Raw genomic sequence first — 72,089 nt, 5'->3', positions numbered from 1 at the left:
ACAAATGAACTTTATTCGGAAGACTAGCTAGGAAACGAAGCAAAGCAAGAGTAATTTCATAACAAACATAAAACACAAAATTATATTTATCAAGGAAACCATGTAAAACAAGAGTAGTTTCATGACTTACGTCTCCAATTCCTGTAGCTGTTGTGGAGTATGTCTGTGATAAAGCTTCCTCGTTTCACGTTGACTGCTATTTTGATCATCCCCTGGTGGGCTCGTCATCACATCGTCGCTGTCCGACTTATTATCATATTCGCCATCTACTTTGGTCTTCCCAAGATCTCTATTCATCTTACCTTTTGAATCACCTCCACTTTTCTGTCAAAGATGCCCATCTTAACTATTATAAAAATACCCCTATACCATCTCTGTCCTATTGATAACACACTAATTCAAGACTTCTACTCTCATTACAATTCAAAATTTCAGGACATACCAGCTTCAGAGAAAGCTCTGGAGTGGAGTTTCCCTTGTCCATATATGTATGTTCAGTATCTGTTAAGGACAATCAACCACTGCATCATTAGACATGTCATTGGATGAAATACCAGAAAATGGTATTTTATCTCAACTTATTATATTAATATCACAGCAAAGCCAAGCTACCAAAACTACCAAAACCAAGCTACCAAAAACTAAATGTCATTGCTTGACAACCAAAATCGATCCTGTGTGTGTCGCACAATCTGTTAGCTCCATTTTCATGTCATCTACCAATTGCGAGAAGAAAGGCCACCAAAGCTTATGCCTCTCCCTTTTCACTCTATGTCGTTCTCGGTCCTTAGGCCAAACGAAGTTCAGAACTGAATTCAGACTGTATTAAGTTCGGAGAACATTTAAATTCATTAAACAAATATTTAAATTAAGTAAATATCCTCGCTTTTTTATTATTTTCTTTTCATAATATTATAAAGATTTTTTATTAAAAATACAATATTCGTAAGAACATGAATAACTTACTAGATCTGTGATTCAAAGCTCCAAAAAAACCAGTTTTTTCACTACATCACTACCTATCTTCATTAAGGAAGCTCAGTTTATCCAAGAATTCACTTTAAACAAAAACATTTAAGCTAACTCTATTATTCATCTCCTGTTCCTTTCTCTTTCATAATATTCATAAAATTTTCTTATTCAAAAAACAGTATTCTTATTTAAAAAATAAATAAAAATATAAAACTCATTAGATCTAAGAGCCAGGACCCCAATTTTTTTTTACATCACTGAAGTTCAGACCATCCAAAGATTCACTTTCATCAAAAGCTACATAAAAGTCATTTGATCTCTCATTCAAACAACCAACATTTTTCACCTATCCTCACTAAAAATATTCAGACTAACCAAAAAAATTATTTTAAAGAAAAACAACCTAAAAGTCATTTGACCATTGATACAGAGAGCCAAACATCCAGCTTTTTTCACTCCATTACCATCTATCTTAACTAAGCGAGTTCACTTTAAACAAAAACAATATAAAACTCATTTGATCTCTGATTAAAACAACAAACAACCAGCTTTTCTTCTCTACATCACTGCCTCTCTTTACTAACAAAACTCAGACTACCTAATGATTCCCTTCCAACCTTACCAAAGGAAAAATCTCTCGACCCAACCATTCGCAACAATGGAGCAGAAGATTTTTCACGCAGTTTCTGTTGGATTGGTAAGGGTCACAAGTAGTTTGCAAGTGTGAGCTGCATTCCATTTAGCACACTGGTATAGGAATGAGTATCACTTTTTGCGTAAAAAGTAGTAAGGATGTAGATTAATTGTTTGGATGTTTGAAAGTGGCTGGAATTCAGGTAAAAGAAATTCAAAAAAAATTTGTAAATGCAGTGTTTGAATCATGTTTTTATGATGGAAATTATGAATTTAGCACCATAAAAAAATGTCTAAAACACTTAAATTATGAATTTTAACCTTTTTATTTAAATTTATAAAAATCCCTCACTAATTTTTTCAAAATATAACGAAAATTTCCCTAACTGACCTCAAAAAAAATCATAATTTTTGGACTAAAACATATAAAAATAACTATATGAATATTTTAACAATAACTCAAAATCAATGTCTTCAAGTACTTACAAAGGAATTGGGTTTATTGGTTTTGAGACTTTAACTATACAGATGTTTTAATTCTATTAAAAAAAATATAAATTTAAAATGAAAATCATTTAAATTAAATCAATACAAATAGTCTTTTTTTTTTTATCATTTTCTTTTTCATAATATTCATAAAGTTTCTTTATTTAAAAGAAAAAATATCTTTATATTTTATAAAAACAATATAAAACTCAGTTAATCCTTAATATAAAAAGCCAAACAACCAGCATTTTTACCCGTCACTACCAATATTCACTAAGAAAGCTCAGGCTACCCGACCATTCACCATCAACCCTGGCTATCCATAATCTCGCGGCCCATTCACAATAACACTGGAACAGAAGATTCTTGAGGAGGTTTTTGCACTTTCTGTCCGATTGGACAGCCTCACAGGTTTTGTAAGTATGAGCTGGGTTACATAGAGCAAATGGACTTTATATAAATATATATATTTATTGGGTATTGTTGTTTATCTATAAGTAGTTACAAGAATATTTTAACCTATTTAGACAGTTAATTGAGCTTATTCGTTTTGATATTTTTATAAAGCAATGGTTTATTTTAACCATATATTTTGCTTGTTTTCACTTTGATCGTTAAGTAAGGTAATTTTATTTTATTTTATTTTTAAAGAGAATATATTCATGATGTAATAAAATCTATTACAAAAATGTTAACTAATCACGTCACACAACTTAAATCGATTACTTATATTTTATTAAATATTTTTATGTGACTTTAATTGCAATTTCTTTTACAATTTTATAATATAATGCATTATTTACAAAATATTATTAAACTATTAAAAATCAGATTATATGTATGTGTCGTTTTAAAGTATACTATATTATTTTCCGTATTAATAATAAGAATTTTTATGTGTAAATCTATAATGTAATTATTATTATTAAAAAATTGGTATATATCTAAATAATAATATTAAAGAAACCATAAAACTTTCTAATTTACTCAAAATATAAATAACATTGAATAAACAAAATTACATAATAATAAAATTGAAAAATTAGTTCAAAATAAAAATGAGAAGATTGTGACTCCAAAATCATGTTATGCCTTTCTCATTAAGTAAAAAAAAACATGAAAATCCCTTATAGTCGTGGAAGAAATTGTGAAACCAAAATGTGTTGCAATAGCTTGTCTCTTCCAATGATGTATTTTGGGAAACCTCGTTCCAACTAGAGACAATCTAAACCAACAAGGGATTATAACGTTGATTTGGTTTCCCTTATGTAGAAGTCCAATGAATAGTTAGGCACTTCTTCTTTCTCTCTCATTTTGCACTAGTTGTGTGGTCATTTGTTATAACCTATTTAGGTATAACAATTCAATGGCAAGGTGGTTCCTATTTGCATGCATGGGAGAATTGTTATAACCTATCTAGGTATAACAATTCAATGGCAAGGTGGTTCCTACTTGCATGCATGGGAGAATTGGGGCAACTTTGCAAACCCAAAGAAAAATAATTGTTTCCCCTTGCTAATCTCTTGAGGAATATGGCTTGGGGGACATAGATATTTTCCAAGACAAGGCATCTATTTCAAACAAGGTGTTGCACAATCCTTAGTCACCTTCTCTATGATTTTTTATTTGAACTCTCTTCTTTCTAACATCTCTAAGAAATCCATTCATTATTCTTTTGCATAGGCTTATTTCCATGACTCCTCTCTTGTTGGGGAGCATGTGGAGGCAGGGTTGTTCTCTTTATTTAGCCTCTCTTCTTCCTACACTTAACATCTCTAAGAAATCCATTCATTATTCTTTTCCCTAGGTTTATTTTTGTGACTCCTCCCTTGTTGGGGAGCATGTGGAGGCATGGTTGTTCTGCACTTGTCACAAAATCATTCTTTCAAGCTGATAAGTGGATTGGGACAGGGAACAAATAAATTTTCTGAGCTTATGAGTCTAAAAATTCTTAGGTTGTTTGCTACTAAAAAGAAAGTTAGATAAATTCAAATTTTTTGGGACATAGAAAATGTTATAAATTGGTTCAACAATCCCTACATGCCACATGCACACACTTTACCCATGTTAGAAATAAATTTATTAAAGCAAATTTTTATATTATTAATTATTGAATGATGAAGAGCATGCATACTTCCACCTACCCTACATAGAGTGCATACTTCCACATACCCTTCATAGAGGGCATGCATAGTGGACAATAATCTATGATACTTCTAGGATATGTATGGATGTATATATACGTTTGGATACTGTCCTAACTCCTGTAGATTTGTTTATCAGCCATGAGCGGTTGCTCTTTTAGTGTAACACATGAGAATTCATAATGTAATTTTCATTTTTAAGGTAGGGTAATATTTTTTTTGTTTAGGAGAGAAAGAAAGATTGTTAAACATTTAAATCAATTCATTACAATGAGTTTGTTAACTTAAACAACATTGAAATTGATTCAAAATAAATAAAAAATATTTAATTTAAATCAATATAAGGAGTCCTGTAAACTTCAATTTAATCTAATTATTATTATTTAAAAAACATAAAACACAAAAGAAAAAATAGAAAGTTTATAAAATATTTTAATTGGCTCAAAAGATAAATAAAATCTAAGGTCCTAAAGTTTACAATAATAGCAAAGGACCTTCCTTTTGAGGAAAAGAATATGGTGACAGTTTCAAATACCCAGGGTTCCATCCTTTTGAGGAAAATAATATGGCTACAGTTTCAAAATACCTGGGGTTCCATTTAAAGCCAACTCATATAGAAATCAAGACTAGTTCTGATAGGTGGCTAAAATTGGGAACATGATTAAATGCTGGAATTAAAAATGGTTATCATGAGAAAGAAGGCTATTTTTGATCAAATCTATCATTATGGAAATCCTTGTCTATTGGTTGACAGTAATATGGGTGCCCAAAAGAATTCTTGCAAGAGTACGAAAAGCATGTAGTAGATTTTTGTGGGCACTATAGCTCAAAAGAAGATCCTGTCCTCTATTGGGTGGCATGGGAGAAAGTGGGAAGACCGAAGGATTGGGGAGGGTAGGGTATAAAATACCTCACATCTTTTGGCTAATCTCTAGCAACAAAATTTGGATGGAGGCTCCTAACGAAGGATAATATGAAGATGTTGGTGGTAAGAATAACATACATTGATCTAACTCCAACGAATGAGTGGATTAGAAAGTCAGACAAGAAAAATTTGCAAGCGTTTGTGGTATGGAAGGAAAGTATGAACTCAATTAAGGAAATTGTGCAAGGGCTCTCCTGGAAGGTGGGTAACGAAGAGAAAGTAAGAGTTGGGCAAGACCCATGGGTGGGCTGTAACGAAGGGTTTTCCCTCTCTCCAAGCATCATCGACCACTTGAAATCAAGAGGGGAGTTTAATTTGAGTCAGATAAAAGGTTGGACACTCAACAATCTAGCAACAAGCATGGTTATCCGAAGGAGATTTACACCTTGACCCATAATCAGAGGAGGAACGACATAATTTTACCAAGGAACTTCATAGATCGAAGGGGTTCATTCTCTCACTAGTAGTTACTCTCCAATGTATGGTTATAACTATCTTATGTCCAAGAAGGGATGGGAAAATATGGAGTGGTGGGCAAAACCTATCTTGAAACTAAATTGTCCAACCGAAGAAAGAATGTTTTTCTGGTGTATACTAAGGAATAAGGTTCCAACATGGGACAATCTCTAGAAGAGATCCAAGATGGGACCAGGTTGGTTCTCTTTGTGCAGGAAAGATTTAGAATAAAATCAACATTCATTTCTAAAGTGTCCTTTCAACAGAGTTGTATGACTCGAGACTTTGATGTTGTTAAACAAATCCCAGATATGGAACAAAGAAAATATTAGGGAGTTGTGGTAAAAATGGTGGATGGAACCTTGAGAAATTTACCTCTAATAATAGCATGGGGCACTTGGTTGGCCCAGAACAGGAGAATTTTCAAGGATCAGAACCCATCTCATGAACACATTGTGATTGAATGTGTTGCCATCTATGAAAGTATACCTGTACCAATCCTAAAATCAAATGTTAGGGGGAATAGGGCGGAACATATTAGGGGCAATATCCCTTAGGCTTATTTCAATGGGGCCTCTGATCAACGGAATATTTGTGGGGTAGGAATTCTAATTCATATTAATTCTCATAGGTGCTTGAAAGCCTTAGTGGGGCTAGAAGCAAGAACACACAACTATCCTGAACTATAAACCTTAAAACTTCTTCTTTGCTGGTTTACATAGCAGGGACTAAGATCAATTTAGATTTTCGGTGACTCTTAGAATGTCATCAAATGGTTTAATTGAGAGTACAAATTTCAAAACTATATGTTATCTCCTTTGTCAAAAGAAGCCTTAAATCTTAAACAACATTTTAATTCTATTACTGTGTGCCATATTTACGAGGAACAAAACTCAGTAGCAGGCCTCTTATCTAAGCAGGGTTTGCAACATGTTATGGACAACTTGTGCATAAAAGAAATAGAAAATGAAGTGATCCGTGTGTCGAATCATCCTCCCTTTGTGCCTTAAAGTACATAACATTGCTAGCCCATGCTTTCAGGCTTTTGTATTTTGTTTGATTACAATTACAGTTTTATGTTTTATACAGTTTGTCTACAGGTTTATGCAAATTATCATACCTGTTTATGATTTTATGCAGACTATCATACCTATTTATGATTTTTTGTTCTAAAATAGTGGAAACAACATCAATTGTCGCCTTTTCCTCTTTGGGTTGTTTTCCTCATAAGAGGAGGCCCATGAATTCGAATGAGTGCTCAATTTTTGCATACCTTGAGATGGAAAAGTATTTGTTCTTCCTTACCCACTCAACTTAACAGTCTATGTTTAGATGATAAACATACAATCTACAGAATGCTTAAATGCATATATTATGTAACATTTTATAGCTTTAATAGAAAGTTTAATTTTTTCTTTGGAAAAAAAAAGAAATTATAAATTATAAAATATTCAAGTCAAATCAAAAATAAAAATAAAAATATAAAGTTTTGTAAAGAAAAAATGTGATTCATTATTAAAGAAAAATTCTTCTAGATAAATCACATAAGGTTTTAGGAGCATGCATTTCAAACCCCTACTGAGGTTCATCACCAAGAAAAATATGAACCTGAGTAAGAGTTCGAAACGAGGTTCACCAGGAAAAAGATGAACCTAAGTAAGAATTCGGAACGAATCGATCCTAAAAATTGATGTAATTTCTTGAGAAGAGATCACAACAAGTTTTAGGAGCATGTGTTTTGAACCCCTATTGAGGTTCATCACCAGGAAAAAGATAAACCTGAGTAATTTTCAAAACGAAGTTCATCACTAGGAAAAAGATGAACTTGAGTAAGAATTCAGAATGAATCCATTCCAAAACTTGATGTGATTTATTGAGAAGAGTTACGCTTTAGTGAAAAAAGTTAAAAATATGGACTCAAAATAAATGTAAAATCAGAAAATGTAATTCATTTAAGAAAAAAAATTACATTAAATCAATACAATGGAATTCAAAAGTCTAAATATAATATAATTATTATTAATAATTAAAAAATGTCAATAATGAAATGTTCATAAAATCAATAAATTGGTTCACATCATAGGTAAAAGTAAAATTATTACATTTTATAATAATAAACATAGAAAGAGCTAACAACAACATATATGGAAATTAAAGAGCCCAAACAAGAACTAATGGCCTAGCATGTACAACTATTACATTCAGAGATTCCTACTTGGGTAGAGGTTTGAATTCCTTGGTTAGATCTTGAAGAAACCAATACCTCTTAGGAGTGTCCATAGCTTGAAGAAACCAATCTCTCCACATAGTGGACCTTTCTTACACCTTAAACACTTGAAGGGTTCTATTATGATGTAACCAAAGTATGGATGAGATTCTCCTTCTCTTGAAGGGATTTCACCTAATTATAGATGGTCATGTAAATCCCTTAGAAACAACTCTGTGAAAAACCACAACAAGCATCACTAAGGAGGCCTAGATGAGCGAAATGAAACCATATAATTCTTATGACTCAACCATAGAATAATTGGTAACTTTATGGTGAAGAGGCCCAGGATCAAATTCAACTTGCTGCCACTATTTTTATGACTCAACCATTATTAATATGCACAGTTTTTTTTTTAATCTAGGATAATCGGTAACTCGTGAGAGTTATCCTGAACAAGCCTAGGATCAAATCCAACTTGCTGCCACTATAAACCTAGGCTAGGTGCCACTATTCTTATGACTGAACCATTATTAATATGCACATTTTTTTTTTAGAGTTATCCTAGGCCTAGGATCAAACCAACTGGCTGCCACTATAAACCTAAGCTAGGTGCCACTATTCTTATGACTGAACCATTATTAATATGCACAGTTTTTTTTAATCTAGGATAATCGATAACTGGTGAGAGTTATCGTGAACAGGCCCTAGTGAGAGTTATGGTGAGAGGAGAGTTATCGTGCACAGACCCAAGATCAAATCCAACTGGCTGCCACTATAAACCTAGGCTAGGTCCCACTATTTTTATGACTCAACCATTATTAATATGCACAGTGTTTTTTTTTAACAGGCCCAGGATCAAATCCAACTGGTTGCCACTATAACCTAGGGTAGGTGCAATAGCATGCAAGCCGCACACAATAGCAATTAACTTATGCCTCAACAAGACCCATCCACTCGGGGTCCCCTGCTCTTCTAGCCAAGACATAACAGCGCATATACTCAATGAGATTTGTGCCTGCTCTTCTAGCCAAGACACAACAACGGATATACTCAATGAGATTTGTGCAAGCTGCACACAATAGCAATTAACTTATGCCTCAACAAGAGCCATCCACTCCGGGGTCGTCTGCTCTTCTAGCCAAGACACAACAGCCCATATACTCAATGAGATTTGAACCTCCATCTCGTGAATTTCACCAAAAAAAAACTTACCCTTAAACCCATAACGCTGTATAATATGCACAGTTTTTACTCCCATGCATATCATGACTCTAAGAACCACTTTTGATTTCTAAAATAAGCATGGTTAGCTATATTCTTGAACCATCTGAAAACCGTTTCTACTCTCCCGCATATCATGACCCTGAGAACCACTTTTGACTTCTAAAATAAGCATGGTTAGCTATATTCTTGAACCATCTGAAAGCCACTTTTGTTTTCTGTAATAGGCATGGTTAGCTATATCCTTGAACCGCTTAGATATGATTCCTGACTGGCTTTTCATACGTGATTTCCTTTTAGAAAAAACTTGAATGGAACTATATATATACTTTAAATTATAAATAAAGAAAAAAAGAAATTGAAAAAATTAACCCAAATGGAAAATTTGTAAGACATTTAAATTTGTTTCGGATAAATTCAGTAAAACAAATTTACAGTCTCTTTCGCAATATTCATAAAATTTTCTTAAAACAGTGTTAAACTATTTTTTCTTAAAACAGTGTAGAACTTACCTGATCTGGGGTTCAAACAGCGGAAGGGCGAACTTCTTTCACCACCTCGCAGTCAATCTTCGCTAAAGATGCTCGGACGACCAAACCTTCGCTAAGGAAGATCACCGAACCCAACAGTTCGCAAAATATGGCAGGTGATTCTTAAGTAAGCGTCTGCACTTTTTGTTCGGATGGGTAAGCCTCACAGGTATTTATAAGTGTGAGCCGCGTTCCATAGCCACCTAGGTTATTAAAAAATATATATTTTTAAAATTTGATATTGTTATTTACGAAGAGGTAGTTTTAAAGAGTTTATTTACAATTAAAGATTAATAATGTTTTCCATGTGGTTAGGCGGTTATGGAATTTTTTTTGAATAAATTGATTTTGAATTATTTTGTTAATATGACGTGTAATATTCTCTGTTCATTATCAAAGTTGAAATTTTGCTCATAGCGGCCAGTTTTTTTTTAATCTAAAAATAAAAAAATTAAATAACTATATAAAATATTTAAATAATATCGTTTTATAAAAAACCCTGTGAATAAATTAGATCCCTCTGAGCTCATGTTAGATCACCGTTTAAGATGGATCTATGCTAGTTTAATTATTTTAGGTTTTGAAGTTTTTGTTCCTAAATTTTTTTACGTCAAGCAACAATTTTTTTGTTACTTAAAATGTATTTTTGACTTGCAAGTATGGATTGACTACGTGAACACCTTGAGCACTAGGATTGCAGAGAGTTCACAACTCAAACTTTGAATTTCAAAGAATCCTTCCCAGATTTTGGGAAAATTTAACTGAAAATTTTATGAGAATACTTATCACAAGTAGTCCCCGATTTTGGGAAAATTTAACTGAAAAGTATATGATAATACTTATCACAAGTAGACTCCTGACCTTTTCAATTAATCATTTATTATTAATATCCAATTTTAAATTTTGGGAAAATTTAACTGAAAAGTATATGAGAATACTTATCACAAGTAGACTCCTGACGTTTTCAATTAATTATTTATTATTAATATCCAATTTTAAAGTAACGCGAAGCAAGACACCAAATTGGTTTATGTATTTTAAAGTAACGCTAAGCAAGACACCAAATTGGTTTATGTGAATACTTATCACAAGTAGACTCCCGATGTTTTCAATTAATTACCTCAACTCCAATACTTATCACAAGTAGACTCCCGAGGTTTTGAATTAATTACCTCAACTCCAATACTTATCACAAGTAGATTCGCAACGTTTTCAATTAATTATTATTATTATTATTATTATTACCTCAACTCCAATACTTATCACAAGTAGATTCGCGACGTTTTTAATTTATTATTATTATTATTATTATCCAATTTTAAAGTAACGCTAAGCAAGACACCAAATTGGTGTACGAGAATACTTATCACAAGTAGACTCCCCACGTTTTGAATTAATTACCTCAACTCCAATACTTATCACAAGTAGACCAAATTGGTGTATGAGAATACATATCACAAGTAGATTCCCCAGGTTTTGAATTAATTACCTCAACTCCAATACTTATCACAAGTAGACCCCCATCTTTGTGGTAAGGGACCCACCTCAACTCCAATAGTTATCACAAGCAAACTCCCCAAGTTTTCAATTAATTAGGCCAATACTTATCGGGAGTAGACTCCCGAGCTTTTGAATTAATTACTTCAATACTTATCACAAGTATACCCCATGTTTGTGGGACAAGGGACCCACCTCAACTCCAATACTTATCACAAGTAGACTCAGACCAACCATCATACATACTCTGCCCCCTCTGGTTTTGAACATGTGACCTCTCAAGAGAAAACACATGCTCTTAATCATTAGGCCCACTCACGCTGTATAATCTCTTGATTCTTAATAGAGTTAATTTTATTTTAAATTGCGTATTTTAAAAATAATATTACAATATTATTGATCCCACGTGCTTCAGAGTATGGCAGAGATGTTGTAATCTAATACTTAACATTTTGACCATGTCAAATTAAAGGGGGAAATTATACCAAACTAGATCCATCTCTTTTCACTCTAAAATGTTTATTAGATATTTGTTCCCGCTTAGTGCTTATTAGATATGGAGTTAAGATCGATGTATGCAAGTTTATTTTTCAATAAAATTTATTTCAAAAATTGTAATCCCCTATTTTTTTAATAAAATTTAAATTAGTCACTTATACCTTATTTAATTTGCGTCCTTATTCAATCTCTTTTCCAAATTACTTTCCCAACAAAGTTAATTGAAAATTTTATTAATTTATTAAAACTCAGATTAATTATTAATATTTTAATAAATAATTATATTTATATTAGAATTTAGTAATATTTTGAAAGTTAGTTAGATTATTTATAAATAAGTAAACCACATCTCCTCAATAGAATGACTTTTTTGTTTTTTACTAAATTTGGTGGAAATTTTTGGAAATATTGGTTATAGCTATTAAGTTTCAAAAGTTTTGGTGTTGGGTTTTTGAGTGAGCTAGATCCATTTGGACCATTGAAAAAAAATTCAAAAACTAATAATTTTAGATTAAAGAAAAAATAAAAAAAATCATTTTTATACTTGTTTAGACAAGTTTGATAGTTGATATAAATATTTAAAAAAAAAAATTATTCTAGGCATAGTCTAATTTATAAGAGAGATGACTTTTTTCATGATATTTTTTATGGTTAATTTTAATCAAAATCCGACAAAGATTTTTAAAAACTTGAATTTGAATTGTTTAATCTACATAATTTGGGAGTTAAATATATTTTTTAATTTTATTAAATCATTTTTACTTAAAATAACTCTTACTATAGTAGGTATATTTGGTTGAGTTGTTGAGATACTTTCTCAACATCCAATCTTCTTGTTTTGAAATTAGTTGGGTCTCACTAGCACCATAAATATGTTATGTATCTGTGAGATTTGTAGAGTCTAATAGAAATTTTCCTTTGTGTGTGCATCTTTAGGTTTTTCTACTTGGTATTAGAGTTGCTAGCTCTGGGATTACTCCTCACAGAGGGCCCATGTAGATATGAAAGAAGTTTGAAACTATGAGGTGATCAAACTCTTTAATTTCTAGCTAAGAGACAAAGCTTTAATTATAACGGTGTTAATTAGTAGGAAACATGGAATATTTATAATGGAGAGTGGAGTGAAGCGATGATAATCGTTCCATAGTAAAGTTGTAGGAAGCAACAGGTTTTTGTGGATCACTCAACATGTTTTCAATTCCTTCAACAACATACTTGGCCAGTCAACTTGACCTATGGTTCATAATGCATTGTTTAGACTCCGTTGAATTGCACAAAGCATCTCCACTAGCCTCTGCTTTTTGGGTATCGTCCTTATCATATTGCAACATACCATTGTTTGGTGACCATGGGTTTGTGTCTTATGGGACCATGTACTAATAGTTACACCAATTCATAGGGAGACATTCTCTATGAGATTGCAACATGATACTATTGAGGCAAGAGCACTAGCTTTCAAAGAAAGGACAAATGACATGACTTTTTTTAACGAGAAATTTTGGTCTATCTATTATAAAACCATTGGGAATTGTTGACACCTAATCATTAGGATCGGGTGAACAATTGTAAATAATATAAATAGTAAATAATGGAAAATGAAGAGCCATTGGGAGGTGAAGCCTAGGAGTCACTCCCTCCTCTATATAACCATAAGTAATCTTAATGAATAAACATAATTCATTTGAGTTACCTCCTGACATGTCATGGTATCAAAGCGAGTCTCTATTTTTAGTTTTTTCCCCTATGAACTCCCTCTTTTCTCTTCTCACTATCAACTTTATTTGGATAGACAGTCCTCCACATTCAATGCACAATTAAATGATCTCTGTAATTATTGCAAAGATTTAAGAGTTAACCTTTGGTTGAATCACTCTCATAGAAGCTTTGCATTTGTGTGGTGTGGAAGTGTTGGAACGTTGGTTAAAATATTGTGGAGAGGATTTGTAAACAGTTGGTGAGACCGTTGAAGATGGTGAGCTTCATCAAAACCTAGAGGTGTTACATTGGATAGTAAGATTGCAATATTTATTCTGCATTGAAGGTGTTTCGTAAGACCTTTTTTCACGACCGGAATCCATTAACATTGAATAAGTTTGATGGTCAATGGAATATATCGTGAATGCATAAACCTTTTTGATAGTGTACATAGTGGTATATAACATCGCCTCTCCTTTGGCTGTTGCATAATTCATACCTCTCCCAACTTCCAGTTTTTATAATGCATGTTATGTAACTCTCCCTACAAATTGGAAGCGTGGTCCTTGGTAACTTCTCGGTTGTGAAAATTTCCATTACATGGTATATCCTCATCGCCACCTCCCCATACTAGTTTCATATATACTATGTCTTGTGTGTCATACGGTATCAACCGCCATACCACACTCCACAAACATCCATAATCTAATTACCATACCACTAGTTGCCTTCTCCAATCGTGCCTCTTTCTTGGTCATATGCTCCAGAATACCTCCAAATTGCCTCCTCCAATATCACACAACTAATACCTCCTCCCACACAGCTAATACCACCTCCCCTCAAAACACATCAGTCATATAAACGACCCCTCCACAATGCCACCCCTCCTCCTTGAATCCACCTGTTGTAAATACTTTACTGTGTGGTGTCATTGAATAATGCAGGTATCCAATCCCACTCTTGGTTTTAATACATTGTGTTGTTAATATTTTATGACATTGAATAATATAGGTATCCAAATCATGGGGCCTGAACCCTCCCCTCACATAAGCCCTCCCCCATACTCCCTTCCCCATATACACTCTCCCTATATACACCCTCCCATATACACCTCCCATAAATAATACCTCTATTTTAATATATCATAGTGCATTTTTTCCACATATTATGAGAAGAGGTGCAATTTCTTACAGTTTATTGGTAGTAGACGTACTTTTTTTGACAGTACACATATTTTAAAATGCATTCATTGATATCTGTTATGGGAGTGGTTCTCACCGGGAAGGATAACTATCTTGAGTGGTCTCGAAAGCTCAAACACACTCACATTTTCAATGAGTTGTGGAAAGGAGTTTGTGTAGGGGAAGGAGATAGTGAACGTGCAAAGCCTACCTTAGAGAAGAAATTACCCATTTGGGAAAACAAGAACAAAAAGTCTTATGCATTGATTGCAGCGTCTGTAAATGAAGAGGTGAGTCACCATATTTCACAATTTGCAAATGCTTTTGAACCCTTACATAAGTGGAATGAAGTCTATGACTCACACTTTGAACTTGAAGTTGTCCAATTAATGATTAAATTTTTCAGTCTTTAATTAAAAAATGATGATCCTCTTGCTTTGGCATTAGAATTAAGATCTATTATGCATGATATCAAAGTCACTAACGTTGAACTATACATTCCTCTTGATGTATATATGATGAGTATAGACTGAAGGGTGCACTCCCTTCATCTCCTTATAACTCCAGGTGAAGGCATCTAAGTGATTTCTCAGCAGGCTGCACAGTTCCTTCTCCTGGGAAGTGGATAGGGATGGATTGATTTTCAAGGTTCTTTCTGGACCGAACTCTATATTCTTAACACGGAGAGAAGTGGAGTCGGCTGCACATAGATCAGTTCAGGAGTTGTTTTGGGTTTCTCTTACTATGTCCTTTAAGGGTGACACACTCGGAGGTGGATCCTGAATCAGACTATCAATCATATCATCCTCATCTTGTTGTCCCCCCCGGGACCATGGCCATTCCTAATGTAAAAAGCGGTGCAAAATGAACTTCATCCTCATCTTCCTCCTCCAACCAGAGAGGTAGATCATGTTATAACAAGGGTTGGGCAGGAGGATATAGGATTAACTTCTTGGACATATGCCCATTCTTTATGGTCATGTTCCCAGTTCGATAGCTAATGTAGCCATCGATGGTATCCAACCAGGGTCTTCCCAGAATGAGAGGATACCCAGTGAGCTTTGCCTTTGGCTGGAGAACTAGGAAATCAACAGGGTACTCCCAAGAATCAATGGCGACCATCACATCTTCCACAATCCCCTCAGGGTTCATGGTGGAGTGGTCTGCTAACTGTAGCACGATTGTGGTCTTCCTCAAGGAACCCTGAAGGTTGAGTTTGATCATTGTGTCCTTTTTCATCACATTAATGGCATCTCCTAGATAAATCAAAGTGTGTGGGATCATGGTGCCATTGATGTGGACATCAAATATTTGGCTTCCAGGGTCTAAATATTTTGGACATATTACCTACCCCAACATCATGTCAGACAGTCGCCCTATGACATTGATGGTTGGGGCATCTCCATTGCACCTTCCTGGATGGCTGAAGCACTTATCTTTGATCAACCTATTTTAGATAGGTACATCTTTTATGGCTTGGAGAAGTGGTGTCTTCACACATAAATGTTTTAATTCCCTAGGAGTTTAGTTTCTCTTGGGGTAGGCTAAACTGTCACGGATAATCTTTCAGGAAAGGGTGGAATTGCTTTAGGTTCACTTTCCTCTTTATCTTCCTCAAGTTCCCTGGGTGGAGGCTGACTATCTTGGAGAACTTTCCCAGATCGTAAGTTAATTTCCTGAATCTAGACAACATAAGTTGGGCATGATGGCTCCCCAGTATACACTTGTTTATCTTGTCGGTTGTTTGGGTTCGGATTCGGCTGGGCAGGAATTTGGGGTTGCTTTGGTGGAGTAAGAGGTAACGGTTGAGGTGGGTAGGTGGTGGAGGCAAGAGAGTGGGAAGAGAGTTGTATTGTAGCCTCCACCCCTGATGAGGTGAATTCCACTGATGTGGTGGCTAAGCATAGGATTGAAATGAATGGTTGGCTGGTTGGGCATGATATTGAGATGTGAAGGACCAAGGAGGAGGTGTGGACCAGGAAGGATGAGCAAGGGGACCCCAAGAAGGTACGGAAGTGACTGGGTTGGGGTTGTAGTATGCCTGGGATGTCCCTTGCATCCACTGATGGTATGGTCTAAGTCCATGCGGCCTTCTTTGGTTTATGTAATAGAGTTGTTCAGTGACTCCCTCAGCCCCTTGATATACAGCTTTAAGTCTGAGCAAGGAAGGGCACTTATCTGTAGAATGATTTTCTTCACAAACTGAACAAACCTCTATAGAGTTCAATGGGCACTCATTCCTAGGATGCCTCCTGGTTCATCTAGGGAAAAAGATGGCCAAAGCCCTTTCTGCTTCCTCTTGCTTCCTTTTGATATCCAAGGTATCCATTTGCATGGCAAGAGTCTGCAACATCTCACTCTTGAAGTCGTCCAACATGTTTCCAATTTCTTCCTTAAAGGATGAGTTAGAGGAAGAGATATTGGCTATGGGTTGACTCCCACTACCTTTTTTTATGGCTGCTCTAGAAGGTTTTCTAAAAAAAATCTTTATGTCTTCATAGATAGTTGGTAGATGTCCCCCCCAGCTAGAAGATGGAGGGTGTCTAAAAGATCTTCCAAAATTCCCTTGAGTAGGACCATCTTTAGAGACTTAGGGTCAAGTGTACACCCGACCCTTTTATAACTGAGCTGGAACCTCTCCTCATAGTCTTCAAGGGACTCATCACTTCCTATAGTCATTCAGAAAATTTCTTCTTTAGTATCTTTTGACCTATAATAATCTGGATACTTGTTGTTAAAGGCTTGCTGCATCTAAGCCCAAGTTGTGACACTCTTTCCAGGTAATCCCATGAACCAGTGCAATGTTGCATCCTTGAGAGTAGAAGGGAACAGTTTCAACTTTTTTTCATCTTCTTCATAGTCATAGGTTCCACAGATAACAACAAATTCAAACAAGAAGCTGTCAATATCGTCTTTAGTAAGACCATGGAAATGAGGTAGGGCGGAAGGGCTTATATTCTTCATTTTGGTATCCCCATTGGCCTCCAGAATGGCAAAGGTGATAGGATCTTCTTTAGTAAGACCGTGGAAATGAGGTAGGGTATAAAGGCTTATATTCTTCATTTTGGTGTCCCCATTGGTCTCCAGAATGGGCAAGGTACCCTCTATTCTCTCTCCATTCCCCCTAGCATTTCTATGTTCAGCCATTGGCTTCAAATGAATGTTTTCCTCTTCTTCTTTCCCTATAGGTTCTTCCAATATGTCTAGTTGTTCTCCAAAGGGTTCTTCTTGATCATAGCCATGAAGAAGAGAGAAGGTTGGCTATGTGAAGTAGTGGGGGTGTTGGTATTTTTTTTTGAATTGTCTCTACTCCTACGAGGCATGAAAGGAAATATTTTTGGTTGGTTTTTGTTTCTTTTTCCCCACACTAATAGTACCTGCAAAATTGAAATTGATTGAACAAAACAAATAGCAACTAACTGAAATGAACTTGTTGAAATGAAAATTTATAGAATTGAAGAGGAAATCAAGAAAATGCAGAACTGAAAGAAGGGAAATGACTAATCTATTTTTGCTGAAATGGAAATTGCAAAATTGAAAAGGAAAGCAAGGAAATGTAGAACTTGAAAGAAGAGAAATGACTAGTCTACTTTTGCTGAAATAAACTATTAGCAGAATGTTGCAATAGAAAATAGAGAAAGCAATAATCCCAGAATACTCTTACGCTTCCCCGACAAAGGCACCAAAAAGTGTTGAGCACCAGTATTGTAGCAATAATGCTGCAACTCCTGGGCTACCTACTTTACTCTTATCAACCCGATAGTTCGTATCAAACTTGGAAGAAACGGTGCTATATGCACAAGTACTAGTTCTTATTGCAGGTTGTCACTTGGTGAGCCGGTGCAAGATCACTAGGAGCTCAAGCCAAATTCTATGGATTCCAGAAGAAGCTCCTTATGTGATCAAAGGAAAAAGAGAGATTACTCTACAAATGTTATTCTATAATTGAATTGAGGCTTATGTGATCCATAATAGTTGTAAGCAGAACTTCGGCGAAAATCAACAATGTAACACCCTCCTCCCAAGTATTATTCTTTATTCTTAAAACATGTTAAAATGGTTCTCAGTGGTGGCCTTCTTTATATTGTGTCTTGAAGCAGAGAATTACAATGAAGGAGCTCAATATGAGTCTCCTGAAACAGATTGGCTTGGCAGGGTGGTTCTTGGATTCCCTTCATCAAATAAAAGCAATAGTATCAAGAAAAGGGGATTAACGAGTAAAGGAACACCCAGATATTTCGATGGGAGATTCCCTATGGAAATGCCTAAGGTACAAGCCAGAAAAAGTTAGATCGGGTGGGGAGTATTAAAGAAATAGATGTGGGATTTGTCCTTGTTGAGGAGCACCCACACCCACTTGGGAGCACCACATGTGACTTGCTTGGAAAACAAGAGGCCAACCCTTTATCCACTGTTTGGAGGGGAGGGGAGGGGAGAAAGATGAATCAAAATAGTACACTATGTATTAACGAAGCATAAACCTTACCAACAAGGATTGTCACTCTTCCCAATCCTGGTAGACTTACCATTTGAGGGCACTAGTAGATTCTGTACCGAGAAAGTTAGAAGCACATTCATCACAATCCTCATGCTATAAAATAGAGTTACCTTGAGCTAACTCTATTTTAAAGCATTCTTCTATTTTTCTTCCTCTACCCAAATATTTAATTGATACTCCCACCTGTACTTACATGACCTACAAGCCAGAAAAACAATCTGGCTTATACCCTGCTGAACTAGATTAGTCAGAGGTAGATAAACAAGCATGGAGGAGGTGGAGGTGGAGCAAGAGGACATGGTGGAGGAGGAGGTGTAGGTGGAAGAGGTGGTAGTGATGGTGGAGGTGGAGGAGGAGGTGGTGGAGGTTGAGGTGGTGGAGGTTAAGGTGGTGGAGGAGCTGGAGGTGGAGGAGGAGGAGAAGGTGGTGGAGGTAGAGGAGGAGGGGGTGGAGGCGGTCGAGGAGGTGGCGGAGGAGGGGGTAGAGGTGGTGGAGGAGGTTGTGGAGGAGGAGGAGGTAGGGTTTTCGACGCGTTTCAAACCAACCAGTGTGGTTCATCGCCAGGACAAGTTGAAGAAACGGATCCAGCTTAGCATGTTAAATAGTCTGAGCAGAGACTCCAACAGCTAAATCGACCAACGGCTAATTTTGACCTATGGTCTATAGGTCAAATACTATTCATTAATTTAATATTATTATTATTTTTTAATATTAATACATAAAATATTTTTACTGGTTAGTTATAAAAATTAATTAATTCATTTATTAATATATATATATATATATATATATTAAAGTTATAATATCAGGTTAATAATACAAGTTAGGATCCAAAATAAATCAAATATTATTAGTGGTTAGTTTAAGAAGATAATTCGCTTATTTATTTAAATTATCCATTGATTATTGTTGATATAAAATATATATATCATATAGTTAAGGTTCAAATTAGTTAGAAAAGGTAAATTATTTAATTTAATAATATAAGTAATTTTTGTGTAATTAAGTTATTTATTAAATATAATCAATATTATATTAGTAAAATAGCTTTGATAATACTATATTATTAATATCAGTAGGGAAAATATTATTATTATTATTATTATTATTATTATTATTATTATTATTATTATTATTATCATTATCATAGGAAAAAAAGTTAAATTGGGTAAGATATATAGATAAATTATTTAGTTTATTTAACTAAATTATTTATTAATAATTATATATATATATATATATATATATATATATATATATTAAATTAATAAATTATTCATTGATTATTATAAAATATATATATCATATAGTTGAGGTAAAATTTTTTATTAAATGGTTAGTTAGAAAAGGTAAATTATTTGATTTGATAATATAAGTAATTATTTATAATTAATATTATATTGGTAAAATAGCTTTGATAATAATATATTATTAATATTAGTAGTGAAAATATTATTATTATTATTATTATTATTATTATTTATGGAAAAAAGTTAAATTAGGTAAGATATATAGATAAATTATTTAGTTTATTTATCTAAATTATTTATTAATAATTATATAAATCTATATATATGTATATAAAAATATTAATAATCTTAGGTTATTTAGATAAAGTTAGGTAAAAGACCGTTGAATATATATATATATATATATATCTATATCTATATCTATATCTATATCTATATCTATATCTATATCTATATCTATATCTATATCTATATCTATATATATATATATATATATATATCTATCTATATATATATATATATATATATATATATATATATATAAAATAAAAATAAAATAAATAAATAAATAGATAAATAAATAAATAATAATAAATGCACGTAAATATAGGGTATATAAATAAATAAAAACAATAGAGAACGACAAAAAAGGGGGAAGGGACAGGAAAGAAACCAAAAGCGACCATAGAGCAAAACGGATCAACCCCAGGAGGAAGGAAGGCTCTAGGGGGAACACAGAAAACTAAGACGACAGGGCAGGGATCCAACAGCTACTGATTTTCCAGCCGTCATCTCTATTGAGATTGTTAGGCCTTCTTTCAATCTCAATAGCTTCCCTGAATTTACGATGATGGAAATGGGCAATCTTAGCAACAACCTTGGCCTCCTCAATACAAACCTGATGCTTGGTCTTTTCCACATGCTCTGCTAATGCTGAAGACTTGGTTCTCTGATGTCTTAAGTCACCTGCATGTTCGCTTATCCTCTGATGGATGGAGCGTCCTGTTTCCCCGATATAGGGGGTTCCACAAGAGCAAGGGATCAAGTAGACACCCTTCATGTCCATAGGGTCAACAGGATCTTTTACTGATCGGAGGGACTTACAAATGGTGTTGAGGGACCTAAAGGTAGAGGGGATATCATACCTCTTAAGGATCCGAGCAATTATGTTTGTGGTTCCTTGAACATAGGGAAGATGGACCCCTAGTTTGTGCTCCTTCGGTTCTTTATTAATCATCACATTTTTAGAGGCTTTAAGGAAATCCTTCTGACCAAGGCGCCTATTGTAGCCATTCTCCACAAAGACATTAAGGAGATGGGATCTCTCCTTATCAAAGCTCTTATTATCAGAAATCCTCAGGGCACGAGTAGCAAGGGTGTTAAGAACACCCATCTTTTGAGCAGGGAAATGATGGGAATCAGCATGAAGATACTGCTCAGTATGCGTTTTCTTCTGGAATACTGAGTGGGAGAGAGAGCGATCCATATTCTTAGAGATAAGAATATCTAGGAAAGGGAGGCAACCATTGACCTCTTTTTCCATGGTGAACTTAATGGCAGAGGAATGACCGTTGAGGTGATTGAAGAAGCGATCCAGCTCCTCGAGGCCATGGGACCAGATGACATTAGTGTCATCAACAAACCTCCTCTAAAGCTTAGGAAGGAGACAAGCCAAGGCTAAAGCTTTGGCTTCGAAATCTTCCATAAAGAGATTGGCGACAATAAGGGAAAGGGGGGAGCCCATGGCAACACCAAAAATCTGTTCAAAGAACTCACCCTCGAAACAAAAGAAAGTGGAAGTGAGATAGATCTCCACCAGATGCGCGGTATCGGGATCCGTTAGGCGATAGATCACTTCCATGGCCTTCTTTATAGGGATGCAGGTATAAAGGGAGACCACATCAAAGCTGACCAGGATGGCCTCAAGGTCAAGCTTAATATCCTTAAGCTCCTTAATGAAGGATTCAGAGTCTTTCACAAAGGACTCAATGCGGCCAACCAGGGGCTTAAGTTTCAGGGCGGAGAACTTAGCTAGAAGGTAGGTTAGACCACCAATGGAATTGACGATAGGCCACAGAGGGACCCCTTCTTTGTGAATCTTAGGTAACCCATAGATACTAGGAGTAAGGGGACTGCTCTCAATGAGTTTGGGGCTTAGAGAGCTCACCGCACTACTGGACTTGATGGCGAGAGCAAAATGAAGACCAAAATGTTTAGAAAACCAAGGAAATCCTAATTAACCAACTAATCCTACTTTTGCGGAAAGCACTATGAAAACCATGAAAATAATGCCATTACCTGCTCAAGGAAGTAAACAACATCTAACTAAGCTATTTCTGCAAGTAAATGAGAAAAAAACATCTTTTTTGGATTTTTATGTGAATTTGACATGCATGTAATTTTATTGTATGTGAATGTGGCAGTGAATAGGTGGCGATGGAGGGCGGTTTTGGGACTTGAGAGAGTCTAGGATGGTGTGGATGGGTCCTAGGAGGTCTCGGGTGGCCTTCTGGGGGCTTTCCCCAAACTCGGCCTTCAAAAGAAAGCCTACAGGAAAATCTACAAGAGGACAAAGGAAATCTACAAGAGGAAAAACAACGTTCTACAGGAGGCCTACAAGAGGAGGCCGAGAGTAGTTTTCATTGTTTTAGAGGTGTGAGAGTGGGTGGAAAAGGTAGATGAAGGTTGGGATGAAGTGTTAGGGCACTGAGGATCTACCGAGAATCATTAGGAGAGAGAAAGATGATTGGATTTTCTCAAGGAGAGAGGAAGAAATTCTATGAAAAATGCAGGAAACTAAGGAAAAATTGAGGGGAGATTTGGGCGACCTGTAGGGCATGGATCAGATGGAGGATGGAGTGGCTGATAGGCTGGCCTGCTACTAGAAGAGATCTGTTGCTTCAACAACTGACAGTAAACCAATGAGATTAAGCAAGCAATGAAATAAGTGCATTTAGAAAAAAAAAGTTTTTGCATCAAAGTAAACTATGATCTATGAAAGGAAATGTCGATAACCATTGCAAGAAAGTAAAGCATGAAAGACGAATATTTTGAATAAGGAAATGAGCATGATGAAGAATTTCTTAAGCAAAGCAATGCTAGACTATGAACCAACTTGAAAGCTGCAAACACTAGAAGTCTTATGAATGAGGAAAATCTATGTTTTGGGGGCAGCAAGAGGGTCTTTGCCTCAAATCATGGTCCCAAATGGAGGAAGAGAGACCAAGGCACTGTTGCTAGTCTTTTGGATCTTTTCTTTATCAATGCTTAACCTGCTATAGAAAGCACAAATGGAAGCAAACTATTGAATCATCAAAAACAACCTATTCTTAACCATGAAAGTAATGCAACTACAGCAACCTATTATACAAACTGAAATGAAACATAAAAATACAAGTAAAGAGGATCTTGGCTACTTGGATTGGGCCCTAACCTAAGAGCTTCAGCCCTCTGAGGTAATCAGTGCTAACTCAAAAACAATTCCATCTTAATTCTCAAAACAATAACAAGGTTACATGAAACTAACAAAAATAATAAGCTTGAAGTTGAGCAGAGTTTACATCAGCAAAACTACAGCAAAAATCCAACAAAAATCTGGCCCTAGTGAGGCCCTAGGCCTCTCTACTTATACAAATGAAGCTGTTGATAGCTTCCTTAAAATTAGGGAGGCTTGGCTCCCAAAACTCGAGATAATCATCAGCTATCCTCCACTTTCTTGGTTGCCTGCTAATGAATGACTTGGCTTCTTGTACTCTAAGCTGAATGAAGGGGAATTCAAAGTGAGGAGTAATAAATGAGGGGGATTCCCTCCTATAAGTCCTCTCCTTTGGCCGCTTCGAGTTATTGCTGCCATTTGTCCACTGGATCCTTGACTTTGACCACAAAATTAATTAATAGTCTGCATTAAACACATATTATACCACATGGCATCATAACTAACTTAACTCACTCTATAAGAATAAATATAATCAGAAAATCATACAATAAGCTAAGAGAATGGTTTATTTTACTAGGTTAGGAGGTAAAATGAGCCCATATAATTACCCATTTATGAGGCTCATGAATACCTTGATCTATCATACTATCCATTAATTTTGTTTTGGGTCAATGTTACCAATCCATTCAGTGTCACCGAGATGTTCAAGAGAAGTCACTCAGTTTGAGATTAATTCCTTTGCAATACTCACAAACCTTCATTTTCATAACCGCCATTCCTGGACATTGTGTCATCAGTCAAATTCCGTCTCCAAAATCATTACACTCGTTTCTTGTCGTTGATGTGGGATACATCAAGGCCTTCCTCCGATGAGTCGCTTATTGTCGACATCAACACATTATCCAAGAATTTGACTTAGAAACAACCTTCCAGTAACTTGAGGCTTGCATACATCAATGGAAAGTTTCTCGCTTCCGGTGATAGCTTGACATCCCTAGCCTTCAACGGAAAGACTTTGTATGGTGTTCAACATCAAAACATGCTTCCGATGATAGGTTGACATCACTAGCCTTCAACGGTAAGACTTTGTATGGTGTTCGACATCAAAAAATGCATTCACACCATGCAGAATGTACTACAGTACCTTGAGGATCATTATCATTATTGATGATTTCTCTTGCATCTATTAACGACCTACATCATTAGCTGGTAATCAGATGGTGGCTTCCCATGTTCGACTTCATATCACATATTCACATCGTTGTACTCATACTTGAGCGAATGATTGAAAAATATAGAAAACCCTGAATCTAGTTTCATCCATTGAGACTGCGATTTCAGGAAAGTACCAAATCATCCGTACACTCGCTTTACATTGATGCTCATCCAATCATGCGTCTATATATGTAGATGACTATCTATGTACTTGTAATGAAAGTTTATATGATGAGCATGGGTATGCCTTCCCTCACCAATTCATGAAAAAAAATCAAAATATCATGATATTATGTATTTTAATTGATGTAGATCACCATCCACTTCAGAACCTCCTCATCACAGCGTAAAGCATATCGCTAGACATCATTATTTTCGACTTCATGCTTTAGGGGCACCTGTTACAGATCAATTTGGGAACATCACTCCCATCATTCATATCAGTACCTTTAGGGCTCGTCAAACCCTAATTGAGTTGCAACATGCCCTAGATAAGTCACCACTTTGAATGCCTCCTTCCCTGAGAGTTTCTTGGCTTGAATCCCTCCATAAATGCATCCTTGAGGGACCAGCACAACCTTGGATATGGGTAAGTGCACTTCAGTGTAAGTAGGCCCATGTTAGGGTGCTTTCCAAAGCACATAGACCCACTTTGACCTGCTCTGGGCGAGTTTTAGCGAAATCATCATAGGGTTCTAGGAATATTGTTATCTTCTAGAGCCATCTACAAGTTTCCCACACTTATCATCTCCTATGAGCTCGAAATTGGATAGAGAATGAGTTAAGTAACCTCCTATCCTCTCATCCCTTCCTCCATGGAAACTAACCCAAGTTTGGAAGGCCATTCAATACCCTCATTTATGACAAAATCTCCTCTATCTTCCTATAAATTGAGCACTCATCTAAGTGATCAGGGGCTGGACTTTGAGAATTTGTAAAGAGATACTGTTGGTGTGAGGATTGAGGTTATAAGCAAGTATTGTTATGTTGCTAGAGCATTGTGCTATTGATGTGATGCTAGTTGGAACCCAAGCTGGAAGAGTGACAATGGCTCAGACTTCATGGTTGTAATTCTTCCTTCTACTTAATAAAATCATTTACACCATTTTCCATATGCTTATCTTGATATATGATATTTATATGTGTTAATGTATATGATTCAATTTACTTATGATCGATAGATCTCTCGCTTTGATTGGTTCTCTGTCTTCTGTTGATGCTTGCAAGTAATTTTTGAGCGAGTTAAGTTCGAGAAGGAGCAACGGAAGCCATACAAAGGAGACAAAAGGAAAGAAAAAGAAAAAGTAGGTCCTTTGATTCCCTTTTCTTATTTATCATCTATAGAAAAAGGAGAAGCATGTTGAATTTGTTGTTTTAGGTATAACTACCTAACTAGGGAATTAGTATTTATTTGTAGATGCAAAATTCCTCATAACACTAACCTAGGGTTGAATGTTTATTAAATGGGTTAGTTTATTATGTTTGGATATAATTATTTATTGTTTTTTCCTATAGTTTTAGGAGACAATGAGAATTATTGTAAATAGGAGAAGGTTCAAGGGTAATTTGGAAGAATTGAGGGAATTGTGGGTTAATTGGATATTATCTAGAGATAAGGGATTAAATGAGATATTTTATGGATCATAAGATATATTGTGGGAGTTTTCTTAGGATGTAGAACCTACTTTGGGTTCAGATCTACTTGTGTAAATCTAGGTGAGCCCATGAGGCATGTAAGTGTGTAAGTGAGTTAAAGAGAGGAATGAGATGCCAATAGTTATCCTGTAAATATTTTATTTATTAATTAGTTATTTCTGATATTTATTGTTAGAAAATTATATATTACGGAGCAATTGAAAACATAAAATATTGCAGAAATATAAACACGGAAAATGCACAAAACAAGAGAGACACAGATATACGTGGTTCACCCAGTTTGGGCTACGTCCACCCCGAACAGCTAGTCCTTCCTTTCTATTATCCAGCAAAATAAAGACACAACCTACAGCAAATCTGCTGTAATATCCTATGTTTTCTCTCACAGTCTCACCTCTCTGTTTCTCGCTCACAAAATACACATCTATTTCACAGCCTCAAATACAATACCCGCATACAAGAAAGGGGTTTCCTTCTAGGGCAAAAAACCCTAAACTAAACATAAGTTCTATCGTCAGATCATCCGCCTAATGAATGGCCCAGATTGACTAGAAATTACTATACTTTTACAAGGCAATTTTACATTTGTTTTTAGCTTCAGGGGTGCTTCCCCTGAGCCCCCGCCGGGGGACTACTAGCCCCTGGACCCCCCAGCCAGGGGGGGATCGGCCCCCCCAGACCCCCGCGGGGGGGACAAGTCCCCCCCGCACCCCCCCGCGTGGAGGGGTGTACAAGACTTCTGGGGTATACATCCGGCTGAAAAAAAGACCTTTGAACAATCATGCTCCACACACAACATTTATATGCATTCTTATTGTGTGGGTTTTCAGTTGTATTATGTGTGTTTTTACTAGTTAAGTTGCAGGCCCTATGGCATGTGCATCATTTTTGGTATCACAACAAGGAAAATCCATGTATATAATCGAACCACTTGCCTCATGTGTCATAGAAGTGAAAATGGCCTCGTTCCATATTCTTTGAACTTGAAGCAAAAACATTGGCAACAAAAGGAAGGACAACTCCATGTCGTCTTACATGTCCAACAAAACAATGGTGGAAATAAAGTTGGTGTAGGAAAGGTGGATCAACTTGGTTACTTTGTTTGAAGTATATGGTGAAACCATTGAATGAAGGCTGTAGTGTATATGTTTCCTTTCTTTGACACATTTTTATAATATATATATAATCACATATAATTACGAGTGGACAAGTGCTAATAGAGCCTGCTTGAAGCTAAGTCGTGAGAGTATAGCATGAATGTGGATGATAGAGTGAAGCTTTTATGGTCAAAACATTATTAGGGTTGATGCAATATCAAAATATTGAATGAATTAAAGCTATTGGAGACAACGTATGCTTTAACCAGTAATGGATTCATATCCAAAATATATTCTATGTGCTTTTGAATGAGAAATTTGATTGGCATTCCAGTTCTAAAAGGCATTCATTCCTGTAAATGCCATTATGGCATCCAATGTTCCTCTTCAATGATAAGAAGTGAAAATTGAGCCAATTCTTTGAACTTGTTCTTCCCATGAAACTTTTTAGCCGAGGAGAAGTCATTTCATAAGATTATGGTTTGGTTGTTGCTTCATGAGCACTATGTTATTGTCTCAAGTAGAAGCTGACTGATACATTGCACACTCGTTGTCTAAATTATTGTTGCCTAGAGGAAGAAAGTCATGATCCATGTAGTGTAGGATGATGTGTGCTAAATAAATCATTGAGAGAATGCCGGGAACGAGTGTTAAAACTTACAATGTTATTTCAACTCAAACATGATGATACATATCAGCAAGATGGACGAAATATTGATGAATGTTTGACCAAGATTGAACAACATGAAATTTGATTATAGCTTAATAAAATCCATGAAATCGAGGACCAAGAGTGAGACATCAAGAACTCATGGTAAGCTTAGATTTTGGTTCTGAATGGATGGATATTTTTTTATCTGAATGCAATCATACTTGTTATGGCCAGCGATCATTGGAGAATGCACCCAACTTCAAGGAGACTACGTGTGAAGGAAATTATGTTTGATTTTTCAAAGATGTAACTTTATAAAGAAAATTATTTCTCTCCACTCTTAAATATCACTCACTTTAAACTAGTATTTAAGAAGGACTAACTAGTGAAAGTAAATAGCAAGGGTAAAGGTGTTGTATTGAAGGTGAAAGTAAGTGGTAAAGGTAAGTTGATGTTTTAAAGCATGCTGGTTTTTATGAAGATAGAGGATAAGTGGTTAAGGAATGAGAAAATCATATGGTTAGAATAAATGTTGAATGATAAATGGTAAGTTGTTGCACATGGTTTTGAGTGGGTGATATATGGTTTCAAAAAACCATGTGTGGGTTTGAGAATGCATAGTTTTATTTATTCATCAATTGTAATGATGGTAATGTATGAAATGGTATATGAACATAAGAAATCATGAATGGTATATATGAACCAACAACAAGTTTTCAAGATAACTTAATTTTAATATGGGTTGAAATCTCTCTGTAATTAAATGAATAGTATGTGATGGTGAACATGATGGAGGAAATGAATATGACAATAGATAGTCATTTGCAAGATTCAAGAAAAAGGCACATAGATACTATAGCAATTAGCGTAAATGATGAAGAATTTGAGAAAGAGAATGTTCAGTTGAGGGCATGACTTAATATGTTGATGGAGCTAGTACATAATCATAAACATGGATGTATAATAAAGAGGATGGCTAAAGGGCCAATCAAGGAGTTGATTGCAAGAAGACAAAAGCGCAAGTTGAAAGTTTTGTTAAGGGAAGCATAAAATCTCTAGATAATTGAGATGAATGTATGCATTTGTGAACGAGAACAAGGACCGATGTTTGGTGAAGATAGTGATGATGCTGAAGTGAAGTTTTTCGATATGAACGTGGGTTTGATTCCCACAGAGGGAGGTACAAACCGTTTAGAAGATCCACATATGATGACTAAATGGTCGATGGAAGATATACATTATGCCGGTTTTAAACCTGGAAATTGGTGTGTGGATGTAGGATGTGTTGCAAATGATGGAAAAAATATTAATTTTGTTTCATGTAAGAATGAACACCAGTCATTTGAAATGATTCTGAAAGTGATCATAAAATGCTGATGAAACGTGAAGAACTACAATTGCTAAGAAAGATGCTAGTGGAACTAGAATCTAAGAAAGTTTTAGATATGAAAGAGAAATGTTCAAGCAATAAAAATGTGGAACCTGATATAAAATCTAATTTGAAATTTAATGTTAAATATAATGAATTCATATTCCAAGCGAGTGACAGTAAATTTTAGCCAAAAATTAGATTGGATATTGAAATTGAAGAACTAAGGAAACTAATGGAAAAAACACATAAACCAAGATATTACAATATGGGACAGAACAACATGAGACATTTGACTACTCAAGTATACATCAACAAAGAAGGAGGAGAGTTGCAACATAAAATTTGGAAACCTAGCGAATTAAAAGTCACAACCATTGAAGCACAACAACAAAGAATGGATGGTCAAAAACAAACTAAAGCTTGGGATCCAAAAGGAATTTTATCCACTTATGAAGACATATGGTTGGGATAGCATGATTTTCTTTTACCCAGGGAGTCAAGTGCATCTAACCTACCGTTGAATTTATTAAAGAATTTATTTTCCTAAGTTAGGATTTAATTATTTATAGTATTTTTCTATAGTTTTAAGAGAGAATGAGAATTATTGTAAATAAGAGAAGGTTTGAGAGTATTTGGGAAGAATTGAGAGAATTTTGGGTTAATTGGATATTATCTAGGAAGAAGGGATTGAGTGAGAGATTTTATGGACCATGAGAGATATTGTGGAGGTTTATTTAGTATCTAGAACCTACTTTGGGTTCAAATCTACTTGTATAAATGTAGGTGAGCCCATGAGACATATAAGTGTGTAAGTAAGTTAAGAGAAGAATGAGAGGCCAATAGTTCTCCCTTAAATATTTTATTTATTAATTAATTATTTCTTATTTTTATATTCATTCTTATTGTGTTAACTAGTTAAATTTTAAGGCCTATGGCCCATATATCAACATTATACACTATTATATTATCTATTAATAAAATTTTCATATAAACTTTACAATATATTCATTCCAAATAAAATATATTATTATTTGTATTATACAATATATTATTTATCTTCTTAAATTATATTTTTTAAATTTTCAAATTTTTAAAACATTTCAATTGGTATAAAATAATGGAAGTGTTTATAAAAATTCAAATTAACTATTACTTCCAATCCAATAATTTTTTTTTTAGAGATTTCAATTAACATATAAATAAAATAAAACTAAATACTATAATACCATATAACAAGTTCATTTATTATAGTACCATCTAAATATATGAAATTTTAGGAAAAATGTAGCATTTAAAACATCTTTAATAAAACCTTCAATACATAAAGAGATACATAAATATAGTGTCGATAGCTATTTTTGAAATATATATTTCAAAAACAATACAATACAGTGAAAAAATAATACAATACAATACAGTGAAAAAATAATATAGTAAAATTTCATAATGTAATCTCTTTTTAATTTCTAAATAAATAATATTATTTTACATATAGCAATCAAATAATTCTTAAATAATAAAAATAAAATTTTCTAATATTTTGAAGATTTTAGAAAAAACCGCAAGACTTTTTAAATGCTAAATAACTCCAGCAAACCAATGCAGTGAAAAAAAATAATTAAAGAATGCCCAAAATTCTCCAAACCTTGAATCAGAGACACTTTAAACTTAAAATAAAATTCAAATTTAAACAACACATAGCACAGACAAGCTCAGATAATGGCATTTATAATCTCAAGATTGAAACTTCATTTCTCCGGCCAAAATGTTCAGTACTAGATAAACTAAGTTAATATCAGAACCATAACCCTTGCAAAGTGGTGAAGTCCATGAACAATTGATTCAATCCCTAGAACAAAAGTTCTTAATTATCCTAGAAATGTGAGGGGATTTTTGATGTATAATTGTCCTTTCCCAGTTGGCAAGCATATACTTGGTGCGTTCTTCACTGCCAAATGCATAACCGAAGCAACGATTACCAATTGCTTTTGGCAATTCATTATGCTCTCGGCTTCAGAGAATCTAGAGAACCTTTTTCTCAAAACCTTTATACTGGATGACCTACCCTATTTCAATTAAACATTATCGATATCCATCACAACCTCATCAGCCGTCCTTTGTTATTGTTTTGCAGGTAGTGTAAGATTGGAACAGATAAATAAGAAAACCATGAAATATAAATCACATCAAAATAATTCAGCAACAGTATGAATAAAATAGCCCGATTCTGTCAAGCAACATCCACAATCAATGCTGATCTGATCTTCTGTACAGTGCCGGTGATCAACGGTAGCACCGCTTGCAAATCTTCCATGGTAGCCCTAGGTGTCGCCGTAGTGGCCAACAATATCTGGAATGCAACTGTCAAAATAGTTCCTCCTTTATGAATATTGCTGAAGTTATTTCCAATATCAAGTCCATCTGGGAGAATTACAAAGCCAGATGGCAAAACAGAAACATGATCAGGTTCACCTCCATGCATCACTGCATTCATGGAAGCCATATCAAAAGGAGCATAGACAATAATAGACCCCCAAGAACCTGTACAACACTCCTGTAAAGTCAATGCTGTCTGACTGGTATTGATACCCTGCAAATATTGAAATAAACAAATTGAGATAGTAATAATAGGGTATAAGATTCATGGCATGAATTGCAAAGATTCATGGCATTGATTGAAAGACAACTCATATTTCTTTCTCATTACTCATTTACTTCTACATATATGGAATAAGTCAATATACAAAAATGTTGTGCAGAATGAAGCTCCAACACTTACATTTGATGCGAGGAGGCTAACACTGTTCCGATGATCTTCTCCCATCACAATGCGGGTTATTTCTTGCTTTGGTTCACCGGTAAAGAGCATATCCCACTGCATTATTTGATCTCGAAATGTTAGCGGTGGCAATTATTTTACGGCAATTATCTTAGTATTATATATAAGTTAATCACTGGATCAATTCTATCTATTAGATATTGGGTGAAGAATAAGTTATTAAACCTGGCTTCGACGTTTCGGATCTTGCAGGAAATTGAATGATTTCTGATGATTAACCGGAAGCCAGACTGAAGTGGTAGCACAGATCACAAGGCCAGGAAACTCGGGGTTCTCCATGTTCTTCCGTGTGGACACTCGAATATCCTCATCACCGTTGTCAGATAACTTAGCCCAGTTGTGAACCGCCGATGGACTCAGACTAGCACAGAAATCACTCGTCATTCGCTGAGCAAGTTTTAGCAAGCTTTGCCGACCTCTGGGATCTGGGAAAGCTGATCCGAGAAATAAGCATTTTTAGATGAAGATAGACTCATAGTAATGGAATATAAATAAATATTTTTGGATGAAAATAGATTCATAGTAATGGAATATAAGGTTGATAGGTAACAAGGTTTACCAGTCGTATCTGCATTTATTTGCACGAGAGCTAGACGTTGGCATTGGTGCTGCAGTGCTGAGAGCCAACGCTGAGATCCAAACGCCAATCCGGAGCTGACCACAGATTGATACATGCAGTCCACACCTCTATGGTCATAATCGATGTGCTCTACCCAGGTAACAATGAAAACCTGTAGGCAAGGAACCATGGATATTAATTCGATAACATGGAATAATTGTTATGAGCAATTACATTTGAACAATTGCCAGGGAGGTCTTGAATTATTAATCCCGATGGCTGCCTCTTGCAATTCACCGGAATTGAGTTCTCCACTAAACTGTCTGCCGAAACATCTACGACGGCCCAGACTCCTGCACCAAGCTGCTGGCAGAACCTTAAGAAATAGAATTCTCTAAGTGGACCAAGCGGTGAGAGAACATGGAGCTCCATATACATCTGTTATGACATTCAGTATTTCTAATTAGATTCTACCTTATGCATCGATAAAGAAATATGTATAATTCGCTTCACAAATAAAATATTTTAGAGACCATTACTAAGCTTTAGAAAAGTAAAAATATTTAAATTTCTAATTCAAAGCTAAAGCGTTTTTAATCTAAATTCCTGGACTTAAATAATGAGAAAATACTTGATTTTCCAATTCAAAGCTAAAATGTTTTTAATCTAATATCCTTGAATTAAATAATGAGGCCTAATCTGATTAGGTATTTTAGAGCACTTCACTTCCCTCTGTAACAATACTCAGATCTGAATAAAAGATTAACATACCAGTTGGAGTTTGCCGTTCATGGTACCCCCTACACCATCGCATAAGACCTCCAAGGTCGTGGCACTGGAAACAATTGACGCGAACATTTCCGAATAACGGTTCTGAATTGTATACGAAAGTTCAGTTAGTTAGTTCAACAGTGTGTACAGTAGCAGTAGTTAGAAATCGATCAAGTAGGCAAGAAGATGAAATGGTGTTGTCACAATCGATGGTTGTTTTCTTACATACCGAATTCATAAGTATCTCCACCAGATCCATGCTATTGATAAGCACAGTGCCAGCATCTCTGCTTCCCTCGGTTCCGTATCCCATCTGTTTCTGACCAATGACCCTTGGGAATTGGCGAAAATATTCGTCATGGTTCAGCGTTTCCTTTATCCCATCGTGAGGACTTTTGATCCAGAAAGGCTGTTGCAGTCGAGCAATTCTGATGAGTTGATCCATGGATGCCACAGCAAGTTCTTTTGCTGAGGATTTGTCGATCCCACTTGGACTTCCGTGTCGGTCTGCAACATCGACAGTGGAAAGGCCGTCCAGGGAATTCAAAGCGGGATTTACAAGATTGATGACACCAGCACTACCAGTTGCCAGACTCAGAGAAGTATCGTGTACAGGAGAAAGTGATGCTCCAGGCAGATTTTCTACAATCGCAGTAACTCTCTGCAACTGCACAATCGGAAAAAGAAACATACAATTATTTTTGTCAAAAAATAATATTCTATAACCCACCAGCACAGTATAATTATTTTAAGAATTTAATGTTGGATAGAACGCTTCCATGAATGTCAAATTGGGCCACTTACAAACCAAAAATCAACACCACGGTCTTTCAATCATATAGTTAGTAATTACAAATCGTTAAAAACGGTCATAAACATATAGCCCACTTCCCACAAGAAAAATCACAATTCCAAAACCAGTTGGGAGAAGGCGGTTTTCCACAATCTCTGAGTTTTCTGCTTACCAATTCGTGCATTAGCAGGATTAATTTCATTTCAGCAGAAAGAAAAACAAATAATTACTACTGAAAGGAAGAACTAAATGACAAATATAAGTTTAAAAATCCTAGCTTAACTTCAAACCAATACCCTGAAACAAAAAATAAGAGTTTGCTTAGTTTTAATAAATGTATGAAACCGTTTCGAACATGAAATGCATCGATTTCATTTGGAAAATTCCCTTCAATATTAATTTCTCAGAGTTAAAGCTAAACTATGTTTAAATGGCAGTGGAAGCAAACCTCATGTTTTAATCTGATGTTCTCCAACCGCAGTTCTTGGTCTTCCAAAGACTTCTCCGTGAGCGTCGCAGGTCCTCCACAATGGCAACAGCTACAGTTCGTCATTGCTTCTTTCATTAAACGATTTTCCATTACAAGTCTTTCATGCTCCTCCCTCAAAGTTGCATTTTCGTGACGCTCTTGTTTAGCCTAACCAATCCAAGAGTTAGCAGATGAGTATCAGGTAAATGAAGTAGAAAGGCAAATAATTCTTAATGACATTGTGCAGACAAAATTGGAAAAATGCATACCTTAACCTGAGTGCGACGATTTTGAAACCAAAACCTTATTTGGCTAGGCGTAACCTGCACCTTTTTGCTAAGTTGTACACGTTGATTTTCGTTAGGATGGGGACATTCCTTGAAAAACCTGTACACAACAAACACAAATGAACTTTATTCGGAAGACTAGCTAGGAAACGAAGCAAAGCAAGAGTAATTTCATAACAAACATAAAACACAAAATTATATTTATCAAGGAAACCATGTAAAACAAGAGTAGTTTGATGACTTACGCCTCCAATTCCTGTAGCTGTTCCGGAGTATGCCTGTGATAAAGCTTCCTTGTTTCACGTTGACTGCTATTTTGATGATCCCCTGGTGGGCTCCTCATCACATCGTCGCTGTCCGACTTACTATCATACTCACCATCTACTTTGGTCTTCCCAAGCTCTCTCCTCATCTCACCTTTTGAATCACCTCCACTTTTCTGTCAAAGATGCCCATCTTAACTATTATAAAAATACCCCTATAGCATCTCTGCCCTATTGATAACACACTAATTCAAGACTTCTACTCTCATTACAATTCAAAATTTCAGGACATACCAGCTTCAAAGAAAGCTCTGGAGTGGAGTTTCCCTTGGCCATATATGTATGTTCAGTATCTGTTAAGGACAATCAACCACTGCATCATTAGACATGTCATTGGATGAAATACCAGAAAATGGTATTTTATCTCAACTTATTATATTAATATCACAGCACCAACCATAGCCAAGCTACCAAAACTAAATGTCATTGCTTGACAACCAAAATCGATGCTGTGTGTGTCGCACAATCTGTTAGTTCCATTTTCATGTCATCTACCAATTGCAAGAAGAAAGGCCACCAAACTAAGTTCAGAACTGAATTCAGACTGTATTAAGTTCGGAGAACATTTAAATTCATTAAACAAATATTTAAATTAAGCAAATATCGTCGCTTTTTTATTATTTTCTTTTCATAATATTATAAAGATTTTTTATTAAAAATACAATATTCGTAAGAACATGATTATAACTTACTAGATCTGTGATTCAAAGCTCCAAAAAAAACCAGTTTTTTCACTACATCACTACCTATCTTCATTAAGGAAGCTCAGTTTATCCAAGAATTCACTTTAAACATGTTAAACACACATGGACAGCAAAGACTAGGAAAGATAAATCAGTGAGTCTATTTTTTATTAACATCAGATATACATTTATAGTACAATATGTGACTCTTGGGTTTCAGATCCCAAGGTCTCTTGGACTGCTTTTGTCCATTCGACTTCCACACTAACCCAATTAAGATTAGGTGTCCAACAAAACAAAAACATTTAAGCTAACTCTATTATTCTATCTCCTGTTCCTTTCTCTTTCATAATATTCATAAAATTTTCTTAGTCAAAAAACAGTATTCCTATTTAAAAAATAAATAAAAATATAAAACTCATTAGATCTAAGAGCCAGAACGCCAATTTTTTTTACATCACTGAAGTTCAGACCATCCAAAGATTCACTTTAATCAAAAGCTACATAAAAGTCATTTGATCTCTCATTCAAACAACCAACTTTTTTCACCTATCCTCACTAAAAATATTCAGACTAACCAAAAAAAAATTATTTTACAGAAAAACAACCTAAAAGTCATCTGACCATTGATACAGAGAGCCAAACATCCAGCTTTTTTCACTCCATTACCATCTATCTTAACTAAGCGAGTTCACTTTAAACAAAAACAATATAAAACTCATTTGATCTCTGATTAAAACAACAAACAACCAGCTTTTATTTTCTACATCACTGCCTTTTTTTACTAACAAAACTCAGACTACCCAATGATTGTCTGGATGGTTAAAAGTGGCGGGAATTCAGATAAAAAAATTCAAAAAATCTTGTAAATGCAGTGTTTGAATCATGTTTTTATGATGGAAATTATAGATTCAGCATCATAAAAAATGTCTAAAACACTTAAAATTGTGAATTTTAACACTTTTTATTTAGATTTATAAAAATCCCTCACTAATTTTTTCAAAATATAACGAAAATTTCCATAACTAACATTAAAAAAAAGCATCATTTTAGATTAAAAACATATAAAAATAACTATATGAATATTTTAACAATAACTCAAAATCAATGGCTTCAAGTACTTACAAAGGAATTGGGTTTATTGGTTTTGAGACTTTAACTATAAAGATGTTTTAATTCTATTAAAAAAATATAAATTTTAAAATGAAAATGATTTAAATTAAATCAATACAAATAATTTACTTTTTATCATTTTCTTTTTCATAATATTCATAAAGTTTCTTTATTTAAAAAATCAATATCTTTATATTTTATAAAAACAATATAAAACTCAGTTAATCCTTAATATAAAAAGCCAAACAACCAGCATTTTTACCCCAGTCACTACCAATATTCACTAAGAAAGCTCAGGCTACCCGACCATTCACCATCAACCCTGGGTATCCATAATCTCGCGCCCCATTCACAACAACACTGGAACAGAAGATTCTTGAGGAGGCTTTTGCACTTTCTGTCCGATTGGACAGCCTCACAGGTTTTATAAGTATGAGCTGGGTTACATAGAGCAAATGGACTTTATATAAATATATATTTATTGGGTATTGTTGTTTATCTATAAGTAGTTATAAGAATATTTTAACCTATTTAGACAGTTAATTGAGCTTATTGGTTTTGATATTTTTATAAAGCAATTGTTTATTTTAAGCATATATTTCACTTGTTTTCACTTTGATCGTTAAGTAAGTTAATTTTATTTTATTTTTAAAGAGAATATATTCATGATGTAATAAAATCTATTACAAAAATGTTAACTAATCACGTCACACAACTTAAATCGATTACTTATATTTTATTAAATATTTGTATGTGACTTTAGTTGCAATTTCTTTTACAATTTTATAATATAATGCATTATATACCAAATGATTATTAAACTATTAAAAATCAGATTGTATGTATGTGCCGTTTTAAAGTATACTATATTATTTTCCGTATTAATAATAAGAAATTTTATGTGTAAATATTAATGTAATTATTATCATTAAAAAAATTTTATATATCTAAATAATAATATTAAAAAAACCATAAAACTTTCTAATTTACTCAAAATATAAATAACATTGAATAAACAAAATTTCATAATAATAAAATTGAAAAATTAATTCAAAATAAAAATGATATAAATAACATTGAATAAACAAAATTTCATAATAATAAAATTGAAAAATTAATTCAAAATAAAAATGGGAAGATTGTGACTCCAAAATCATGTTATGCCTTTCTCATTAAGGACCAAAAAAAAACATGAAAATCCCTTATTGTCGTGGAAGAAATTGTGAAAACCAAAATGTGTTGCAATAGCTTGTCTCCTCCAATGATGTATTTTGGGAAACGTTGTTCCAACTAGAGACAATCTAAACCAACAAGGGATTATAAGGTTGATTTGGTTTCCCTTATGTAGAAGTCTAATGAATAGTTAGACACTTCTTCCTTCTCTCTCATTTTGCACTAGTTGTGTGGTCATTTGTTATAATCTATCTAGGTATAACAATTCAATGGCAAGGTGGTTCCTATTTGCATGCATGGGAGAATTGGGGCAACTTTGCGAACCCAAAGAAAAATAATTGTTTTCCCTTGCTAATCTCTCGAGGAATATGGCTTGGGGGGGACATAGATGTTTTCCAAGACAAGGCATCTATTTCAAACAAGGTGTTGCACAATCCTTAGTCACCTTCTCTATGATTTTTTATTTAAACTCTCTTCTTTCTAACATCTCTAAGAAATCCATTCATTATTCTTTTCCATAGGCTTATTTCCATGACTCCTCTCTTGTTGGGGAGCATGTGGAGGCAGGGTTGTTCTCTTTATTTAGCCTCTCTTCTTCCTACACTTAACATCTCTAAGAAATCCATTCATTATTCTTTTCCCTAGGTTTATTTTCATGACTCCTCTCTTGTTGGGGAGCATGTGGAGGCACGGTTGTTCTGCACTTGTCACAAAATCATTCTTTCATGCTGATAAGTGGATTGGGACAGGGAACAAATAAATTTTCTGAGCTTATGAGTCTAAAAATTATTAGCTTGTTTGCTACTAAAAAGAAAGTTAGATAAATTCAAATTTTTTGGGACATAGAAAATGTTATAAATTGGTTCAACAATCCGTACATGCAACATGCACACACTCTACCCCATGTTAGAAATAAATTTATTAAAGCAAATTTTTATACTATTACTTATTGAATGATGAAGAGCATGCATACTTCCACCTACCCTACATAGAGTGCATACTTCCACATACCCTACATAGACGGCATGCATAGTGGACAATAATCTATGATACTTCTGGGATATGTATGGATGTATATATATGTTTGGATACTGTCCTAACTCCTGTAGATTTGTTTATCAGCCATGAGCGGTTGCTCTTTTAGTGCAACACATGAGAATTCATAATGTAATTTTCATTTTTAAGGTAGGGTAATATTTTTTTTGTTTAGGAGAGAAAGAAAGATTGTTAAACATTTAAATCAATTCATTACAATGAGTTTGTTAACTTAAACAACATTGAAATTGATTCAAATTAAATAAAAAATATTTAATTTAAATCAATATAAGGAGTTCGGTAAACTTCAATTTAATCTAATTATTATTATTATTTAAAAAAATAAAACACAAAAGAAAAAATAGAAAGTTTATAAAATATTTAAATTGGCTTAAAAGATAAATAAAATCTAAGGTCCTAAAGTTTACAATAATAGCAGAGGACCTTCCTTTTGAGGAAAAGAATATGGCGACAGTTTCAAATACCCAGGGTTCCATCCTTTTGAGGAAAAGAATATGGCTACAGTTTCAAATACCTGGGGTTCCATTTAAAGCCAACTCATATAGAAATCAAGACTAGTTCTGACTGGTGGATAAAATTGGGAACATGATTAAATGCTGGAATTACAAATGGTTATCATGAGAAAGAAGGCTAGTTTTGATCAAATCTATCATTATGGAAATCCCTGTCTATTGGTTGACAGTAATATGGGTGCCCAAAAGAATTCTTGCAAGAGTAAGAAAAGCATGTAGTAGATTTTTGTGGGTGCTATAGCTCAAAAGAGGATCCTGTCCTCCATTGGGTGGCATGGGAGAAAGTGGGAAGACCGAAGGATTGGGGAGGGTAGGGTATAAAATACCTCACATATTTTGGCTAATCTCTAGCAACAAAATTTGGATGGAGGCTCCTAACAAAGGAAAATATGAAGATGTTGGTGGTAAGAATAACATACATTGATCTAACTCCAACGAATGAGTGGATTAGAAAGTCAGACAAGAAAAATTTGCAAGAGTTTGTGGTATGGAAGGAAAGTATGGACTCAATTAAGAAAATTGTGCAAGGGCTCTCCTAGAAGGTGGGTAACGAAGAGCAAGTAAGAGTTGGGCAAGACCCATGGGTGGGCTGTAACGAAGGGTTTTCCCTCTCTCCAAGCATCATCGACCACTTGAAATCAAGAGGGGAGTTTAATTTGAGTCAAATAAAAGGTTGGGCACTCAACAATCTAGCAACAAGCATGGTTATCCGAAGGAGATTTACACCTTGACCCATAATCAGAGGAGGAATGACATAATTTTACCAAGGAACTTCATAGATCGAAGGGTTCATTCTCTCACTAGTAGTTACTCTCCAAAGTATGGTTATAACTATCTTATGTCCAAGAAGGGATGGGAAAATATGGAGTGGTGGGCAAAACCTATCTTGAAACTAAAATGTCCAACCAAAAAAAGAATGTTTTTCTGGTGTATACTAAGGAATAAGGTTCCAACATGGGACAATCTCTAGAAGAGATCCAAGATGGGACTGGGTTGGTTCTCTTTGTGCGGGAAAGATGAAGAATAAAATCAACATTTATTTCTGAAGTGTCCTTTCAATAGAGTTGTATGACTCGAGACTTTGATGTTGTTAAACAAATCCCAGATATGGAACAGAGAAAATATTAGGTAGTTGTGGCAAAAATGGTGGATGGAACCTTGAGAAATTTACCTCTAATAATAGCATGGGGCACTTGGTTGGCCCAGAACAAGAGAATTTTCAAGGATCAGAACCCATCTCATGAACACATTGTGATTGAATGTGCTGCCATCTATGAAAGTATACCTATACCAATCTCGAAATCAAATGTTAGGGGGAATAGGGAGGAACATATTAGGGGAAATATCCCTTAGGCTTATTTCAATGGGGCCTCTGATCAATGGAATATTTGTGGGGTAGGAATTCTAATTCATATTAATTCTCATAGGTGCTTGAAAGCCTCAGTGAGGCTAGAAGCAAGAACACACAACTATGCTGAACTACAAACCTTAAAACTTCTTCTTTGCTGGTTTACATAGCAGGGACTAAGATCAGTTTAGATTTTCGGTGACTCTTAGAATGTCATCAAATGGTTTAATTGAGAGTACAAATGTCAAAACTATATGTTATCTCCTTTGTCAAAAGAAGCCTTAAATCTTAAACAACATTTTATTTCTATTACTGTGTGCCATATTTACGAGGAACAGAACTCAGTAGCAGGCCTCTTATCTAAGCAGGGTTTGCAACATGTTATCAACAACTTGTGCATAAAAGAAATAGAAAATGAAGTGATCCGTGTGTCGAATCATCCTCCCTTTGTGCCTTAAAGTACATAACAGTGCTAGCCCATGCTTTTAGGCTTTTGTATTTTGTTTGATTACAATTACAGTTTTATGTTTTATACAGTTTGTCTACAAGTTTATGCAAACTATCATACCTGTTTATGATTTTATGCAGACTATCATACCTATTTATGATTTTTTGTTCTAAAATAGTGGAAACAACATCAATTGTCACTTTTTCCTCTTTAGGTTGTTTTCCTCATAAGAGGAGGCCCATGAATTCGAATGAGTGCTCAATTTTTGCATACCTTGAGATGGAAAAGTATTTGTTCTTCCTTACCCACTCAACTTAACACTCTATGTTTAGATGATAAACATACAATCTATAGAATGCTTAAATGCATATATTATGTAACATTTTATAGCTTTAATAGAAATTTTAATTTTTTCTTTGGAAAAAAAGAAAGAAATTAAAAATTATAAAACATTCAAGTCAAATAAAAAATATAAATATAAATATAAATTTTTGTAACGAAAAAATGTGATTCATTATTAAAGAAAAATTCTTCTAGATAAATCACATAAGGTTTTAGGAGCATGCATTTCAAACCCCTACTGAGGTTCATCACCAGGAAAAAGATGAACCTGAGTAAGAGTTCGAAACGAGGTTCATCACCATGAAAAAGATGAACCTAAGTAAGAATTCCGAACGAATCGATCCTAAAACTTGATGTAATTTCTTGAGAAGAGATCGCAACAAGTTTTAGGAGCATGCATTTTGAACCCCTATTGAGGTTCATCACCAGGAAAAAGATAAACCTGAGTAATTGTTCAAAACGAGGTTCATCACTAGGAAAAAGATGAACTTGAGTAATAGTTCAGAATGAATCCATCCCAAAACTTGATGTGATTTATTAAGAAGAGTTACGCTTTAGTGAAAAAAGTTAAAAATATAGACTCAAAATAAATGTAAAATCAAAAAATGTAATTCATTTAAGAAAAAAAATTACATTAAATCAATACAATGGAATTCAAAAGTCTAAATATAATATAATTATTATTAATAATTAAAAAATATCAATAATGAAATGTTCATAAAATCAATAAATTGATTCACATCATAGGTAAAAGTAAAATTATTACATTTTATAATAATAAACATGGAAAGAGCTAACAACAACATACATGGAAATTAAAGAGCCCAAAGAAGAACTAATGGCCTAGCATGTACAACTATTAGATTCGGAGGTTCCTACTTGGGTAGAGGTTTGAATTCCTTGGTTAGAGCTTGAAGAAACCAATACGTCTTAGGAGTGTCCATAGTTTGAAGAAACCAATCTCTCCACACAGTGGACCTTTCTTGACGCCTTAAATACTTACTCGAAAGGTTCTATTATGATGTAACCAAAGTATGGATGAGATTCTCCTTCTCTGCAAGGGATTTCACCTAATTATAGATGGTCATCTAAATCCCTTAGAAACAACTCTGCTGAAAAACCACAACAAGCATCACTAAGGAGGCCTAGATGAGCGAAATGAAACCATATAATTCTTATGACTCAACCATTATTAATATGTACAGTTTTTTTTTTTTTAATCTAGAATAATTGGTAACGAGATGCACAGTTTTTTTTTTAATCTAGGGTAATCGGTAACTGGTGAGAGCTATCCTGAATAGCCCCCAGGATCAAATCCAACTGGCTGCCACTATAAGCCTAGGCTAGGTGCCACTATTCTTATGACTGAACCATTATTAATATGCACAGTTTTTTTTTTAATCTAGGATAATCGGTAACTGGTGAGAGTTATCGTGAACAAGCCCTAGTGAGAGTTATAGTGAACATTAATATGCACAGTTTTTTTTTTAATCTAGGATAATCGGTAACTGGTGAGAGTTATCGTGAACAAGCCCTAGTGAGAGTTATCGTGAACAGGCCCTAGTGAGAGTTATCATGAACACGCCGAGGCCCTGGTGAGAGTTATCGTGAACAAGCCCTAGTGAGAGTTATCGTGAACAGGCCCTAGTGAGAGTTATCATGAACACGCCCAGGCCCTAGTGAGAGTTATCGTGAACAGGCCCTAGTCAGAGTTATCATGAACACGCCCAGGATCAAATCCAACTGGGTGCCACTATAAACCTAGGCTAGGTGCCACTATTCTTATGACTCAACCATTATTAATATTGATAGTTACCGATTCACCATGTGGTTAAAAAAAATATGCACAGTTTTTTTTTTATCTAGGATAATCCGTAACTGGTGAGAGTTATACTGAACAGGCCCAGGATCAAATCCAACTGGCTGCCACTATAAACCTAGGCTAGGTGCAACAGCTTATCTGAACAGGCCCAGGATCAAATCCAACTGGCTGCCACTATAAACCTAGGCTAGGTGCAACATCGTGCAAGCTGCACACAATAGCAATTAACTTATGCCTCAACAAGAGCCATCCACTAGTAATTAACTTATACCTCAACAAGAGCCATCCACTCCCGGTAGCCTTCTTTTCTAGCCAAGACACAACAGCCCATATACTCAATGAGATTTGAACCTCCATCTCATGGATTTCACACAAAAAAACTTACCCTTAAACCCCATATCACTATATAATATGCACAGTTTTTACTATCATGCATATCAGGACTCTAAGAACCACTTTTGATTTCTAAAATAAGCATGGTTAGCTATACTCTTGAACCATCTGAAAACCGTTTCTACTCTCATGCATATCATGACCCTGAGAACCACTTTTGACTTCTAAAATAAGCATGGTTAACTATATTCTTGAACCATCTGAAAGCCACTTTTGTTTTCTGTAATAGGCATGGTTAGCTATATCCTTGAACCGCTTAGATATTATTCCTGACTGCTTTTCATACGTGATTTCCTTTTAGAAAAAACTTGAATTGAACTATATATATATACTTTAAATTATAAATAAAGAAAGAAAGAAATTGAAAATGTTAACCCAAATGGAAAATTTGTAAAACATTTAAATTTGTTTCGGATAAATTCAGTAAAACAAATTTACATTCTCTTTCGTAATATTCATAAAATTTTCTTAAAACAGTGTTAAACTATTTTTTCTTAAAACAGTGTAGAACTTACCTGATCTGGGGTTCAAACAGCGGAAGGGCGAACTTCTTTCACCACCTCGCAGTCAATCTTCGCTAAAGATGCTCGGACGACCAAACCTCTGATCCCCGGTTCAAACAGCGGAAAAACGAACTCCCTTCACCACCTCGCAGTCAATCTTCGCTAAAGATGCTCGGACGACCAAACCTTCGCTAAGGAAGATCGCCGAACCCAACAGTTCGCAAAATATGGCAGGTGATTCTTAAGTAAGCGTCTGCACTTTTTGTTCGGATGGGTAAGCCTCACAGGTATTTATATGTGTGAGCCGCGTTCCATAGCGGCCTAGGTTATTAAAAAATATATATTTTTAAAATTTGATATTGTTATTTACGAAGAGGTAGTTTTAAAGAGTTTATTTACAATTAAAGGTTAATAATGTTTTGCATGTGTTTAGGCGGTTATGGAATATTTTTTTTGAATAAATTGAATTTGAATCATTTTGTTAATATGACGTGTAATACTCTTTGTTCATTATCAAAGTTGAAATTTTGTTCATACTGGCGAGTTTTTTTTTTTTAAATCTAAAAATAAAAAAAATTAAATAACTATATAAAATATTTAAATAATATCGTTTTATAAAAAAACCCTGCAAATAAATTAGATCCCTCTGAGCTCATGTTAGATAGCTGTTTAAGATGGATCTATGCTAGTTTAATTATTTTAGGGTTTGAAGTTTTTGTTCCCAAATTTTTTTAGGCCAAGTAACAATTTTTTGTTACTTAAAATGTATTTTTGACTTGCAAGTATGGATTGACTACGTGAACACCTTGAGCACTAGGATTGCAGAGAGTTCACAACTCAAACTTTGAATTTCAATGAATCCTTCCCCGATTTTGGGAAAATTTAACTGAAAAGTATATGAGAATACTTATCACAAGTAGAGTCCCGATGTTTTCAATTAATTACCTCAACTCCAATACTTATCACAAGTAGACCAAATTGGTGTATGAGAATACTTATCACAAGTAGACTCCCGAGGTTTTGAATTAATTACCTCAACTCTAATACTTATCACAAGTAGATTCGCGACGTTTTCAATTAATTATTATTATTATTATTATCTAATTTTAAAGTAAAGCGACGTTTTCAATTAATAATTATTATGATTATTATCCAACTTTAAAGTAACGCCAAGCAAGACACCAAATTGGTGTATGAGAATACTTATCACAAGTAGACTCCCCAGGTTTTGAATTAATTACCTCAACTCCAATACTTATCACAAGTAGACCAAATTGGTGTATGAGAATACATATCACAAGTAGATTCCCCGGGTTTTGAATTAATTACCTCAACTCCAATACTTACCACAAGTAGACCCCCATCTTTGTGGGAAGGGACCCACCTCAACTACAATAATTATCACAAGTAGACTCCCCAAGTTTTGAATTAATTACGCCAATACTTATCACCAGTAGACTCCCCGGCTTTTGAATTAATTACTTCAATACTTATCACAAGTAGACCCCATGCTTGTGGGACAAGGGACCCACCTCAACTCCAATACTTATCAGACCAACCATCATACATACTCTGCCCCCTCTGGTTTTGAACATGTGACCTCTCAAGAGGAAACACATGCTCTTAATCATTAGGCCCACTCAAGCTGTATAATCTCTTGATTCTTAATAGAGTTAATTTTATTTTAAATTGCCTATTTAAAAAATAATATTACAATATTATTGATCCCAGAGGTGCTTCTAGCCCAGTATGGCAGAGATGTTGTAATCTAATACTTAACATTTTGACTATGTCAAATTAAAGGGGGAAATTATACCAAACTAGATCCATCTCTTTTCACTCTAAAATGTTTATTAGATATTTGGTCCCGCTTAATACTTATTAGATATGGAGTTAAAATCGATGTACGCAAGTTTATTTCTTCAATAAAATTTATTTCAAAAATTGTAATACCCTATTTTTTGTAATAACAATTTAAATTAATCACTTATACCTTATTTAATTGGCATCCTTATTCAATTTCTTTTCCAAATTACTTTCCCAACTAAGTTAATTGAAAATTTTATTAATTTATTAAAGTCAGATTAATTATTAATATTTTAATAAATAATTATATTTATATTAGAATTTAGTAATATTTTGAAAGTTAGTTAGATTGTTTATAAATAAGTAAACCACATCTCGTCAATAGAATGACTTTTTCGTTTTTTACTAAATTTGGTGGAATGACTTTTTCATTTTTTACTAAATTTGGTGGAAATTTTTGGAAATATTGGTTATAGCTATTAAGTTTCAAAAGTTTTGGTGTTGGGTTTTTGAGTGAGCTAGATCCATTTGGACCATTGAAAAAAATTCAAAAACTAATAATTTTAGATTAAAGAAAAAATTAAAAAAATCATTTTTTACTTGTTTAGACAAGTTTGATAGTTGATATAAATATTTTTAAAAAATAATTATTCTAGGCATAGTCTAAAAGTTTGATAGTTGATATAAATATTTTTAAAAAATAATTATTCTAGGCATAGTCTAATTTATAAGAGAAATGACTTTTTTCACGATATTTTTTCTGGCTAATTTTAATCAAAATCGGACAAAGATTTTTAAAAACTTGAGTTTGAATTGTTTAATCTACATAATTTGGGAGTTAAATATATTTTTTAATTTTATTAAATCATTTTTATTTAAATTAACTCTTACTATAGTAGGTATATTTGGTTGAGTTGTTGAGATACTTTCTCAACATCCAATCTTCTTGTTTTGGAATTAGTTGGATCTCACTAGCACCATTAATATGTTATGTATCTGTGTGATTTGTAGAGTCTAATAGAATTTTTCCTTTGTGTGTGCATCTTTAGGTTTTTCTACTTGGTATTAGAGTTCCTAGCTCTGGGTTTACTCCTCACAGAGGGCCCAGGTAGATATCAAAGAAGTTTGAAACTATGAGGTGACCAAACTCTTTAATTTCTAGCTAAGAGACAAAGCTTTAATTATAGCAGTGTGAATTAGTAGGAAACATGGAATATTTATAATGGAGAGTGGAGTGAAGCGATGATAATCGTTCCATAGTAAAGTTGTAAGAAGCAACAGGTTTTTGTGGATCGCTCAACATGTTCTGCAATTGCTTCAACAACATACTTGGCCAGTCAACTTGACCTATGGTTCATAATGCACTGTTTAGACTCCATTGAATTACACAAAGCATCTCCACTAGCCTCTGCTCTTTCGGTGTCGTCCTTATCATATTGCAGCATACCACTGTTTAGTGACCATGCGTTCATGTCTTATGGAACCATGTACTAATAGTTACACCAATTCATAGGGAGACATTCTCTATGAGATTGCAACATGATACTATTGAGGCAAGAGCACTAGCTTTCAAAGAAAGGATAAATGCCTTGACTTTTTTTATCGAGAAATTTTGGTTTATCTATTATAAAACCATTGGGAATTGTTGACACCTAATCATTAGGATTGGGTGAGCAATTGTAAATAATATAAATAGTAAATAATGGAAAATGAAGAGCCATCGGGAGGTGAAGCCTAGGAGTCACTCCCTCCTCTATATAACCATGAGTAATCTTAATGAATAAACATAATTCATTTGAGGAGTTACCTCCTGACATGTCATGGTATCAAAGCGAGTCTCTATTTTTAGTTTTTTTCTCCTATGAACTCCCTCTTTTCTCTTCTCTCTATCAACTTCAATTGGACAGACCGTCCTCCACATTCAATGCACAATTGAATGATCTCTATAATTATTGCAAAGATTTAAGAGTTAACCTTTTGTTGAATCACTCTCATAGAAGCTTTGCATTTGCGTGGTGTGGAAGTGTTGGAACATTGGTTAAAATATTGTGGAGAGGATTTGCAAACAGTTGGTGAGACCGTTGAAGATGGTGAGCTTCATAAAAACCTAGAGGTGTTGCATTGGATGGTAAGATTGCAATATTTATTCTGCATTGAAGGTGTTTCGTAAGTCCTTTTTTCACGAATGGAATCCATTAACATTGAATAAGTTTGATGGTTGATGGAATATATCGTGAATGCATAAACCTTTTTGATAGTGTACATAGTGGTATATAACATCGCCTCTCCTTTGGTTGTTGCATCATTCATACCTCTCCCAAATTCCAGTTTTTATAATCCATGTTATGTAACTCTCCCTCCAAACTGGAAGCGTGGTCCTTGGTAACTTCTCGGTTGTGAAAATTTCCATTACATGGTATATCCTCATCGTCACCTCCCCATACTGGTTTCATATATACTATGTCTTGTGTGCCATAAGGTATCAACCGCCATACCACACTCCACAAACATCCCCAATCTAATTACCATACCACTAGTTGCCTTCTCCCATCGTGCCTCTTTCTTAGTCATATGCTCCAGAATACCTCCAAACTGCCTCCTCCAATATCACACAACTAATACCTCCTCCCACACAGCTAATACCACCTCCCCTCAAAACACATCGGTCATATGTTGACTTCTCCATATAAACGACCTCTCCACAATGCCACCCATCCTCCTTGCATCCACCTGTTGTAAATACTTTACTGTGTGCTGTCGTTGAATAATGCAGGTATCCAATCCAACTCTTGGTTTTAATACATTGTGTTGTTAATACTTTATGACATTGAATAATATAGGTATCCAAATCATGGGGCCTGAACCCTCCCCTCACATAAGCCCTCCCCCATACTCCCTTCCCCATATACACTCTCCCTATATACACCCTCCCAATATACACCTCCCACAAATAATACCTCTATTTTAATATATCATAGTGCATTTTTTCCACATATTATGAGAAGAGGTGCAATTTCTTATAGTTTATTGGTAGTAGACGTACTTTTTTTTGACAGTACACATATTTTAAAATGCATTCATTGATATCTGTTGTGGGAGTGGTTCTCACCGAGAAGGATAACTATCTTGAGTGGTCTCGAAAGCTCAAACACACTCACATTTTCAATGAGTTGTGGAAAGGAGTTTGTGTAGGGGAAGGAGATAATGAACGTGCAAAGCCTACCTCAGACAAGGAATTATCCATTTGGGAAAACAAGAACAAAAAGGCTTATGCATTGATTGCAGCGTCTGTAAATGAAGAGGTGAGTCACCATATTTCACAATTTGCAAATGCTTTTGAAGCCTTACATAAGTGGAATGAAGTCTATGACTCGCACTCTGAACTTGAATTTGTCCAATTAATGATTAAATTGCTCAGTCTTGAATTAAAAGATGATGATCCTCTTGCTTTGGCATTAGAAGTAAGATCTATTATGCACAATATCAAAGTCACTAATGTTGAACTATGCATTCCTCTTACAATGTTTGTCAAGGCACTTTATCCCACTTATTCAAATTATATTGAGTCATTGCAAGAAAATGGAAACCTCAAAGAGATTACCTTTGACTCCCTTGTTAAAAAAAGTTGTTGAGAGAGAGAAGGATTTTTTGAAAAGATAGCTCCTTAATATTCTGAAGAAGTTGTATGTCTTGCACATAGAAAGAAGGACCATGCTCAAGATTCTTCTAGAGAAAGAGGTGGTCAAAGAGGAAGAAGAAGAAGAAATTCCAAAGGCAAGGGGGGCAGACACTCTCAAGGAGAAAAATATGATCTTCATTGCATATGTTGCAGTAAAGATGGATCACATGATGCATCCACATGTAAGTTACCTTGGGACAAAATTGAGCAGGAAAGAAATCAAGCCAAAGGTAAAACCAATGACAAAGAGAAAGTTAAAGCACCTGAATCCACTCACTATGTTGTGGAACATTGTAATATTGGAGTAACCGAAGACTTGTTTAATGCTTCACTTGCTTCTTGGAAAAATGATTGGTTGCTTGATTCAGGAGAAACTTTCCACCTAACTTTTAGAAGAGATTTTCTTGAAGAATTTACTGACAATGTTGATGGAGTAGTATACTTTGCAGAGAAATTAAAACTCAAGCCATCATGGTTTGGCACAATCAGGCTTAAATTTCTTGGTCTTCCGGACTTTCTTCTAAATGATGTTTTATATCTCCCACAACTGAGGAGAAACTTGTTTTCCTTGGTCCACATCTTCTAGCAAGGAAACTCCATTCATATGTTTGATGGCAAGGTTGAGGTGAGAAAATCATCAGACCACTCACTTTTCATGACGGGGATAGAAGAAGAAAGACTTTTGAAGCTGCAAGGTAGCTCTTCTCATGCACAAAATTTCTCATACAATTCTCATTACGATGAAGGTACATTTCCATCAAGTATTTTATGGCATGCTATATTTGGACACTTGAACTATGAAAACCTTCGCTTGTTGAAGAAAAATGGTGTTACTAGTTTTCCTACAATTCCTAGGAAACTTAAGCAATGTGATGCTTTTATTCTAGGAAAGCATAGCAAACCATCTTTTCATGATTCACATTCTAGAGCACATATAAAACTTGAACTCATTCATTTATATTTATGTTGTCCAATGCCTATTCCTTCTACAAATGGAAATAAATATATGATGACATTTATTGGTGACTACACTAGAATGTGTTGGGTTTATTTACTTAAGAACAAATCTGATGCTCTTCAAACATTCAAGAAATTTCATACATGGATTGAAACTGATGCACAATCTCATCTTGGCTCTATTCACACTAATAATGGAAAAGAATACACTTCAAATGAATTTGAAAACTACCTTCGCTAGCATGGGATCAAACATCAAATAATTGTGCATTGTAATACCCAATAGAACGAAATAGCTGAAAAAATGAATAGGAAAATCTTAAATATGGTACGTTCCATGATGTTTTTCAAGAATGTAAAATTGATGTTTTGGGCTGATGCAGTTCTATGTGTTGTATATGTAAAGAATAGATGTCCATCTAATGCTATTAGAAACAAGACTCCTTATGAAATGTGGTATGGCCACATTCCTTTGGTAAAGCATCTCAGGGTCTTCGATTCCACCTATTATGCCTTGATACCAAAGGTAAAAAGAAACAAACTTGGTGTAAGGAGTCGTAAGTGTATCTTCTTGGGGTATTCAAATGCCTCCCAAGCATATCGTCTCTATGATGAATTTAATAAGAATTTTGTTGTATCTAGAGATGTAATCTTCCTTGAATCTTCTAAAGATGACAATGTTTTTGAGCAACAACTTGATCCCTTGGATAGATTCAGTCATGAAAAATCATTTGCTGAATTTCATAATTGAAGGGGGAATTCCTATATTAGATCATTCTGTGGAATCTTCTTCTGAAGCACTCTCTCCCCCACATGAAGCTCCAACCACTGATGATACTTTGATTGATGTGATTGACAGAATTGGGAGACTAAATATTGATTTAGTCCCAAATTAGTTAACTGAGCAGCCTGTACCATCTGAGAAAGGTCTCCCAACATAGATAACAAAGACACTTGAAAGTGTTCATCCTTATGAGGTTGGAAAGACAGGAACAAGAAATTCAACCAGGCAAAATGAAGGTGATGTAGATGATTCAGATTCACTCGTTGATATGGATGTTTCTTATTATTGTGAACTGAATTTGGCTACAGATTTTGAACCAACTTCCTTCAAAGAAGTCACTTCTCATGATGAATGGAAAAAAGCGATGCAAAAGGAGTAAGATGCCTTGATAAAGAATGGCACTTGGAAGTTGGTTGATCCTCCATTGGGAACCAAACCAATTGGCTGCAAGTGGGTCTACAAGAACAAGTATAAATTTGATGGCTCACTTGACAAGAACAAACCTAGGTTTGTGGAAAAAGGTTTTTCACAGAAGGAAAGGGTCGATTATGAGGAGACTTTTTCCCCCATAGCGAAATGGGCTACCATCCAGACACTCTTTGCCTTGGCAGCTCAAAACGATTGGAAATTCCATCAAATGGATGTAAAAAATGCTTTCTTGAATGGAGATCTAAAAGAAAATGTTTTTTTGTCCCAACTAGAAGGATTTGTTGTGAAGAGATGTGAACATAAAGTATGTAAACTTGTGAAATCCATGTATGGCCTCAAGCAAGCACCGCAATCCTAGTATGAAAAGTTAATTGAGTATCTTCTGAAACTCAACTTCAAACATTATGATATTGATGATTCAACTTTTTTTGTCAAGAAAGTTGTCAAAACAATTGTATATCTTGTGGTATATGCAGATGATATTTTTATGATAGGGAACCATGTGAGATACATTTCATCCATAAATAAGGAATTGATGAACAGTTTTGAAATGATTGACTTGAGCTATGTTCACTACTATATTGGTATTGAAGTAACTCAACATCTGAAGCATATATTCCTCTCTCAAAATAAGTACATTGGAGATCTGTTAAACAATTTTGGCATGGCTGAGTGCAATCCTTCGACTTCTCCAATGGAACATAACTTAAAGCTCACAAACATTGAAGGAAAAGAATTTAAGAAAGCAAAAAGGTATAGACAACTTGTAGGAAGTCTCAACTACCTGACTACTACCAGATTAGATATTTCATTTGTTGTTGAAATCCTATCCAGTTTTATGAAAAATCCTTGTGAGGGACATTGGCCTGCTGCAAAAATAGTTCTAAAACACTTGAAGGGAACCTGAGACTTTGGACTCAATACACATAGGTGGGCGACTTTAGATTGATTGTATACTCTAATTCAGACTTCGATAGAGAAAAATAAACCAGGGTATCTAATTTAGCTTATGCTATGAGTCTTGGATCAGGAGTTGTCTCCTGGAGATCACACAAACAATTAGTTCCAACAGATTCCACAATAGAGGTAGAATATGTGGCAGCTATTGATGCAACTAAATAAATTGTGCAGCTCTAGAAAATTTTGGAATATTTGCATGTAAAACAAGTACATTCAACTCCACTCATGATTGAAAACACCTCTCCAATAAAGTTGGACAAGAGCCCAAAGTTCCATGATCGAACAAAGAACATCAATACAAAATACCATTTGATTTGACATCATGTTGAGGCCAAGACAATCCATCTACACCATTGGTCCAGTAATGAGTAGATTGCAAACATCTTCACTAAAGTGCTTGGAAGAGAAAAGTTTGGAAGATTCAGAATGATGCTTGGACTCACCAACATCCCTTAAGATTAAGGCGGGGAATGTTGACACATAATCATTGGGATTGGTGAACATTTGTAAATAATGTAAATAGTAAATAATGGAAAATGAAGAGTCATCGGGAGCTGAAGCCCAATAGTCACTCCCTCCTGTATATAACCATGAGTAATCTTAATGAATAAATATAATTCAGTTGAGGAGTTACCTCCTGGCCTCTCTGGAATCGCCTACTATAGCATCTCCATCTTAATTGGGATGCTAGTGGTAGAAAGCATGTGTCCAATTTTTAATTTATCGGATCACGTCATCAAAACTAGCTTCACGAAATGCTGAATATTTGGGTTATGGTTTAATAAAGTTGGTTATGAGGCCTTCCAAATTTGGTCCATCACTAATAGTAATGTAAACAGGGGAAGATGGATCGATCATTGGCGTACACTCCCCATTCACTATGTTGTAGGCAACATTTGATACACGTTTCTGTAAAACCAATTGTCTGATCACTCTCCAAATTTTTTACGTCAGATTAAAACAAGAAGCAATCGACCTTATAAATAATTTGAAATTTTGGAATACTTTAGAACTTACATATGAGTAGGTCACTTCTCCCAAGAATATTTACAATGAATCATTTGTTGAGTGACACATTATGATCTCAACCGTTTTTTCTCTTTCATTCAACCATGAAGTGGACCTAGTCATTAGACCTGTTAGCCGAGGAGTGGAGCCAGTTGTGAGATCTCACAAGTGTCGTAAGAAGTAGGGCTCGGGTAATGATTTTGTAGTAACTATTTTTTAAAATATGGAGGAGAAATTCAATGGGTCAAACATCTATACCTGGAAGGTTAAATTCCAAAATAATTTAATGCATAAACCTTTATGGAGTTTAGTAAAAGGAAAAGAACCAACACCCCAAGATCCAAAAAAAATAGCTGGTTGGCTGAAAACAGAAGAGAAAGCTAAATATTTTATAGGCTTCTCTTTGTCAGACTCACAACTTCATCTTATAGACCTAGAAAAATCTTCTGCACAAATATGGGAAAAGTTAAGCCAAATATTTGGGGAAAAGGTTGTGAATGAAAAATTCACCTTGAAATTATAGTTATTGAAATTTAAGATGCATGCGGAGATATCATTGTATACACATATAAATTATTTAAAATCACTCATAATATAGTTTTAAAACTGGAACGAAAATAGATGAAGATGCTAAGGCTATTCTGTTAAACAATTTACCTTCCAATTATGATAGTGCTATTTTTGCCCTAAGTCAAATTTCTTCCAAATCCTTAGATGAAATGGTAGAAACTCGCTTAGCAGAAAAAAAAAAGAAAATAAAAATAGGTGATGCAGAGAACAACTCACAACATGAGATGGCGCTATTCTCTGGGGACAAGGTCCATAAAAACAAGAATTCATTGAAATGTTTTTATTGCCAAAAACATGGACACACAACATTGAGTTGTATGAACCATGAAAAAGATATCTTAAATGGAAAGTTTAAAGACTCAGCTAACATAGCTACTTTTGAAGACTTGCCAGAAGAAAATTTTGAGGACTTCTGGTATTATGATAATGATGATGAGTTAATGCAGATCCTCTCATACTCTTTTAAGATGCCAGTGATGTATGTTGTAAGTTATATTTGGTGCAAAACCAATTAATGAATAATTTTGCATAATTTGAATTAGTTTTTCTTGGCATTTGGAAACCTTTGAACACATCGCTAGTTTGGTTGTGTTTACACTATTATGGTTTGTTGTTTGTGGCACTCAAAAACCCCTGAGCAATGGCTACAAGTAACAATATGAGATCCATGTGTGTGAAACGGGTCAAGTTTTTTAATCAATTTTTTAACACACTCACTATTCAGACTGTCTTCCTAGCAACTGATGTATAGTCGAAAGTGGAATATCTGAGAGATGGTGATTGGTCCATGGGATGGTTCGTTACTTGACAACTCTTAACGTGGAAGCCCTGATGAGGCGAGTTGTCAATATTGTTGATATTTCAAAGTTCATCAATGATGGTCTGAGGAAAGCATGTGTTAAATGGATTTCAAGTGACAACTCAAAGTAGTGGATGAAGAAAGAGCAGTGTTCATGGGATTCCATAATGGACGTGAGTGTTGATGAAGATCAGTGAGACAAAGACCAATTATATTGTTGTAATATGTGTTATTTATATATGTGGTTTAATTAATAATGTAAGTGTTAAAGGGGGGACTTGAAACTAACTCTTACAATAATAGGTAGATTTGGTTGAGATAATTCCTCAAAAACCAATCTTCTTGTTTTGGAATCAATTGGATCTCACTAGCACCATAAATATGTGATGTATCTATGTGATGTGTAGAGTGTAATAGAACTTTTCTTTTGTGTGTGCATCTCTATTTTTATATTTTTTTTATTTCCAAATATATAACATATATGATTTAAAAATAATATAAATATATTTTTAAATATAAATTAATATTTTGAATTAAATATCATAATAAATAATTCAAATAAAAGTCAAATATAATTTCAGCCCTTAGGGTTAACTAAATTAATCATCTCACTAATACTTTTTTAAGGCAAACATCATTTTAAATTAATTAAATAATTTTTACATATATATTTTTTGAAAATTAATTAAATAATTTTTACATATATATTTTTTGAAAAGGCAAACATCATTTTAAATTATTTAAATAAAATTTACATATGTGATTAAAAAATGATTGATATACAAAAATTTGAATAAATGAATGTTTTTTCCACTTCATAACTATTTAAAAAAGATAATTACAAAATAAAACAAGGTCACATAGCTAGTGTTCCCTACCGCTTAGTTTAATTTAGCTACTAATTGATTTTGTATTGCTATGATGTGATTAGTTTTGGTTAAATGTAATTAGAACACTAGGACCCTCCCATGTCGATCAACCTGAGCAACAAAGAATCATTCTAACACATTGCATAGAAATCAAAACCTACATGTTAAATGCATAGCTAAGAATCATTATAACTTGTTGCATATAAATAGAAGCCTCCACGTTAATTGCGTATCTAGGAATACTTACATTTGGTAAGCACAAATTGCCTTCTCGATGTGAAGAACTATGTATTTATCAACCATATGAGTACAAAATATATTTAGTTAAGTCAGCATATGTTTGATCATTTTATTTTTCTATAATTTTTGTATTTTCCTTAATATGATTTGTAGGTGACGCATCAAATCTGCATCTACACCCACAGTATGCATATAAAATGCATGTCATATACATGTCCCAGGAACTTTAATACTTTTGCCCAGTAAAACCTTCTTAAACCAAGGTTTAATGCCCTTAATTAAATGCTTAAGCGGAAACGTTTGACTTAACTATCCAAAGTTTGAACTTTAATAACCCTTTGAGTGGAACCTTATACAAACCTTTATAATCTTAGGTTAATTCATGTTACCTGCACATATTAACCATACCCTTTTAACTCTGGTTTTAATCTCTCACACTTATCAACCATACCATGGTCTTTAGCCTTTGGTTAAACTCAAACTTAAACCATAATATATTAATCTCACTTATTTCTATTATAATTCCCATACAATAGAAATATTACATAACCACACGTAAACCTTTCCTTTCTGCCATTCCACAAACCTTTGCACATATATTGATGCTCTCCTTAGCGCATTCAACCTCCATCATTGATCTCATTACTTCATCTGACAGTTATCGCGTAATAGCTCACGCCAACTATCCTAACCAATCTCCACCCTTTATTCTCCTATCTCAATCCAACGGTTATCGCGTCGTCCGCTTCCAACTAGCCTAGACAATCTTTACCATCGATCAAACCTGTCCAATCGAATTGCTATCACGCAATCTTACCCATATACTTTCACTGCAGTTATTAGATTGAGAGCATGTGAGAAAATTGGTTTTCTCTCTCCACCGTTTGTTATGTGTCACTCACTTAGGCTAATCGTGTAGAATTTAGAAATACCATTTACCGCCTTGAGGCCACGTGAGATACCGCTTACCCCTTTAGAAGACCGCTCTGCTATTCTACTGTCATGTGGCTTAATCTCCATCATTCATCTTCTTGACTTTATTTGGCTGATAAGATCTCTGCCGATCTTATTTTATCAATCATATCCATTGATCTGACTGATCGAACGGTTCATGTGCGAAATTACTTCATTTCTTCCTCCTTTCCTTTCTTCGTCTTTATTATCTGTCGATTTGGTCGATCTGACGGTTCTCATTCTTTGTTGTTTAATTCTTTCTACATCGTTGAACTTCCATCTGTTGCACTCCTCCTATCTGCATTTTCCTCTCTATGTTCTTCTATGGTTTAGGTTTTCTCCAGTCTTTCTAGTCTCTGGTTGTTCTCGAGTGCAACTTCCCCTTGAACTTACTTCCGCATACTCTTAAGCACTATCACACATGAACTTCAACTCTGATCCTTCAAACGAATTCAATGATCAGATCACGATCCTTCATACTCCACTTCTTCTTTGTGTTCTGCTTTAATTCCACCTACATACATATACTATGCACAATTACTCTAGTTCACACATAATTTATGATTCCATTAATCAATCCACACTTGCTCAATTCAGAAGTAAATTCTTTGTATATGTATAAACAAATAATTACATAATGATTCTCTCTCTGGCTTGATTTTCTAATCAGTGGCATTTTTCCTTTCTTGCCCGTAGGCTACAATCAAACCCTATCTAATCTCTCTAACTCCCTCGCTAACAAACTAGCTAACTTGACTAAGTCTCTCTATTCCTTTTAGGCTTACATTTATACAAAAGGTTTTGTAACCCATTTCGGTTCAGATCCTTAATCTTTTGAACTAATTCCTAAATATCTTCTAAGTCCACTTTTGACTCAACTAATCCATAAGGATCCTCTCTAGTTCTAAAAATCATGAAACCAATTCCTAATCTAAGATTTACAATTGATTTTCAAATCTCTCAATCCCTATGGAATATTAACTAACCTAAATCTCTCATGCTCTTCAACATTTGAAAACATCTACAATATGCCTCACAATATCTAATTAATTCCTATTCTAAACATCTCTTATTAAAATCACTCAAAAACCTTAAAACACAAGACCCCCTATGTCTACTAAAATATAATGAAATTAATGAGCCAAATTCTCCTCCATTAGACCCTTAAGGTTAAAATGACCATGATCTCCAGATCAGGTGTCTGCATATGTTGATAGAAAACCTCTAGGGTCCCAAACTCTGTTTTGTAGTTGTCCAAATGCTCTGCTCCTTCATTGTTGTTGTATGTCTGATATCTTCTGTATCATCTTCCTCTCCTTGTCAATCAGTTTCAAATTCTCATTGCTCATTCTTCCCGTTGTTGCCAATCTTCTCCATCTTGACTGCTTCACCATTAATTTCCATAATTCTTCAATCTCTATCTCCAGCATATCCTTGGGCTGGTACATACTCTGCCAATTACTGCTACCTCTTTCTCTTTACTTTAGTTTGTTGTTGTTGTCCACTAGCTCTTCCATCTTCACATTATGCATCTCTTCAAGCTCCTTCTCTTTCATGGCTAACTCTTTATGCATCAAATCCTGATTCTCTAACATTCTTTCCAACAACATAATATCGTTGTTCCATGGATTAAATAATTCCACATAATCTTCCTCTTCCATCTTTACTTGGCTACTCATATGTGCCAAATTTCCTCCAGCATCTGCAACAAAACCTGCACTCAATTATTTTTTATTAAAATAAAGAACATAAGGCCTCAGTGCCTCTTCTTCCTTCTCTGGCAACACTTTAGTATGCTGCTCTGATTTTTCCTCCTCTATCAGCACATCAGTATGTTGATTCTTCAAAGAGCTTTCTAAAGTATTCTATAAATGATCTGAAAATGGGACTTTGAAGGCTTCTTGTAAAACTTACAAGAACCTCTCCCACTTCCAAAGCTTATTTATTCCCAAGTCTTATTGATTAACCAATGCGGAATTAAAATGCTTGAAAATATAGGTGTATACTAGTGTTCGTTTTTAATTGATTATATGCTTTAAATTGTGTTGTTGTGTTGTAAGTTGATGTGCTTGGACTGATATATAAATACATATAACAGTGAATGAAGTAGTAGAGACAATGCAGCAATAAAACACACACAGAACAATAATATTAATTAGGAGTTCACCCAAAACTCCTGGGCTATGTCTCCATGAGCTCTAGTCAACTCAACTAGGCTCTTTGGGATCATGGTATAAGTCCTTTTTACAAGCTCTTGGCTCAACTCCTGCTATTTTACATAGAAGTAATGGGTTCAGACACCAATTTATCCCTTGATTCTTGAAGCTCTCAGCTCTCACTCTGCCTCTTGGCTCTGGATCTAGCTCTGGCTCTGGCTCTCACCTTTAGCTCTTGGCTTTCGATCTTGGCTCTGCCTCTGTCTCTGGCTCTTGGCTTTGGCTTCTTCAACTCTCTGTTAGTTTACAACCCTCTGGATTTCCACTTGAACTCCAAGTGACTCCCTTGGCTATGTCTGCTTCAGCTTTTGCTTTCTTCTCTACTTGTTTGGCTATTTCCTTTTTGCACTGCTCTCTTACGCCTTAGCTTCGCCTTTGGCTTCGCTTTCTGCTTATGCTCAGTTTCAGAAACAACTCCAAAAACAACCCCCTCTGTCTCTAACATTCATCGCTTTTAAGCCAACCAGTGATTGTCTGTTCATTTTCCCCTTTGGGCTCTTCGACTCTTGGCCTTTGTCAACTCAAATCCCCCTCTCAACATTTAACAATCATTTGTTAATGCTTTCAGGAAAGGTGGCTACCTGTGCTGTAACAGAATGGACCATCAGGCCTTTGAAATTCCTGAAATAGATGTTCTCTGTTTACACAGAGAAATACGTGCAAACACGAGAAAAGTCTACTAAAACACTGTTCACCAAACTTCAAATATCCATAAATCCTTCCTATAATTCTATCAGGTCCACCTTTTAATTGCTTATCGCGTCTCCAATGTTGATCCAGAAGATCTAGATCCAACGGTTGTTGTTCATTTTGGGTGGCCCATGTGTACGGAGTTAACTGCCTGAAAAGAGTGGTTTTCTCTCTCCAAGGCCTGGACACGTGGCAGCCAATGTATGGGCTCACGCGGAGCTCAGCCAAAACCTCTTGCCACCTTCGGTCCTCTCGAAATCCCGCTTGTTTCGAACATGAAATAATATATTTACATTCCTAAACCCTTTCGGGTCTGGTTTCATCACATCTACGCTTCCCTTCATATTTCGTTTAATAAATGAAAAACGTGAAAATACATAGAAAACTACCAATTGATGGATCTCAAAATATACCAACTATGGCCTATAGCCTCATCAAGTTTGGCTATCGCATTGCACATATATATGTGTAGCCTTGCTTCATTATGTAGTTTTGATGTGATATTGTGATGCGACTTGTCGCAATTGCATATCTCATAGACCCAAGGTCCTGTGCATATTGCATGGCCTTTGCCGACACCGATTTGCTGATTTCGGTGATCACAACATCGCTGGGCCCAAGTGTCCTGTCTTAAGCCCCATGCTATCGGATGATGTTGATCCGTTGATTTCAGCGATCATAATATTGCACAGCCCGGTCCCTTATGTTATATCGCATAGCTGCCTCTGACCCGATATTTCGGGGATCGGTGATCATGGATGGCTTCCCTTTTTCACTTAAATCTACCTTGGACCTCCTCCAATTTGATTTTCTTCATAAAGCCTTTTAAGCCATTTTTTGAAGATTAACCTCTTATATGAAGTCTTTTAGACTTAGAGGTTTATCCAGGATCCATTTTTGGATCATGCCTTCCCACTAAAAGAACTTTTTGTCTCCAAATGACTGATATATTGATCTGAATAGTACCTGAGAGTAACAACACCCTCTTCTTTCAGCCTCCACACACTTGCCTTGCATAGTGCCTCTGAACCAAAGTCTCTGACCACTTCCCTTCTTGGATGGGTTGGTCTTCCTGGGAAGAATTGTCTCCCTCCTTGACTTCTTGCAGAACTTCTGCTGAAATGGTCATAGAAGGTGGTTTGAACTTCTTTTCCTTGATCATTAATCCAAGGTGGCTCAAACAAATGTGAAGTACATATGCTCCACAAAACTTTCATTTGTACATGTTTGATAAGTTGTCAACAACAATTGTTAACAACAACAGAAACACAAACAACAATTGGATGGCCTAAACTCCTGCTTCAACAAAAGAAAAAAAATTCGCATCTTGCGAACACCTCCGTGTCTTATATCTGCATACAGATTATGGACTAGATAACAAGTCGACAAAACATGCCTTTTAACAAATGACCCCTCAAGTCAAGCATGTAGAAAAAGACCATTAGGACTCTTTTTCCAAAGGATGAAACACTTCATCATTATCCATTTGGAGACCAAGCTGACTTCTCCCAAGTCAACATGGCATCACATGCATGTCAAAGCAATCAACCCTACAAGTTAATTACACATACATGTTCAAAAACAAGGAAATCATCAACATCCCTGTGTTCATGCATCTCCTCCTCATGCATGCATTTCATACTTCGAATTTCACTTAAGTACACTGTACTTTCAAAGCTAAAATGAAATATAATGTAGATGCATCAATAGACATGCAATCTTAATTAGATAATAAGTCTAATCATTCCTTACTAATCCCTTTTGAAGGTACTACCTTTGTCTGCACATCAGCATCATCATGTGAATCATTTTGAGACACATCATTCATGGAATCTTCACTTCCATTTTTGCCATCTTCTCTTTCCACTTTCTTCAGCTTTAGTGTAAGCATTGTTGGATTCAGTGTCCAACACTTTTCAGCAAGATGTCCTTGCTTATGGCAGTAAGTGCACTGCATGTGTTGCCTCTTGACAGCATGATTTTCCTTGTCCAATGGACCTTTGGCTTCTTGCTTCTTTTCCTTCAAAAGTTTTCTGTATGTGGCCATTCTCTTCTGACATATAGAAACATTATGGTTATCCAACCCACAAAAGGAACATGCAATCCTTTTCCCATACATATGTGGAAATTTATCATGCTTTGCGCAATAAAAAGGAAAATGTTTAGAACCATATTTATACCTTTCTCTCTGACCTTTATTTCCTTTAGGAGGAGGTGAATCAAATGATGAAGTGGCTCCCTTTAGAACACCATCAATCTCTTCAATGCTGTTAGAGTCTCCCCAACTCTCTGGTTCAAGTGTGTGCTTTTGAACACCTGCAATGCAACCCCTTCCTGGAGTTGTTTCAAAGGCCTCCGTGGCAGCTTTGGAACTTTCTCCATAAGCTTGTCCGTAGCTAAGTCCCAAACACTTAGGCCTTTCCTCAATCATTATTGGCTCAAAAATACCTCGTTCATGTCTACCTAAGCCTTTTCCTTCATAGCCCATCTAGACATTAGCTTGGAACCTATGCCTATAGTATGTTTTTCAAAAGAACCAATATAAGCATCCTTCGAGGAATTTGAAGACAAATTGGAATGGCTTACCTCTTCTTCAAGCTGATACTTGACCAAGGCTTCTTGGGCAACAAAGAGCCGTGTCTCCAACTCATGCACCCTTTTTAGGTTCATATTTGCAGTATGAAGTTGCCTCTCCATTTCCTGCAATTTGTCATAAAGCAACTACTTCTCTTCCTTCATGGAATTCAACTGCTCTCTAAGTCTACTGCTCTTCCTTCCATCCTCATACATTTCTCTCACCATATTCATCATGGTGGACAAATCTTGCTTCATGTATTCATTAAAGAATCTTTTGAAGAAAGAAGAATTTGAGGACCCACTTGTAGAAGTTGTCATTATGCCAATGAACAAAAAAATTTCAATAAGATAAATAAATACTTTATTCAACAACCTTTTTCAACAAACCTCTTGTGCTCCAAGGATTGCTTTAAGGTCCTTTGGGATAAGAAGAGTGCCTTCAGCTCTCTTTCCTTCTTGTCCTTCCTAGACTGAACTATCAATAGCTTTCCCTTTTTCTCCGCAAAAAAATAGTCAGTCTGCAAACCAAGCATACAATCAGCCTCTTGGTGTTTACACACCTTTTAGACAAGTAGTATTTTCTTTGTCAATCAAGCATTCTGATAATACCTTCTTTGAAGGTGGGGTTAACTAATTTTAAGCTCTGATACCACTTGATCTGAAAATGGGGCTTTGAAGGCTTCATGTCAAACTTACAAGAACCTCCCCCACTTCCAAAGCTTATATATTCCCAAGTCTTATTGATTAACCAATGTGGAATTAAAAATTCTTGAAAATATAGACGTATGATGGTGTTTGTTTTTAACTGATTATATGCTTTAAATTTTGTTGTTGTGTTATAATTTGATGTGCTTGAACTGATATATAAATACATATAACAGTGAATGAAGTAGGCAAGACAATGCAGCAATAAAACACACATAGAATAGCAATATTAATTAGGAGTTCACCCCAAACTCCTGGGCTACGTCTTCATGAGCTCTAGTCAACTCAACTAGGCTCTCTGGGATTATGGTATAAGTCCTTTTCACAAGCTCTTGGCTAAAATCCTGTTGTTTTACACATAAAAAGTGGGCTCAGGCGCCATTTTATCCCCTGGCTCTTGAAGCTCTCGGCTTTCTGGCTCTCGGCTCTCGGTCTTGGCTTTGGCTCTTGGCTCTGGCTCTAGCTCTAGCTCTTGGCTTTGTCTTCTTTGACACTCTGTCAGTTTACATCCCTCTGGCTTTCCACTTGAACTCCAAGTGACTCCCTTGGCTGCATGTGCTTCAGCTTTTGCTTTCTATGTTGCTTTTTGGCTGCTGCCTTTTTGTGCTGCTCTCTTATGCCTTATCTTCCCCTTTGGCTTTGCTTTCTACTTATGCTCAGTTTCAGCAACAAGTCCAACAACAACCCCCACTGTCTCTAACAATCATGGATTTTAAGCCAATCGGTGATTGTTTGTTCATTTTCCCCTTTGGGCTCTTCGGCTCCTGTCCTCTGTCTGCTCAAATCCCCTTCCGAGTTTTTAACAATCACTTGTTAATGCTTTTAGGGAAGGTGGCCACCTATGCTATAAAGGAATGGACCATCGGGCCTTTGAAATTCTCGAAATAGATGTTCTCTGTTTACACAGAGAAATACGTTCAAACACGGGAAAAGTCCACCAAAACATTGTTCACCAGACTTCAAATATCCATAAATTCGTCCTATACTTCTATTAGGTCTGCCTTTTAATTGCTTATTGCATCTCCACAATTGATCTGGAAGATCTAGATCCAATGGCTATGTTTCATTTCGGGTGGCCCATGCGTGCAGGAGTTAACCAGCCGAAAAGAGTGGTTTTCTCTCTCCAGGGCATGGACACGTGGTAGCCAATGTATGGGCTCGAGCAGAGCCTGGCGAAAACCTCTTATCACATTCGGTCCTTCTAAAATCCCACTTGTTTCTGACTTGAAATAATATATTTGCATTCCTAAACCCTTTCGAGTCTGTTTTCATCGCATCAATGCTTCCCTTTGTATTTTGTTTAATAAACGAAATACTCAAAAGTACATAGAAAACTACCATTTGACGGATCTCAAAATATATCAACTATCACCTATAGCCTCATCGAGTCTGGCTATTGCATCGCACATATATATGTGTAGCCCTGCTCCATTGTGTAGTTCCGATGTGATATTGCGATGCAACTTGTTGCAATCACATATCGCATAGACGTAGAGTGCATATGGCATGGCCTTTGCCGATGTCGATTCGCCGATTTCAGCGATCACAACATCGCTCGGCCTGAGGGTCCTGCCTTAAGCCTCATTCTATTGACCGATGCTAATCCACTGATTTCGGCGATCGCAGTATCGCACGGCCTGGTCCCTTATGGTATATCACATAGCTACCTCCGACCCGATATGTCAGGGATCGATGATTAGGGGTGGCTTCCCCTTTTCACTAAAATCTGCCTTGGACCTCCTTTGATGTGATTTTCTTCATAAATCCTTTTAGGTCATTTTTTTGAAGATTTACCTCTTATATGAAATATTTTAGACTTAAAGGTTTATCCAGGATCCATTTTTGGATCAATAAATTACTCTCAAGACTGTCAGCAAGTCTTTCTTCAGTTTCAAGAGTCTCTATAATGTTTTTTTTCTATTGTTGTCCACTGTAATGAACTCCTTCTTCTACAATCAAACTGTCATACTTTGAGTTTTCCAGAAAATACTCAAGTAATTCAAGTTCTTTGTGACACTTCACAAGTATTTCATCATCACTTATAAATCCTGCATTTTTACACAATTTATCAATTTGAAAATTACAAGGTTCAACAGTCTCAATTGTTGCTTCACATATCAGCTCTTCAGACTGAATCTCATCTCCTTCTTTCACAAGAAATTGTTGTTGTGTTGTAACAGCTTCAGACATCAATGTAGTACTAAATTCTTTCTGTTGCAATAATTCACTGCTTTACACATTTAAGAGACATTCTCCATCCTTGTTTACTTTAGAGTATTTATTTTCTTAAAGATACTCTTCCCTACATTTGATAGTCTCAAAATATTGCTCATCTTGTACAAAACCTGTAATCACATCGAAATTATTAGATTCAAATATACAAGGTTTCATATCCTCCTGTTGATATGAATTCTCATAGTAATTCATAAGATCTTTCATAGATCTCCAGCCTTCATCTTCACCTGGAACTTCACCTTGTTCTACTTCACAAATGGAAACTTCCATTCTCAACTCAACTTCTCTGAGTTCTTTAGACTTCAATTGAACACTCATTATCTGTTCAAGCTTCATCAGCTCTTTTGCTAACTGCATATTTACCTGTTGATTTCTCTTCTCCTATGGCCTCTTCCACTTTACTTTCTTCCTCGTGACATAAAAATGCTTCTGGTCTTCCTTATTCATCTGCAACATCTCCATCAATATCTCAAGATGAACTGCAGTCTCAGCCTTCTCTGTTAGGCCCCTATACTACTAGTGTAACCCCTTATTGTTATTACTAAAATCCACTTATTATATTGATGTACCCATGTAGTGCCCATATTGTTACTATTGTGCCCCATAGAAGCCCACTATTGTTATTATTGTGCCCTTACATTATTATTGTTATGTCGGCTCTGATTATGTTATGACCCCTTAGACTCCTATATATAGAAAGGAGGTCTTTTCATTTGTATCATACAAGAATTGTTCATTTATGTAATGTAAATGAGGTTTCCCCCTCGAAGAGGATGAATTCTAAGGCGTTGATCTATCTTTTCTATCTTTTTCTTTAGCTGGTTTCATAACATTTGGTATCAGAGCTTTGGATTCTAGGGTTTCACTGCTCCAAACAGGTCATTGTGGAATTTTCGATATAATTTTTTTTCTGTGATGTTTCAGAAGCTAAAGAAAAAACCCAATTGAGAAGAGATCGTGCTGAATCTCAAGTCCAAATTTCAAAGCTTTTTGTGCTATATTTACGGAGATATGATCTGAGGAAGTTGGTCTTTTTGCAGACTCCTAAATTACATTCCAAACAGGTGACCCTGGGAAAATCATCATAACTTTCTCTCTGATCATCAGATTGAAATTTCGTAAGAAGGTATAGAAAGAGGACGGACTGTAGTTTCTTGTATGTAATTTTCATAGCCAAAGGTCGAAACAGTGACTCGTGGCATGTCGTACAAGTTCGCTTTACTGAACTAGTCTATAATCAGGTCACTGTGGGAGATTTCACATAACTTTTGCTTGGAAAATCCAATTTGGATTAGACTGGTGGCATTGGAAAGAGGACATAGAGGGCTACTACATATTTCAATTTTAGAGCTTAAAGATTCGAAAGTACACAGCTACAGTCATTTCAAGATCAAGCTTCTAAAATCAAGAAAAAGCAAGATGAGGAAGTTTGATGGCAAGGATCTGGTAAATTGGATACTTCAAATGGAGCAATATTTTGATCTACATGGTGTACCACTATTAAAACGGTACGTATTGCAACTTTATATTTGGAACCAAATCAGTTTGTATGGTATCAGTGGCTTTGCTCTCGTAAACAAATTATCACTTGGGCAATTTTTACGGAAGAATTAACAGCACATTATGAGGATACAAAAAGCAACATTTTTTTAGCCAATTGATAAGTCTCAAACAAAAGGGTTCAATAATGGAGCACATTGAGGAGTTCCAAAAATTGAACATAAGGGTAAAAAATATTCCAAAGGAGCATAGGATTGATGTGTTCATAGGGACTTTAAAGGATAATATCCAACATGATGTTTGCCTTTGGGAACCTGATTCATTAGAGAAGGCATTCAGGTTAGCAAGAAAAATGGAAAGAAAAATTATGCAACCAGGAAGCATACCACTCAAAACTATAAAGATGGAAGTGTTGTTTCTCCTAGTCTTCTACAACCTATAAGGTTGACACCACAACAATTGGAAGAAAAAAGAGCAAAAGGGCTTTGTTACAGTTATAATAGCAAATACACTATAGGTCATAAGTGTGCGGAGAAAAAATTATTCTACATAGATTTTGAAGAGAAAGAATAAAAGGAGCAAGAAAGGTCAAAAGAAGAGGATATACTCCAGGAACAAATCCTAGATAAATAAGAAATGAATCATACCATATCTTGTAATGCATTGGCGGGAATTACCACTCCTCAAACTCTCAAGATAGAAGGACATATCAAGAAGAAAAAGGTCCAAGAAGTGAAGGATCACATCAACAAAGAAGAAATGAATCCAACCATATCTTGTAATTCATTGGTCGAAATTACCACTCCTCAAACTATCAAGATAGAAGGACATATCAAGAAGAAAAATGTTCAAGAAGTGAAAGATCACATCGAGCATCAAGAAATGATTCCGACCATATCTTGTAAAGGATTGGAAGAAATCACCACTCCTCAAACTCTAGAGATAGAAGGACATATCAAGAAGAAAAAGGTTCATGCAATGAAAGATCACATCGAGCATCAACAACAAGTTCTCCAAATTTTAAAGGATAATGCCACTTCGGTGCAAAATCAAATGAAACAAAAGGTACATCAACATCGTAGTGAATTTTTTTTTGATGTAGGTGATTGGGTATTTTTACTGCTACATCTCAAAAAAGCTATTTATGAGAAGGAAATGTTGGCAATACTACATGCACTTAAAAAATGGAGACCTTACCGAATGGGAAGACTCTTCAAGGATGAGGATGTGGAAGCATTGTTTTGTGCTATTTCTATTATCCAAACAAATTGGATAAATGAAGCAAGGGATGAATGGAAGAAGGACGAAGAAGTATGGCCACTTATTCAAAAGTTGCAAAAGATCCCAATTCAAACAATATTTCCAGAAATTGAAGAGGAAGGAAAAATCATATTGGAACCTGGAGCAGTCACAGAAAAAAAAACCCGACAGCTACAAAATCGATCAATTTCAAAATATCTCATCATGTGGAAGAACTTACCCACTGAAGATTCCACATGGGAGGACAAGAATTTTATACAGAAGCATCAAGAACTACTCAAGCATTGAGGACAATGCTTTTTGACGAAGAGGAGCATGTTAGGCCCCTATACTACTAGTGTAACCCCTTATTGTTATTAGTACAACCCACTTATTATATTGATGTACCCATGTAGTGCCCATATTGTTACTATTGTACCCCATAGAAGCCCACTATTTTTATTATTGTGCCCTTACATTATTATTGTTATGTCGGCTCTGATTATGTTATGACCCCTTAAACTCCTATATATATAAAGGAGGTATTTTCATTTGTATCATCCAAGAATTGTTCATTTATGTAATTTAAAGGAGGTTTCCCCCTCGAAGAGGCTGAATTCTAAGGCGTTGATCTATCTTTTCTATCTTTTTCTTGAGTTGGTTTCATAACATTCTCCCTCTCATATTCTTCTTCACTTAATTGTCTTTGTATTCCATTTACCTTGGAATCCTCTTTCTCCACTTTTCTTCTGCTGTGGTCTTCCTCAGAACCTCTACTATGACTATCAGTAGTCATCTCCTCTATCTTCATGAGATCCTCACTCACTTACTATGAACTGTACTAAAGCCTCTACAACAACAAGTCCCCCCTACTACCACTTACATCACCAAGCTCTCCTCTGTACTTGGTCTTTTGGCAATCACTTGGTTCTCTATTTTTTGGAACCTCTTCGAGCACTTCTCTCTGATCCTTTTAGGCTTCAGCTCATCTGCACCTTTTAAGAACACAACTATCTTCTTGTATTTCAATCACAAATGAAATACTAGGTTCTGGCCACCTCTTCTTTCACTCGGAAATTCTTACCAGCTTACTTCATTACTGCTACTTTTCTTTTGCTGAGATGCTCTCTCATGTCTACAACCTGAATTTTGCAATGACAATATTCAAACCAAATTAAAACAAAAACATATCATCTCACCTTCAAGATCTCTGCATGATCTTGTTCCCCCATTCATCTTCACTTCGAATGGATTGTTCTCTCTTTCTTTGAATCTTCAAATTCTAATACACTTTATCTCTATGCGCCTACTATTTGTTAGATTCAAAATATAATCTCCTCTTGCCTCTTTTCATCACCATTCACCTATATACACACCTTCAAAACATAACTCTGTTCTAAGTTTTATCAAAGAACTTTTACACATAGAAATTCCTTGTTCAGCTCTGATACCAAAAATGATGTAGCAAAGCCTCATCTACACCCACAGTATGCATATGAAATGCATGTCATATACATGCCCCATGAATTTTAATATTCCTGCCCAATAAAACCTTCCTAAACCAAGGTTTAATGCCCTTAATTAAGTTCTTAAGAGGAAACATTTGAGTTAACTATCCAAAGTTTTAACTTTAATAACCCTTTGAGAAAAACCTTATACAACCCTTTATAATATTACGTTAATTCATGTTACCCACACATATTAACTCTCATTTTAATCACTCATGCTTATCAACCATACCATGGTCTTTAGCCTTTGGTTAAACTCAAACTTAAACCATAATATATTAATCCCTCTTATTTTTATTATAATTCCCATATACTAGCAATATTACATAACCACACTTACACCTTACCTTTCTGCCATTCCACAAACCTTTGCACATATATCGATGCTCTCCTTAGTGCATTCAACCTCCGTCGTCGATCTCATTCCTTCATCAGACGGTTATCGCGTAATAACTTGCACCAACTATCCTAACCAATCTCCACTGTTTATTCTCCTATCTCAATCCAACAATTATCGCGTCGTCCGCTTCCAACTAGCCCAGACAATCTTTACCATCGATCAAACTCATCCAATTGAACAGCTATCATGCAATCTCACGTAGATATTTGCATGATCGTTATTAGATCGAGAGCACATGAGAAAACTGGTTTTCTCTCTCCACCGTGTGCTTCGTGTCAGTCACTTAGGCTAATCATGTAGAATTTAGAAATACTATTTACCACCTTGAGGCCATGCGAGATACCACTTACCCCTTTCAAAGACCGGTGTACTATTTTGCTGTCACGTGGCTTAATATCTGCCATTCATCTTCTTGAATTTATTTGCGTGACGATTCATGTGCGTGATTACTTCATTTCTACCTCCTTTCCTTTCTTCGTTTTTATTATTCGTCGATTTGGTCGATGCGACAATTCTCATTCTTTGTTGTTTAATTCTTTCTACGTCATTGAACTTCTATCCGCTGCACTCCTCCTTTGTGCACACTCATCTCTCTGTTCTTCTGTGGTTTAGGTTTTCTCCAAGGTTTTTGGTCACTTGTTGTTCTTCAGCGCAACTTCCTCCTAAACTTACTTTTGAATGCTCGTAAGCACTATCACATCTGAACTTCAACTCTAATCCTTCAAACGGATTCAATGATCAGATCACGATCCTTCATAGTCCACCTCTTCTCTGCGTTCTGCTTTAATTCCACTTGCATACATATACTATGCAGAATTACTCTAGTTCACACACAATTTATGATTCCATTAATCAATCCAAACTTTCACAATTCAGAATTAAATTCTCTTTATATGTATAAACAAAT

At 35.2% G+C, this 72,089-nt stretch overlaps 2 protein-coding genes across 2 annotated transcripts; both read right to left on the bottom strand.

The window, feature by feature from the left end:
• Positions 1–31,340: 31,340 nt before the first annotated feature.
• On the bottom strand, positions 31,341–33,179 carry LOC149186619 (homeobox-leucine zipper protein ROC7-like). Its single transcript, XM_089412644.1, has 4 exons — positions 33,022–33,179; positions 32,628–32,896; positions 32,403–32,498; positions 31,341–32,213 (listed from the first exon to the last, which is right to left on the bottom strand). Exons 1-4 carry the CDS (start codon positions 33,134–33,136, stop codon positions 31,854–31,856), a joined length of 840 nt encoding a protein of 279 aa, XP_089268770.1. The 5' UTR covers positions 33,137–33,179; the 3' UTR covers positions 31,341–31,853.
• Positions 33,180–33,216: 37 nt separating this feature from the next.
• LOC149186618 (homeobox-leucine zipper protein ROC2-like) lies at positions 33,217–45,303 on the bottom strand. Its single transcript, XM_089409399.1, has 8 exons — positions 45,070–45,303; positions 35,899–35,957; positions 35,587–35,780; positions 35,324–35,441; positions 35,034–35,222; positions 34,022–34,459; positions 33,793–33,894; positions 33,217–33,459 (listed from the first exon to the last, which is right to left on the bottom strand). Exons 2-8 carry the CDS (start codon positions 35,938–35,940, stop codon positions 33,217–33,219), a joined length of 1,326 nt encoding a protein of 441 aa, XP_089265525.1. The 5' UTR covers positions 35,941–35,957; positions 45,070–45,303.
• Between the last annotated feature and the right edge of the window lie 26,786 nt (positions 45,304–72,089).

The sequence above is a fragment of the Pinus tabuliformis genome, chromosome 3_1 (assembly GCF_031772625.1).
Source record: "Pinus tabuliformis cultivar Carrire ecotype Pingquan chromosome 3_1, CPIR1, whole genome shotgun sequence".
Taxonomy (NCBI): Eukaryota; Viridiplantae; Streptophyta; class Pinopsida; order Pinales; family Pinaceae; genus Pinus; species Pinus tabuliformis.
Note: the sequence above shows the minus strand (reverse complement) of the source record. Positions and strands in the feature narration are given on the sequence as shown.

Excerpts from the sequence above, each read along its gene's own strand:
- LOC149186619 (XM_089412644.1), bottom strand. The coding sequence starts at position 33,136 with ATGTATCAATCTGTGGTCAGCTCCGGATTGGCGTTTGGATCTCAGCGT. Across the intron at positions 32,897-33,021 it reads AATAAATGCAGATACGACTG|CTTTCCCAGATCCCAGAGGT; the intron begins GTAAACCTTGTT and ends TTCTCGGATCAG. Across the intron at positions 32,214-32,402 it reads TTAGCCTCCTCGCATCAAAT|GGTATCAATACCAGTCAGAC; the intron begins GTAAGTGTTGGA and ends CAATATTTGCAG.
- LOC149186618 (XM_089409399.1), bottom strand. The coding sequence starts at position 35,940 with ATGGCCAAGGGAAACTCCACTCCAGAGCTTTCTTTGAAGCTG. Across the intron at positions 33,895-34,021 it reads TGGAGATACTTATGAATTCG|AACCGTTATTCGGAAATGTT; the intron begins GTATGTAAGAAA and ends TATACAATTCAG. Across the intron at positions 33,460-33,792 it reads TGAACGGCAAACTCCAACTG|ATGTATATGGAGCTCCATGT; the intron begins GTATGTTAATCT and ends ATGTCATAACAG.